General features: G+C 44.2%; 1 protein-coding gene across 1 annotated transcript; it reads right to left on the bottom strand.

Annotated features, from left to right (window-relative positions):
• Positions 1-13,872: 13,872 nt before the first annotated feature.
• Positions 13,873-67,644, bottom strand: LOC146856543 (homeobox protein Hox-B1-like). Its single transcript, XM_085654731.1, has 2 exons — positions 66,729-67,644; positions 13,873-19,403 (listed from the first exon to the last, which is right to left on the bottom strand). The coding sequence occupies exons 1-2, from the start codon at positions 67,270-67,272 to the stop codon at positions 19,054-19,056; spliced, it is 894 nt and encodes a 297-aa protein (XP_085510857.1). The 5' UTR covers positions 67,273-67,644; the 3' UTR covers positions 13,873-19,053.
• Between the last annotated feature and the right edge of the window lie 4,445 nt (positions 67,645-72,089).

The raw sequence follows: 72,089 nt of genomic DNA, 5'->3' as shown, positions 1-72,089 counted from the left end.
GTATGTTGACTATATTTGCTAACTAAACTTTACATGCTGACTTCAAAACATGTATGTTGACTATATTTGCTAATTAAACTATGTATTTATTATGACTGAACTGTATTGGTACGGCACTGCTTATTTCCGGAATAACTGTGGGGAAAGTTGTAACTGCCAATTTTACTAGGTCAGACGGTTCGCCTTTCACTTCACTGTGTGATACTTGATTTTGGTACTTGGAGTGCCGGGATAGTACCCTGTTGAAAAGATATATATATATATATATATATATATATATATATATATATATATATATATATTCTGTAAACAGGTAGTATTCACGTAACGCATTTCAACTCAGATGAGTCTGAATCATATGCATAACAAGATGGTCACTCATTGGTCTCTTTTTAAACACCCCTGTTTGCTGAATAAAAGGATTACTACTAAGGACGCTGATGCGCTTGTTTGCAGGAACATGAATCTCGTTTGGAATATATGGGGACTAACGCAACCCGGCAAGCACGGATCCGAGAGGCTGGGCATCCCGTAGCATTGATTTGAATATGGAATTAATGTCAAAACGGGTGTATTTTGAGAAATGGACAATTTAATTGAGACTGGGCCACCTATGGTTAGGCGGCCCACCCAATAGATATTTGGAAACCTTTAAAAACAACAGCCAGGATTGCACGACGTACCAAGGTGGATTCAATTGAAGACAAAGGAGTGTGAAATCGATTAATATCATGGTTTCAGGGATAGAATGGCACTGCTTTGGACAGCAACACAATGCCGTTAACCTCTGCCAAATATGGAATTGTATCCTTTGAAGGCGTATTGAGGCTACGGTATTGTGGGTAACATCGAGTTACAATGATGTTGAAATAGGCGATGGTAAGGGACTTTGACACACAGTGAAGGAGTGAGGCATTATGGTTAATGTGGTCCTGAACTCTCAATAAAGTGTGAACTGCATCCGGTGAGTCCCTTTTTGAGGTGCAAATATATATATATACACACATACACACACGTCTGCACTATATTCATCTGCTTCAATACACTTCAATGAAAAGTTCAAATTCATTCTGAAGTTACATGTCGAAACATGTTGATTACAGCTCAGGTGGAAATTTGTATTGGTTTGCTCAGCACAGTAGCACATAAGTGATTTTATGTCAACAATCCACTCTATTTCCCTGCATTGGAATCAGGGCAGTGCTTTAAATGGGCAGGTGGTGTCAGGTACTCAGTCCAGTACTTGACAGCACAAATGCTGGCAGAGAAGGACAGGGAAGCAGGGATTTTTTGTGATTTACCCACAATCAGACAAGTTTCTCAAGTGGGCAATCTGAGAGCTGAACTGTAGTGTTGTGGTGCTAAAGTCTCTAAATTAGGCACTACGCAACATCTACATTTGTGTGTCAGATAGTAAAAGAGGAAAGGTAGGGCAAGCAGAGGCACTATTAGTACCCAAGCTTCCTTCAGCGCGGGGCGGGAGAGGCATAGACCACCACAGGCTGCAAAGTGCCTAGCTACGCCACTGCTTATTGGTACAGCGTCATGGAGCATTCAGCAGCACAGGCGTGAGTTAAATTGTGCCTTGTTTTCAGTCTTTGGGCCTGGACTAAAGACTTGCTACAAATAGTTAAGTGGTTGCACTAGACACACAGAGGTGGAAGTGCGGTGCTTACTAAGTACCCGATACAAAACAATATAAAATGTTTCCCGTTTGAAGGCCCTGCACCCTCCATACATTGGAGAAACACGAACAGTCTTATTTCTATACCTCACAATGCAGTGCAGTAGACACAGATAAACTGTGTTTATGGCTTGTCTTTGCATCCCGCGATATTATACATTTCTTACATAGAATGGAGCGTTGGCAAACGGTATATCTGGTATCCCTGAGCCTGATGCTTATTATGCAGTCTTTAGTATAACTTAATGTGTCCGACTGCAGTTTACCACATTATACAGATTATGCTCATAATATATAGTTGCACGCATACATACTGAGACTTATTGGCTTTGTCATTGCTTGTGTTTGTTTTGCAGTTTTTGCCTATGCAGAGGAAAAAGCAGGTAAAGGAACTACACCTGCAGTTCTCCGGCTCCTCATATAGGGGCATATCACATAAAGCGCTAATTTAAGACATGGTTTCTGCCACAGTTTGGGCTGACTGGTGTCTTAAATAGTTGAAGAGCTGTAGCTGTGGTATTTTACCACCATCAGTTGTCCCAAATAGTTGTTTGTCACAGTGCTTTAGGAATGCTCTGTTTTTGACTACACTTCTAAAGTATATTAGAGAACAACGTAATATAACACAATAGCATAACACAAAGCAAAGTAACTATATAACAGAAACCTAACAGGGAACAAAACAAGAAAAACAAAAATCACAACTGAACACCCACAATATAACACAACAATTACGCAATGGATAATACAGCACAAAAATACAGCATCACAAAACATTAGAATGACCCCCACAACACGGATTTGTGAAACGCATTACCACGAATGAATGAATGAATGAAATAAAATTTATAAACGCGCAACTAAGCCCGAAGGCATCAAGGCGCCTAACAAAGAAAATCATAAAAAAGGCAGATCCAGATCTAAGGATAGGCTTTGGCAAATAGCCACGTCTTGAGGGCCTTCCTAAAAACTTGTTTTGAGGGAAGGGATTTAATCACAACCAGCAGAGTGTTCCACAACTTCGGAGCCAGGGTTGAAAAAGCTCTGCCACTCCACCTAGCTCTACGAACACGGGGGACTGACAGCAAAAATGTATTAGCGGAACGCAAATGTCTGGAGGGGGTGTAAGGGACCAAAAGATCCCTTAGGCCTCCAGGGATAATTGAGGACAGAGCCCCATAGATCAGACAAAGGGACTTAAATGAAATTCTAGCCTCAATTGGAAGCCAGTGCAGAGTCTTTCTAGCTGCCGACGCAGAGGCCCGCTTGGGCAAATCCAAAACAAATTTGGCGGCGGCATTTTGCACCATTTGAAGTCGCATTAACGGACCCTTTTTAATGCCTAAATATAAGGCATTGCAATAATCAAGTCTTGAGCCTATCAATGCAATTACAATTTGTTTTCTGGCTTGGGGGGACAAATAATGTTTGATCTTCCGCAGTATATTCAATAAGCCCCAACACGTTGAGATAGTCCTCGTTACTTGTTGGTCCATCCCCAGCCTAGGGTCAATCATGACTCCTAAGTTCCTGGCCACGGTGGTGGGAGTCGGACACACGCCCAACGAGGACGGCCACCATTCCGCCGACCAGATATCCTCCTTTCCACCGAAGATCAGAATTTCTGTCTTATCGCCGTTGAGCTTCAATGAATTGCAAACCATCCATTTAGCAACTGCCTCCATACAGAGTCTAAAATTGGAGGCAGCGGAAATGACAGGTTGGGCGAAAGACATCAGTATCTGCGTATCGTCTGCATAGGAGACTACCTCCATCCCAAAAGATCTAATAAGCCTGGCAAGTGGGGTCACATAGATGTTAAAAAGGGTCGGACTTAATGCCGAACCCTGGGGGACCCCACAATACACAGGGAGGGATGGAGATAGAAACTCCCCCAGTTTAACCCTCTGTTCCCTCTGGCCAAGAAAGGAGGTCAGCAAACTAAGTGCGGACCCTTCCACCCCTATCTCCCTCAGCCTGGATGTTAACACTGAGGGAGACAGGGTATCAAACGCAGCCGTAAGATCTAACAGGATAAGGAGAGTGATCTGGCCCTTATCAACCCTAGTGCGAATACTATCAAGCACGATGGTGAGGGCCGACTCCGTACTATGCTCTCTCCGAAAGCCGTGCTGCGAGTGATCTAATAGGCCAGAGGTTTCCAGAAAGACTGCAAGGTGCTGGTTAAGATGGGTTTCCAGCATCTTTGCCGGGGCTGGGAGCAGCGAGATGGGGCGGAAGTTTTTAAGAACCCCCGGGTCTAAGGTGGTTTTTTTTAGCAGAGGTTTAACCACCGCTCTTTTCCATTGTAGGGGGAAGGTCCCCTCCTCCATAGCCTTGTTCATAATATCCAGTAACGGAGGCAGGAGAGTCTCCTTACATTGTTTGAGGAGTTTCAAGGGACAAGGGTCTAAGGGAGACCCCGACCTGGTATTATTCAAGAGTACTTCAAGTTCCTGGAGGGAAAGAGGTGGAAAGCTGGACAGATGCCCTACGAAAACCTCCTCAGGTGAAGATGGCAATAAGACAGATCGACAAATAGAGGTAGGAAGTACTGACCTCTGAAGCTCTAACCACCACCACAATCTGCTTTAATAATACAGAGGTTGAAGGTGTTTGCCTCAAGCACCGACTTACTTACCATCAACGACATGTAATAGCTCCAATCAGAACATGTTTTGTGATCCAGTTTGTGATGTCCAAAGATCTGTTTTAGGGAGAGGTTGTGCTGAATGACAAATTTAACATCATAAAAAGTATCGGTGCTGAATGCCCTCGGTTAGCCTTTTTTTTACATTTGCCACGATTCTTCATAAGCGAGTGTCAGAAAGTGATTTTTTTATTACAATGGATGGTAGTCCACCACAATTAATAAGGTCACCATCTTGGTAGGCCCAGTTAAAGGTTTCAGTAATTTAAACATGATCTCACCCCCTGTAGCTATGGCACAGAACAGCCAGGCCTAACTTAAGAACATTTGTAAAACATTCACAAGTGCTAAAACAATAAAAAAGTAAAATCCACAGCACAATAAAAATACCATGCCAATTTATAAAAATAGAGAATAATTTCATGAGCAAAAGGACACCAAAACGACCAAATGCAATACGTAGAACAGGAGATATGGATTTTTACATTTTAAAGTAAATCATAGCACAAAAAAGCACTAAACGTCAATGCAGGTGTATTGGTTGTTATAGACTGGGACCTAGGGGCGATTTGAGGTCGGTCGGACACTCCAACCAGGTTCAGCCCAGACATAGATTTTACCTTGGGACTTAGTCAAAATCCTTCGGCGAGGCAAGGCAGCAGGCTGTATCTGAGGAGGTCTGCAATGCCAAATAAGTGTTCGACAAGGTCCTCGTGGAGCTGTTGGTTTTGGTGGTAAAATTCCTATTTTTATTGCCCAAGTTAGTCTTCTCACCAGTCGGATACTTTTGGCACCTTCTAACTTAGTCTCTTTTTTGGACATCAGAATCCTCTAGCAGTGCAAGGCTGCGGGCTGTGTGTGCAGAGTGCTCCGCTGGGATGGTTACCTGCTGGGCGAGGTCCCTCTGAATTAGATTTGCTGCTGCAAAGAAGCTCTGAGTGGGGGAAACTTGTATCTTCATCCCAGCAGCAATGGGCTTTGGGTGGATCGGCTTGGCAGGTTTGTTCTGGTACTCCGGATGTCTTCAAGTACAACATGTTGCTAAGTACCAGGTTTTCGGGGGTGTTAGTAGAAGTCCAGATAGACACAGCCAATTGTCCCAGGATCTCAGAAACAGCACTTGGGGGTCAGAGGCAGAGGCTCGTCCAGTTGGTGCTGGTGAGCTGGGCTCTTCAGGAAAAGGCCTCTTGCTACTTGTTGTAGCCCTGTAGCTTACACATGGGGTGATCCAAATTACTCTTGGAGTCCACATCTTTGGCCTGGGTACAGATGGGAGCTGGTCCAGCCCTTCAGGTCTCCTCATAGGTCTCAAACAGCAGGGGAAATCCTTTTTTTCATCTTCCACAGTTCCAGTTGTGTTCTGAAGAAGGTGCCTTGGGTGCCATATTTATGCCTGGCGCTAGAAACCTTACCTACTTTTGTACCATTTCCTGTGTGCCTACGTGCAAACAATCCCACAGTGCCCCTAAGCACTAAACCCAGTAAGGAGAAACCCTTCTTCCCTTGTGCAGAGCCTTTGTGCCCAACCAAAGAGAGGGGCAGGGTAATGAGCAGCACCTCCTGTGTGATCACTCCAAGCCATTTCTGAGGGCAGCTTTCCTCCCACTGGGGTTGGTGCCTGCCTGAAAGAGAGAACAAAAGAAGGGGCTGTTCAAGTGTCGGCTGGCATCTGCTTGTGACAGAGAAGCCCCCTTTGAAGTAAATGTAAGTTCCTGGGTACAGCCTTACTGGTCTTCCTGCCAGGGGAACAAAAACAGCTACCCACGCCTAGGCTGTTGTCTCTGCACTGGGAGCAGTTTTCACACCTCATCAGGGCTATTCACCAGCTGGGTGACACTTTGGAGGCTAATGCAAAATTAGCCTCCAAGAGGATCAGGCAGGGGAAAAGATAAGTTTCTAAAATTTCTGTTTCCTCAATATTTATCAAACAATCTAATTCCCCCATTAAGTTTGGCATTTCTTAAATATTAAAAACTATTGTTCAATAATTTTTATAGCTGGTCCCTAGCCTGAGATAGCAACATTAATATTTAATTCAGCTTCCCAGTATTTCTGTGTGGACCAGCCAGCCTTTCTACAATGAAAAAAGCTTTTGGGTGCTAGCCACTGTAAGAACATGTTAATTTTACATTTCTACATGTCCTAATTTTAAATGCATTGCACTCTGCATTGGGTATAGGGCATATATAGGGATGACTTCTGATTGAGGTTTTCTCCTATCATAAAAGTCATTTCGACAGGTCCAACTGCAATTTCAAAACTGCATCAGTCAGGCTACAGTGGTTGACTTGGAGTCATGTTTGTCTTGTCACACTAGTGAACGGTGCAGAAGTGCTGTAGCTCCCAAGTAATATTTAACTCTCCATGCCAAAAGATATTTTGGTGCACCATAGAGTATGGATTTATAGGACAGATAAATATCCCAATTAGGAATAAGTGAATTTCAACATGTTTAAGTGGTCAGAGCACGTGCACTGGGACTTGGTTTGCAGTGTCCCGTGCACAGGTTAAAAAACCAGTGTTATCAGTCCACAAAAAATGGGGATGGCCAGGCACACAGAGTCACTTTCTAGGACTACCGTTTGTGGCTCCTGCTTGTTCCTCCAATTCACATTTTTGGCTTCCTGGCCTTGAGGCACCTGGGTCTATATGATATCAGCCCGCTTCACACAGTCCCCCAGTGAAGAGCAGATATCACATGATGGCACAAAAGATGAGCTGGAGACCCCTTCACACAGTGGGTTTCCAGCTCATGTTTCAAGGCCCTCTACAGCCAATGTCCATTATGGGGTGTGAAATGTCCCAAGGACATCAGCGGCAGGCTTAGAAACTTTTGTTTTATTTTTTGTTTTTTTTAGTAGAGAGGTTGGAGGGGTGGTTATCAGTGCCTCAGGCTGTGCTCGTCACTAAAACTGGTCTCCTCCCAGGCTCTGCCCCCTCTTTGCACACACTGACATTTTTTAGAAGATGGTGGGGTCTTGAATAATTCTGATGGTGTGAGACTCCAGCACACTCTTGCTTTTAATTAACTGTCTAGCTCTGTACCCCACTAGGTAAAAAGGCAAAATTGGGTACACCACGTACTAACACATTCGATAATGGTGTATACCTGTAATCTATTACACAATAGAGCAGTTCACTGATGTTCCTTTTCAATGATCACGTACAGAACTAAAGATCTCAAGTCCGATAGATTATACATGTGAACAATGCAAACTGGTCTGAGAAGAATCTGCTGCCATACAAAGACAGCAGATTCTCATGCAAGGTCATTGACCACTGAGATTTTGACATCTGCTGTCTCACTTAGGATGAACAGACATTCTACTTTATCAAGACTGTACTACTGCCCCAATTTTAAGAGGTGGGAAATGCCTGGCAACTGAGAGAGAATACTTGGCCAGTATTTAGCAGAGAAGTCCAAGAGTGGGTGTCTGAGCCTGCCCCAAAGGTAGTAGAGAACCTCAAATGGTTTCTTTCAGGAGATTGGGTGGGCTCAAGGTGTGAACATGGAAAAGCATTTTTATGGCTGTCCACGGACTGTGGTTCATTCCTCGGTTGGTAGGCTGTGTGGCTGCTGATCAGGGCTGCTGCTACCAGATCTTGACATTCTGATCTATTTATCATCAAGACCCTTTCCTGGAGGTGGTCTGATCAGTCTATGTAGTTTACCTACCCATGCTGGTGGTCCCCACCTACCTTTCTGTGCCCTGCCCGTGACTAGTAGATGGGTCTTGTGGTCCAGGCGCTAGCGGTGGCCAAGACTGGCTGGATCATGCCAATTTATCCTATTCTTGGTATGATTGTGCAACTTGGTGTAGGGCCTCGCAGAAGCCCTTAGCACTGTCAAAAGCAGAAGCACAGCAGAATTCTGAGCCCACAGTCTAACACTCACACAAATATCATCGGTCTGTCTTTGATGCAGCCTACGGCCTGCCCGTCCTCCCTGTGGGGGGTGCTTTAGCTTGGAACCAGCTATCTGCGGTGAAAATGCTGTTGAGTGAGTTGCCTCTGGTATCTGCCCTTGTTCCACATCATGTAACTGAAAGCCTTTGTTATCAATAAAAAACATGTGTATAAATTAAAGGTGGGACATCGAACAAATTAACCTCTTCGCTGCGGCGCAAATTCCGCCGCAGCGCTCCCGCAGTGCTGGACATTCCATTCTCGGGCGTGGTCATGACGTCTCCCGGCCGTCGTCCGCACACGCCCATAGTGACTCATGAAGGCCGGGAGACGTCATGAGCACGGAAGAGGTTAACAGGGAGAGCAGCGGCGAGCCAAGAGTTGACTCTGGCCCTAAGAGCCCGTGCTCATGCCGAGCCTTAAAAATATTCACAATTATCACTGTGAGGCACACGAAATTTGTATCATATGCAAGTACAATACCCAGTTTAAGAAAAAGAGAAGACGCCTTTTCTTGGCTTGTAGATTTATTTTTCGGTACTCTGGCCTCTTCTTTATGACCTCCTTTGATCTTAAGGCTGAGCTCCAGGAGAGGCAGAACTCACAACCTCGGCATTATAAGTATTATTTGGCATGTAAATCATGCAACAAAGATAATGTACAAATAAGCTAAAGTCACTTCCAAATTCAAAGTAGTGTATTTCTTTAGCACAAGGAAGTATGAGATCATAGCACTGCTGTGGGAGGCATTTATTAAAGTTGATATTTTTAACACATGATCTTAAAAACGTTCTTGCCCTTCCACCCTTATGAGAATGCGGTTAGTGAAGTAAGAGACAAGTCAATTATCAAGTGCACCCCATATATAGTATTATAGTCAGGGCCACTGGAATTATGTGATTGTGCAGTCGCTGTGATTTTTGCATAGTTATAGATTTGCCACATAATCCATCATCTGCTGCATAATCTACAGATTTTTTAAAAAAATTGTTTCTAGCTCAAACGGTTAAAAAGTTACTAAAAAAACAGAGACACTTGTCGTACAGTGGAAGACCTTTTGCAAAAGTTGACTGGTCACCTTTCTGTTGCTTCTTGCTATATTTGGGTGTTAAACTGGTGCCAATGAGGTGCACCCAATGCCCGCACAGTGTTAATACGTGTAAACAGTAGAAAATATTGAATACTATTAGAAATGTGCTGCATTATGCTGCATAATTTGCTTGTTCGTGACGCATAATTTACTCAACCCTGCTGCATAATTTGACCCTCTTTTGCCACATAATTCCAGTGGCCCTGATTATAGTCTATTAATTCAACCACAATAGAGGCTTTTCTCCAGTGCACATCTTGAAGGTGCTCTCATATGTGAAAATAAATAAAATATTTCCCTAGGAATAGACAATTTCTCTTGCCTGTTTTACAAACGACATTGTATTGTAAGAGAATTCAATTTTTACAGTGATTAATACCTTTGACCATTTGTTTGGTGGTAGGATGAAGGGTGGGACTCCAAATTGTGTTGTGCCAAGTGAGGAAGTTTGTAGCTCAGTCTTGCCCTTCTGTCTGCCCCTGATTACTACTTCAGGGAGACTGACGCTGGTACAGAAACTTCACACTTCATTGTGCCCATGCTGTGGGTTCTTCGGCTTGAAGACTACCCTTATGTGAGAAGCGTCACTGTACACAAAGGCTGTGTCTGGAGAGCAACCAGCAGAGTATCAACACTGATTTGGAATAGTGTGGGAAAGTTTAAAATAAAATGACACAACCATGAAACGTCCATAGTTTAAAGGCACTCTTGTGTTTGTGTATACATTTGGAATCTCGGAGAGCATTTTTTTTTTAAGTATCAGAAATCAGACCGTACTTCTAACAGAACATCCTCAGTGTCGCAATGTAAACTGCGATCATATGGCCTTCGTGGTCACCAACAAAGCCGCAACAAGTGCAACCGAACAACAAAATTGTGAAAACGACTTACCGGTAACTATCACAAAGAATGTCTTTTATGTTGCAGGATAGAGTGATAGCGTAGTGGAAAAGCCTCAATATGCAGGCACCCCCTGGTATACCACTGACGATGACGTGTGCTAAGACATCCTGAAGGTGCCAACTCGTAATTTTACCAACAGCTGCAAGAGTATGAACGGAATAGCAGGATGAGGGGTAAAACATATGGTGAATGCATACTCCAGCCCAAAATCACGTAACCATGGCTGCTTATGCGGCACCCAGCCTCCTCTTGGCTGTAATAACAGGTGTTATTGTTCTTCGAATGAATAATATGCGTTTCCGGGTGAGAGAGGGATGAGTGCATATGGGACAAGAGCCTGCGCCCCTAAAGATACGTCATCCTCAGTTAACTGGCTCATCAAGGGCTCTTGAGGAGGGTCAACGTCTAGTATGACTCGTTTCTTTGCTGCTCATCAAAACACACTCCCTTTTTTAAGGGCAAATGTAATTTCATTGTCTCGCCTACTCCATACACTACTCGATGCCTTCTGCGTACAACGGTTGCATAAAGACAGCAGTTGGTACATAAAGTTGTGTTTAAATAACTAATTGCGACTGCAGCACTTTAACGCCTGTTCAGTTTCAATTTAGTGGCGGATGTGCTGCCGCGTCCTCGCAAAACCCCAGGTGAAGAATTACCCAAAAGAGATATTCATCCGAAAATGTATACATTTGTTTAAAAAATGAAACTTGCTTTCTGTAAAAACCACTGCATTTGCAGCAGAGTAATCAAATTATTGTGCCAGTCTATTCCATTCAAGTCCATACAGGATGTCTGGTGTATCGATCCCGCGGCCTTTTTGCCGGATGCCTGAAGTGTGACATTCTTGAGCGGAAGTAAAAAGGAACATTGCAGGTCATCTGGGACGTAGAGACGTAATGCCACCTTCCGGACACGTGACTTGTACTCTTTCTGTGCGGTTACAGACCATGCTCCTTCGCTGTCCCGGATGGACCGTGCTGACAGCTCCCCGCTGCTCACAGCATGTCAGTCTGTCTGCGAGAGATGAAGGACAGCCCGAGCCTGCCGTCCGACAGAGTTACCTGCAGCAACGGGAGAGCAGGGCGCTCGCTCTCTGTCTTCTACAGCTTTGTCTTTAATTCTTGGAACATGAGGTTAGCTCTTGGGGGCTTGCAGAAGCCACATGATGGCTCGGCTCATTTTGGGCTCGAATTTCCAAGACGACCTCGAGCTGTGCCAGAGCCAAGCATCTGGCTTGACCTTTCAGTGGGTCGCCCACCTCTAGTATAAATGCTTTCAATTCACTTGAAACACGTTATATTAGCAAGGTTTTAGCATTCTGCCAAAAAAGTGTATACTACAGTGTTACCAAAGTGCTAAGTTATGGGTCCGTACATTACGTGCTCTAGGCACAGATGTTGCATGTTGTCTGTTTATTGCATCCACCTAAATAACAAACTGCATGCCTCTGTGACTCTGAGCCCAAACCACCACTTCATCTGCCATTATTGGCAGCGCTGCTAGCTCTGGGCGGGGCTTGCATTTCTCATTTGGGACAGCGGTGCCATTTCTGTAGACCAGTGCTTCCAAAGCTTTTTAGAACTACAAACCCATTTTTAGAATATCAAACGTGGGGCATCACTGATTTTGAGATACTGCTCTTTTGCCCACTTAGACATGTGCACTATTTGATAGACTTTCTATCCGGTTTTGGGCTTGGCCAACTCTGGCGCGAAGCTATGAGCAATTAGATGTTTGGCCACTATGGCATGATTTTCTGTTCCCAGTTGTGTCTTGCTCATTAGGCCTCTGTGGGTTTTAATATCCTAACATGGGCCCAACTTTGAGCTTCAGGTTGCTTGCGTATAGTGAATGGGCCGCCCACCCGATTCCTGTCATGCTTACCTTGTTTTGCACTGCTATACTTAAGAAAGTCTTGTTACTCCCTTCCCTGGCTTGACTTCTGTCGTAAGATGTTTGAAAGCCTGCAATTCCTGAACATTTGCATGCTGACACGCCTCTTGCGTGTGGTGGGTATTCGCTGGAATTACTTTAATTGAGAACTAATTCTGAGACGTCCCCTATGTAATTTTACAATTCTTGCACACCATTATATCAGCTTGTAGGCAAGCATATGACATGGCCATTACAGGACGGTTCCCTCGCAACTACGTTTGTCACTGTGAGTTAATTTATGTATTTATTGTGGAAATTGTTGTTTGCTGTGCAACACGTATGATTTGTATGAACTGCTGTTAAGATTAACTTCTGAGGCTTGATCTGCTGCCTCAGATATACGCACATTACATTTCACATGCACTAGTAGCTTATTTTGATTTAGTTCATTGTGTCTTCAACATGAATTGCACATTTTTATTTGTAATATTTCTGAAACTCTTTGCATGCAATGTAATAAGATATACTTATGCTTTGTATTTGCGAATAAACACTCCAATATGGCTGCCACAGTCGTTTCCTATGTGCTGAACATTGTTTTGCATTGTCCTGTTTCTATGAGCATGATTATGCCCTTAAATGGGCGTACTATATTACATTCTGGATGCATGATCAAGGGCAGGAGGGTCGAAACACGTTACAGCTATGCAGGATTTGTGTTATTATATACTCTTGAACCACTAAAAATCGGCTTGTGACTCACCAGTGGGACCTCACGCACAGTTTGGGAAACACTGCTATAGACTATTGTGCTGGCCACGGCCTACGTGCAGCGGCACGGTGCTACAAGTGCCAAGCATACTGATAGGAGTACCTTCGGTTCATAGGTGGTGACAGACAGAGCGACCGTCTGTCACCTGTACATAGCCCCATTTCTTCATTCACCTCCAAGTGTCTCAAAACAGGGCAAAAGGTCCACAGATGAGCTAGACGCCTACTCTACGTAAAAGGTTTCAGCTCACCTTAAAGATCCCCCTGTGTTAAATAATATCTCTTCACCAGGTTGATGCGTGAAGTGAACCGATATCGCGTGACACAACACAGCACTGTGTGAGTTAACAGGTCTGAAACCATTAAAACTTTTCAAAAAGTAGGAATGTCCCTGTGGGAGAGGATCACACCAAGTGGGTGACAGCAGTGCTTAATTTGAGCTGTTGCTTTCCGGTGATGAGCACCGGCACTTTATTGGTTTCCGGTGCTCAGCACCGGCAGCTAATTGTCAACACCATACTTAGAGCAGTCTGCCACAAGGTGGCGCTGCTCATGTAAATTAGAGATGAACAGTATAACAGTTGTTTAGGGAAAAAATATACATTATAAGTTACTAATACCTGCCTCCCCAGCCATTCCTTTAGCTTTGGGGACCTGGAATAATCTGAACTGTTGCATTTACATGCGAGGGAGTTGGCTAGTAGTTGTTTTGGCAGCGATGACAAGGGCGATGGGTGGTGCAAGCTGCAGTGACCTCCTGTTCAGAGCCCTGGCACTTCATATTTTACAAATTAAGCACTGGGTGACAGGGAGACTTGTGGTACTTGAACAAGGGGCCTACAGATGCCGACGCTCTGCTGCTGAGCTAGATTCACCGTTCCCGTCGGTCCGCGGGCAGCCAGTTGCATTATCCACCTTCCCAGCCCTGCAGAGCTTTACCCTTCACACAGACCCCTCGTTCTTCAGAAAACAGCACACTCAGCAGATATAGCGATACATCAATATGCATTTATTGGCTGATTTCACATGTATCATAGTTTTAAGGTTAAACCCGTATAATTCTTTCAGTTGATAGTCCTGGCAAACAGAGGTAGGATTTTACAGTTTGATTATTTTTTTTGTAATCCAATCCTTCACCTCCACCCCCACCAATGAAATATAATCATCTTAACACCAGAACCCGGCACACATTGTGGCTCAAAAGTCATTTATCTAGCTGTCAACTGTTTCATATTGTCTCATTGTTTTCAGTTACATACTATTACCGGCATTGCAAAATGTATAAATAAATTTGTTTTTGTCTTTCTCAAGATCGCTTGATTCTGTGGGCCCTAATCACAAGGCTAAATGTAACTTGGATGCACCGGAAGGCTTTTGCAATTCTAAATTCTATATTCTGATTCAGACAACATGAATAAGTGAGATTTCAAAAAATTCAATACACCAGATTGGCAGATTTTAAACCGTGCTAACTTGATGGGCCGGAAAAAGTAGCATTCTGGGAGATTAGCCATCCAAAATTCACAAAATGCCCTCAAATGCATACGTTTTTATGGATTTACATACACTAACATGTCTATCCCAAACTGGAAACTCATAAGATTACTTTAAAAAGTTGAAGTATGGGTTTCCAAGGTAAGAAACAACTCATAATTTTATGAAGGTTATAGATTTTGTTCCATAGGGAAAATTAAATTTGACAATTAAATTTGAAAAAGGCACATTTCCACACAACGTAGGCATTGCGATTTTCCACCTTATGATAAACCCACTTAAGAAGATATTGGCAAGTAGTGGTATTAGTAATGTATGAGCTCTATAGAGGTAAGAATCACCAAAAGGCTGGATATCGACTGCAAATGTACATATCGGGAGGGGATTTATGACTTTTAAATGCAGAGTTTGTTAACTCCTAATTGTATATCCTAAAGTACAGCTCACATAATAGTAAATAGGAATATTTCCAACCTGTGGTTTGCACTGGGCAAACAGAACATTTATTTGCAAGACACTGTGTGAAAAATATGTAGCAAATATTTCTCATTTGGTCTCTAAGGAAACTGAGGACTTTGATAAATAAAGATCCCGGATTCAGATAAGGTGCTTAGAGGATTGAACAAGAAACACAAGAGACAAAACAAACACAATTAATATCTCTGTAAACAGAACAAAATAAGGCTTTTCACAGTATCAGTGGTAGTAGCAGCAAAAACAATCATTTAGTCACAAAGTGCACCAGGAAACTTTACCACAAATGCAATATTTGGAAAAAAGAAAGATACAGAAAAGAAAAAGGGCAAGCAAGAACAGAAGCAAAGGGAAAAAGAGGACAAGGGAATGGGTGGCAATGAAATAAAAAGAAGGAAACAACATATGAGGAAGTAAAGCATGAAACTGTGGCGGAACAGAGCCGAGGTACACAAAGAATTATGTTAAAAAATAAAGCAAATAATTGACGAAGGAAAAACTAGAGAGAATGGAAGTTTAAGCACAAAGGAGAACAAGGGCATCAAAGTAAAAATAACTCTGCTATAAACTTTTACTTTTTTGTGTGAAAGTTTCACCTGCAACATGCACGTTAATAGTAGCACTACAACACTTTACATTTCAGCATTGTGTGTCTGTGGTAAAGGTTCTTTGCAGAGATGTTGTCGAGTTGACGGTTTGTTTGCAAACATAGTTCTTCACAAACGGAGTACCACACACACATTACTGTGATTTTTTTCCTGAACAGTTTTGTTTTCTTCCAATGTTTAATTTTTTTTCTTGCTCTTTACCCTTTTTCTTCCTGATATCCACTTGTTTATGATACACAAAGCTGAACTGAGATAAAGGCGCACACTGACTCCCTACGCTGACACTTGGGCGTAAACGACCCACCCCCACCCCGTGTCTCTTCGAATAAGAAGTCTTTCGAGGGGCCAAGGTATGGAAGAGCATCTTACAGGGACTGAGACCTTTCAGCCTGGTTCATATGAAAACAGCCAAAGGATAAGGGTCGACTGACTGTCCAGGCCTAACTATGGATGGTCTAAAACAGCTGTGAAAATAACATGTTGTCAAACGAAAGACAAATAAATCCTTATTTCTATAGTAAAATCTTCCAAGCAGGGTTGACATCATGTTTGGAGCGTTTGTTATGACAAAGGGCCACAGAACCTAGGGAAAAACTTACAGGGCGTGGTGAAATAAATATGCCGCCAAAATCATTATATGGGGACACAATGTTGTAATGAATCTGGGTCCTGTTCCTACTATTGTCAGTAATCTGGCATCAGCTACATGGGGCCTAAGCAATCTTTCCTCCTTCATGGAGCCCTCTTGAGTGGTGATCTTGTGCTAAAATTACATATTTTTGTAGAGATAGTAGATAGATAGATAGATAGATAGATAGATAGATAGATAGATAGATAGACAGACAGACAGACAGATTGTTTTCACTGAAAACAAAGTGCTGAAAACCCTTTGATTCTCTACTTCATCGTGACTATACCCTGAAATATGTTTGATTCATTTCCAAGAGGCGCTGATATATATGAGGCCCAAGCCTGCTACTGCCAGGGTGGCGTAAACCTGACACCACTCTCAATAAACTACCAGGAACCCCTTCCCCGCGCCACCAATATCAGTGTCCCTTCACAGGACCCGTTCCCTATCTCACACATCTGTGGTAAGTTATATCTCGGGCGTCACTTTCCGCTTCGGAGCCCATAAATTACCGGCGGTAATTTATTTCCTAAAGTGAACTATGTGCTTCTTCACAGCAGCCGCGGATCTAATCGCTAATGAACATCTCTGTGATGGGAGCTTCGCCACAGTAAGCGATGGCCGACCGAGCGGGCGCTGCGTGCACGCGCTGCTCCGGAAACGGGCGGCCTCCTCCCGGCTTCCGTCGGTATTAATGCTCTGGACCCCTGTGTATCCGGTAATGCACGTGACTATCGCCTCTCCTCTGGGGGACGCTTGGTTCTAGATAATCAAGGAAAATGAACACTAAAGTCCGACACGGAGATCCACAATCTCTAAGTAAAAAAAAAAAATTCATAACCATGTTTCCACGTGTTGTCACAGGCCGCGTGAATGTTAATGTTTTTGCCTCCGCAGCTTCTTCTGCTGGGAGCTCGTTTAAGCGATTCGCTTGTCTCTCCATTAAAAATACCCTTGGTTCCTTTAGCGTAGTTTGAAATGCACGTAGACACCTCGGCAGCTCAGCACGACAGATGAACCAGGCTCCCAACTTCATTTACTCCACATTAAATGCTTCAGGGAACCGCTCTGCGGGGTTTGTTATTCTACTTCGGTTTGAAAATGAATTTTAAGGCTCAGCAGCATAACTTGACCCATACATTATACATGTATTTTCAGCTGAGCCTGATGCACCATACAGTGTTTCCAAAATGGCCGCCAGAATCCGTTTGTGATGAGGCTCAAGGGTTCTTTGGTGATGTGCAGTAATGGGTCTTCCCCCATCTTGCTGCAAGAGAAGCTAGTTAACATCTGATTTGCAAAGGTTAATCTTTGCACCCACTCCACCTAGACAAAGGACATTTAACAGTGTGGCACCACGAGGGCGTATTCCTCCCTCAACAAGTGCTTGGTCTCGCATTAGCTGCCTTGTAGTTTCAATACCCTTTTTTGATGAGTTGTGTCTCAGAAACTCTTTTAAACGATTGAGCTTTCCATCTTTTTTTTTGAGAGAGAGGTGCCTGTAGCCCTCTGTGATTGAAGAGCTGCACATCTGTAGCACTAATTAAAACAGATTGCAGGCCTCCTGTGCTTTTTATTTGGAAAAGTTATGTGATAAGTTAGAGCCGCAGCCTGATACAGGCTGGCTCGCTTTCATTGGTGGTGGGTGACCGGTTCTAGAGGGCCTGACTGATACAGACTCGCGCCCTTTCATTGGGAATGAGAAGAGTCAGATGAGTTGCGTGACGGGGACAAGCGATAGGGATAGGTGGTGGGTGGCCGGTTCTAGACGGCGCCGCCTGACTGACAGTAGGATTGGGGCTGTTGAGGAGGAAAATCCATAAAAGAATCATCTATAGTGCCAGGAGGTTTTTGGAAAGTAACATGCTTGTGTCACACATGCTCCCCAGATCAAGGATTGGGGGTGTCGGAGGTGGATGCCGCAAAATAATAATCGGTGAATTTAGAGAGCTTCAAAAAGTGACAGATGATGATGTCACACATGCAGTCCAGGTCATGGAATGGTGGGGCGGTAGGTGGAAAAATAATTTGTTAATTTGTTGATATTTGGAAAGTGACAGGCTGTAGCATTGCACACGCAATCCAGGTGAAGGGCTTGGGGTACTATAACAAAAGCGCCACAGGGGAAGAATTGTGGCAGTATGAGGCAAACAATCCAGGTTGCACACAGGTGGGGTGATGGGTGAAGGAATAACCTATGAGTTTGGAGAACTTTGGAAAGTAACAAGTGGAAGTGTACAAGTGCAATGCAGTTCAAAGGCGCGGATGCTGTAACAGAAGCACCCCAGGTGAAGGATTGTGGTAGAGTGACACAAGTGATTCTGGTCTCTGGAAAGTGGAGCGATGACTGGAAGAGTGATCTATAAGTTTGAAGATCGGTGTAAAATGAAATAAGCAATTCAGAAAATTGGCCTCAGGAAGAATTGGAATGATTCAGGTGGGGGAGGAGAAGTAATCTATGGTGTTTGAAGTTCTTCAGAAGTTACCTTGGATAGTGTCACACCATCTCTGCAGATCGCAAACGGGGCCAGAAAAAAATATCTAAATTGATTGATAACCTTTGGAAGCAGACAAGAGGCAATGTATTATTGAACTTAGGTAGCACTTCGTATTCCACACAAAACCATATCACAATATCACTCTACTATTGCAGGCTACCAAGGGCTTGGTGTAGTAATCAAGTACGATAGGTAGATTTTGGAAAGGGACATGAAGTAGTGTTGATCTTATGCTTCAGATCATGGGTGGTGGTAGAGTAGTATTTGGAAAGAAACTTGAACTAATGTCTCTTCCTACACGTCAGAGGGTTGTGGAAGAGTGATCTTTGGAGACGGACTTGAAGTAGTATCAAACTCTTCGTTTACTGCTGGTGATGAGTTGTAGTAGAGTAATCTTTGGAAAAGGTCACACCTGTTGAGAGTAATCTTTGGGAACAAAGACAGAAGTAGTGTCCTTGACGCTGGGTCACAGAGGGGGGGTGTCACATTCAGTGTTGCCACACGGTGAGGAAGCTGGAGAGGCGGAGTCCGACTTGTCTGAAGACGCAAGATCCTCCTGCCCTTGGCCACTGGGAGGAACCCGCTGAAAGGCCTCTCGCTCCCTCTTCTTCTGCTTCATGCGGCGGTTCTGGAACCAGATCTTCACCTGGCTCTCATTGAGCTGTAGGGCCACGGCCACCTCTAGACGTCGCGCACGGGTCAGGTACTTGCTGAAGTGGAACTCCTTCTCCAGCTCGGTCAGCTGCTTGGTGCTGAAGTTGGTCCGTTGCAGCCCCCCACATGGCTCCCCGGGCAGGTGGCAGTCTCCAGCTCTGGCTAAGCAAAGAGTGAAAAAGAAAGACATCAGTGCCATTTGGACATATTCTTTAGAAAAGATGCAGATGTGCACATGTTTATGCTACAATGGCCAGGTTTTGATATGAGCATATCATTTATTGGGTAATTACAGTATTCAAACTCACCAGGCAGTCAAAGATGATTGTACATTTATCTGCGACATTGAGAACTAATTGCAGCTACATATTTTTCCACAAAATCCAAAAAAAATATGGAAAAAGAGAGAGAAAGTGATTGAAAAAAAGCGGATACATGCACATAGAAAGGTGGAAACAAATAAATACCATAAATCCTGGCGCACTAATTATATTGTGGATTTTATTATTGAGAAAGGTTCCCTTAAGAGACACTTGGACTCCGAAGATCCCGATCTCAGAGCGAGCTTCTGAAACCACCCACCAATGCGCATGAAACCAGTCTTGGCAGGTAAGAAGGTAAATCAGATTCCCTGCCCTTACAGTCCTTGGCCTCTTTATAGAAAATGGCATATGTATATATGTGAATGTGTTTTTCTACAACAAAGATGCACATAAAAATCGAAAGATAAACAATGCTGACTTGTGCATGCAACATTCTGGTTATAAAGGGTGGCTTTGTTGGACAAGCAAGAAACAAATGTTTGAGTTCTCAGTGCATTATCTGAAGATGCATCAGGTCTCCGTAAAATGTCTCATAGAACATAATTCTGACACAGTGAAAGGCTTTTGAGGGATATTTTAGAGCATTTTATGAGTGGCAGGAATGAAGTATCCTTTGCCTGTACAGAATCGAATTAAACAATAGAAAACCGTGGTCAGGGCAAATAGGAAACAAAAGCATAATTCACAAGAGAAATTTGTAGACTGTCACTACTCTCACTGTCATGGCCATCAAAGATGTGCACAATTTTTTATGGCATGATTTCCCAACTATTAGCCTACCCCTGGTTAACAGAGTTCCCGACTTTTTCTGTTCCTATGTACTACTCTCGCGGTTTTCTCTCACGAGTGTTACGCGGCACTTGAAACGGTGGCACTTGACGGAGTGTTGAAACTTTTTCAGACACTCACCCCAAGGCAAGAGATTGGGGTTAAATCCATTGTTCTCTTGCTCACCATGCTACCCCAGTATGGACCCAAACATATGCAAATCAGTCTTGACCCTGTGCCTCATGGAACGGTCCAGCCCGAACTGTCAGGCCAGGTCCTCCCTGGACCGGAAACAAGGACCCTGGGATCGGTTTCGGGGTATCACCCCCTCATCAGCCAGGCTAGCTTGAATCCAGTGGCACAGAGAGCAAGTGACCCACGTGTGGGCAATCCCAAGTGACCCACGTGTGGGCAATCCTTGGCCACTTAGGATGAACATAGCAAACACAACAAGATGATGGACGGAGTGCTGAAACTTTTCAGCTACTTACCCCCGGTCAAGAGAGCTGGATTAAATCCATCATTCTTTTGCTTACCATGCTACCCAGTATGGACCCAGTATGGACCCAGACATATGCAAATCAATTTTGAGCCTGCTTCCCAAGCATAGTGTATAATTCTCTATAAAACTGCATTCCTTGCTTGCCCTTTCTCGTTGGTCCTCTGAAACAGTGTCACATCATGTGCCTACCGTACTTATTAACCTTTTCTCATGCACATCATGCATGTCGAAAGAGCATGTTTATGTGCGAGTACCTTGGCTCTGAATAACACATATATATTTTTACCCAACGTCATTTTATTGCTTTTATTGATCTCGCGAGGATGAAAGGGGGGTGGAGCTGCCAAGGCTGTAACCTACAATGGGCTTAGTCACGGATGACCATCAGCCCCATCTCGCATACAAAATACTCGAAAGTACAGTCTTTCACGTAAAAGCCCACCTAGAGTGGAACTTTACGACATTGTGTATTTTTCCTAGAATTTTTGCAAGAAACATCCAAAATTTGAAAAAAAAAATGTGTAACTAGGCGGCCTTTTCTGTTTTCCACTTTGTTCAGATCAGAGGTGAGGCTATTGGTGAGTGGGGGGAGGGGGCAAATGTGTTATAAGTTAACACGAGATTGGGTATGTCAAGTGGGAAGGCAGGAAACAGCAGGAAGTAAGAGGTTGTGTTGATTTATTCCTGCTGTGGTATCAATCTGTGGGTTCTATTCCCGAACACTCTACCTAATGGGCTTAGCACCCACCGGAAAACTGCCAGGGGGCACCGATGAAGAGTGGGATGTTTATAATGTTCTTTGTGGTGATACTTTGAAGTGACGTCACAACAAGCGCGCCACTTTCTGGTACTTAGGTATTACCTATAAACAACTACTTCTTCCCGAATTAAAGTTCTTTGTGGTGATACTTTGAAGTGACGTCACAACAAGCGCGCCACTTTCTGACTTAGGTGTTACCTATAAACAACTACTTCTTCCCGAATTTGAAGACGCAATGGTATTTTCTTCACTATTTCCTCTCAGGGCTAAATAAGGAGGTGCTAAGTTGATGGCGACCAGGAGGAAGGGAAACCGGCCGCAGCTTGGGCGGGCAAGGGTTAACTGCGGGAGTGCTTGCCTTCTAGGAAAAGGCTTGTCGCGTGTTAAGGCATCTTTGCGCTTCATCACATTTAAATTAGCAAACATGATTCATTGCGAAATGTTCTTCTGCTAATGCCCCCAGAACGCACGCGCCCCCTCCCCTAGAGCCATAAACGTACATAACCGCTCCGGGTGCAGGGCCGTGGCTGACATAATTCAGAGAAAGCAATCGCATCTAGATTTCAACATCAATTAACCCGCGCACGAGGAATTGGAGACTGCCTGCTTTATTGGCACCTACAAATAAAACAGTAAATAAGGCCAGAGTGGAGAAATTATGGGCGCCGTTCGAGCTGCGCCTCAAGAAATACTCATAACAAGCATTGGCATTGCCAATCGGTCTCGCCTTTGGGACCTTATAAGTGTTTAGCAGCACAATATCCTTGGTGCAACAACATCAACTGTTGCGTGGCTAAACACTTAGAAGGTCCCAAAGGCGAGACCTATTGGCTATGCCAATGCTTGCACTGCAACTGCGCAGAGAGGTGGTGGTGCCGTCCAAGTACAAGCACTGCAACTGCGCGGAGTTGGCGGTGCTGTCCAAGTAAAAGCACTGCAACTGTGCAGAGAGGTGGCGATGCCCCACCATTACAAGCACTGCAACAGCGCGTGAGGTGGTGGTGCTGGCCAAGTACAAGCACTGCAACAGCGCGTGAGGTGGTGGTGCCGGCCAACTACAAGCACTGCAACTGCGCAGAGAGGTGGTGGTGCCGGCCAAGTACAAGCACTGCAACTGCGCAGAGAGGTGGTGGTGCCGTCCAAGTAAAAGCACTGCAACTGTGCAGAGAGGTGGCGATGCCCCACCATTACAAGCACTGCAACAGCGCGTGAGGTGGTGGTGCTGGCCAAGTACAAGCACTGCAACAGCGCGTGAGGTGGTGGTGCCGGCCAAGTACAAGCACTGCAACTGCGCAGAGAGGTGGTGGTGCCGTCCAAGTAAAAGCACTGCAACTGTGCAGAGAGGTGGCGATGCCCCACCATTACAAGCACTGCAACAGCGCGTGAGGTGGTGGTGCCGGCCAAGTACAAGCACTGCAACTGCACAGAGAGGTGGCGGTGCCGTCCATGTAAAAGCACTGCAACTGTGCAGAGAGGTGGCGATGCCCCACCATTACAAGCACTGCAACAGCGCGTGAGGTGGTGGTGCCGGCCAAGTACAAGCACTGCAACTGCGCAGAGAGGTGGTGGTGCCGTCCAAGTAAAAGCATTGCAACTGCGCAGAGAGGTAGCGGTGCCGTCCATGTAAAAGCACTGCAACTGTGCAGAGAGGTGGCGATGCCCCACCATTACAAGCACTGCAACAGCGCGTGAGGTGGTGGTGCCGGCCAAGTACAAGCACTGCAACTGCGCAGACAGGTCGTGGTGCCATCCAAGTAAAAGCACTGCAACTGCACAGAGAGGTGGCGGTGCCGTCCATGTAAAAGCACTGCAACTGCGCAGAGGTGTGGCGGTGCCCTACCATTACAAGCATTGCAACTGCGCAGAGAGGTGGTGGTGCCGTCCAAGTACAAGCACTGCAACTGCACGCGAGGTGGTGGCACCCTCCTATTACATGCACAGCAACTGTGTGGAGAAGTAGCGGTACTCTCATATGTGGGAAGTAGTAGTAGTACCTTCCCATTACAAGTCCTGCAATCGTACTTAGACATGACCAGACTCTTCCACTGAATGTACTGCAGACATGCTGAGATGTGCCAGTACTCTCCCATCACAACCACTGCAACCATGCGGAGACGTGCCAGTACCACTCCACTGAAGTCCTGCTCACAAGCACCGGTACTCTCCGTTTCAAAATAGGCAAGCGCAGGTACACAGCACCTGACAATGTAAATCACTGGATGGCTCACTTGCAAACACCCTTCAAGATGAATGTGCAAGGAAGAGGGTCCCTTTAAACAAAGCCATCTCAGAGCCCCCACCGCTCCATCACATCTTTGTAGCGGCTAGTGAGCTGCGACATTTCAGTGTGCTACAAAATATCACAAATAACCTATATTTTTCTCCTTTTGACTTTGCTTGCAGAAATGTTGTTTCAAATGTCTTTGGATTACCTATTGTACTTATAAAATACCTTTCTTAAGGTATGGCAATTTTCATAAATGTTATTTTAGTGATGTGCAAATTTGATGAACAGCATTTCACGTGTTTTTCTTTTAAAATGAAATAAAATCCTGCCACCTTAAGCAAATGGACAGCGAGGAGTGAACGTGTAGTTGACCCCCCCATCCCAACCCCCTCTAAACACACTCATGCACCCAACTAAAAGCACAGTACAGATGGTTAACACATGCCCCAATGGCTCTAAACAACTTGCATTCCCAACGAAGGTGTGTCCCCTGCTCCTGTCAGGACCAGACTGAAAACAATAAACAAGCATTGGTAAAGATGTTCCAGCAGCCCCGCACTGGGACACCTTCAGTCTGGACTGGCTCTTTAACTCGTGCTGCTTTGCATGCTGGGGCTCGAGCCCAGGCGGGCAATGTTTACAGTCAAAGCGTCAAAAGCTCAGAACCATTGCACTAGCTGGTGTAAGACGGAGATGCCAGGAGAGTTTACATGTAGATTTTTTTCATGTCAGTTTTGGTAACTCGTACGGATTCTTGCTATCAGGTTCAGTGAAGGCTTTAGTATAAAAAGTATTTTAGGTGAAAGCAAGTGGACGAATGGGAGGATGGCGGGAGCAGAATGGGGAAAGTCACTGGGTGGTGAGGTGTCAAGCAGCGACGAGAAGAAGGTGGTGGGATGGACAGGTCAAGCAACAAAGATATGCATGTGGAGTGGGAGGGGCATACTTTAAAACAAAGTGCTATATAGGAGCATAGACGGAAGCAATGACGGGCAGAGGTGCGAGCGAGGAGGCACGCGTGCCCTGAAAGTGAAAGTGGCCAGATGGCGCCGGGAGTAGCAGCAGCCAGCGGGAGGAGCGGGACGCGCTCTGTGGTGGGGGAGGGGGAGGAGCGTTAATGCGCACTCTTGGGACAGCAAGCGAGAGGAAAGCCAGATGGCGCCTGATAGAGCGATGCGAGGAATGTGTGTTACTGTGCGCGTAACCGCACGCTCTAGGCCAGCAAAAGCTTGTGGTGGGATTTCTAAAGCCCACTCACTAAATGTCTCACCAGACCAGCGCATGCGCTGGCTCAGGCAAGACCTAAAAACGCCGCACACGGGGTGTGGACAAAGGCGCCTGACCTCTAAATGGTGGCTTCCTATTTTCAGTCTGAAAATAACTGCTGCATCGATAAAAAGGAACGAAGGCCCTTCCCTCCAAAATACTGTGCATTGAAAAGTAATATTATACCTGGAGGGTGGTGGTAGAAAATGAATTGACTTTAACTTCCAGATACACAAGTTGAAACGTCGACCTCAGGAAGTGATTGCATAATACACTATGTGAATGTTAGTGGTCCCTGATCAGCAATTACAGGATGTGTATGGGGCTCCTTACCCATGACTTAGTTTATGCTGATGGTTGTAGATGGTGGGCTGAGGCACTCATTTTTGGTATCCAGAACTTATGAGGAGTGTGCTCCTCTGGTAAGCAAGAAGTAAATTACTGAAACCTTGTCTGCCTTGGCTGTCAGGTGATTTCAAGAGGTAACTCTATTTCACTAGACTATAAAATACTTTGAGACAATCCCCTTCTCTTGGGACTCTTGCATACCACAGGAGGCCAGAAGCAACTACAAAAACCATATTTTCAAGTCCAAATCCTCACACAACAAATCTCTTTCGGACACTGCCAAAAATCACCCAAGACCTCTATTTGATATAGTCAAACAGGCCAAGAGTCCCACCACGATTCACCATGATTGACCTAAAGGGAGTCTCTAAATACAGATGTAAAGTTCTTCACTGAAAAGGTCATATCTATTTAACTCTTATACCTTCCAACCTTGATCACCTGGCTGATGAAAAGCTAGTCATGAAAGCCACAACTTCTTTGTGTCATTTACAGTTTCTTCGGAACATGAGCTTCTCAAGACCAATACCAATGTCAAACTCCTAAACCACTTCACTGTCACAGTTCTAGGTAAACTTTATAAAGACACGGCCAAACACCTGTTACCATATTGGACCAACTTAGAGAACTTATTGCATATTGAAGGTGTATTTCCCAACTGCTTGAAAAGTGATCAAGCCAACCCCCTTCTGAAGAAACCCTCTGCAGACCCCAGTGACCTCATCAACTTCCGCCCCTCATCAGGTCTACTTTTCCAGGGGAAGGTGTTGCTGCCCAACTTTCTCACCAAATCCCATAAACAATCTCTTGGCCAATTTTCAATCTGGCTTCAGGCAGTGCTTTAGGCCTGAGGTTGCTCTTTTACTGGTTCTTGACAATGCTTTCCACTTCACAGACTCTGATCACTCCTTCTCCTAGACCTTTCAGCTCGCTTTAACATAGTCAACCATATCGCCCTCATTGTTTTCCTTAATAATTGAAAGGGCATTGCTGGCATAGTGTTAGACTAGTTCTCTCCCTCCCTTTGAAACTGAGCCCATATGGTGAAAACTGGCAATGCTATACCCAGCAAGGCCAGCCTAACAAGGTGTCCCTCATGACTTCATACTGTTGCTGACTCTTTTTTAATGCTTATCTCTAATCTTTTGGGGTCATCCCTAGAAATTATGGGTACTGTTCCATGAATCCACTAACTGATACCCAGTTCTATAAGAACATCACATCTTCTAACAACAGTACAGCTTTCAAAAACTCTCTAAAACATCCAAAGAAGGACGTCAAGTCATTACTTAAATGAAACTCCTAACAAACAAGTTTCTGTAAAGAGCACCGAAACAAAATTCCAAAATAGCCCTCTTATCTTGGATTGAGTCTTGTACCCTTATTGACTGAAACCTGTATTAGCTATAACTCTTCCAACCTTTCCAGCTGACACCAGTTTGTTCACATGGGTATGTGCAAGTTCCAAAAGATCTCTATCGCCTTCACAGTCCCCCAGGGTTCCATATTATGCCGTTTCATCTTCCAACTCCCCGTGAATTAGCTTGGTGCATTACTAGCAGATAACTTGCAAACACAAAGAAGAAACCTCACAAGTAAACATTTATAGATGATTATATCATTGAAAGGAACAAAAACAACAAATTAGTTGACCCTTGTGACATTTCATTCTAAATCATCATTTTGAAATTATTAATGTTGTCATACATAGGTTCAACACACCACAACATACACAGAATAGGAATACACATACTACAGAATTCCTATGTGCACAAAAGACATTTACAAAAAACATAGAGTGATACAAAAGCAATGTATATATAAATCAAAAATATGTGCCAACACCTTTTTTTTGTGATAATGGGCAATTAAATGAATGTCTTTACAGTATCTTTGTTGATAAACCCAAGTCCCAGTTCGCAATTGTATAGGAAAGATAATACAGGTAGATTATTTGAAGGAATTGCCCATTTGTTCTTTAGGCCAAGGGATGAATCAGGGGTTTATGGCTGTGCAATTCTGGAAAGCACATAGGTATCCTATCAGCCTTTTCAAAATGGCTATCTGTTGTTCCTTATGGTGGTGTTGACACGTTTCGACCTAAAATGATTAGAGAGTCTTCGCAGAACAATGTACTGGACTGGACTTGCATGACAACAAATGGATCTACCTCCCTAATAAATGAAAGTGCCCAGGTATGCTGTCTTGAGAGGCTTGATCACTTTACAATGTGGCTTAGCAGTGCACAACAAATAAACACACTTTAAATTAATTTCCTTTGAAGTACTCTCCTAAGAAATTTCTCTCAAAGAGACTATTCTTTATCTAAAACAGTTTTGCTTTATGCAGTCCTGGTGAGCTGAAAGATGTTGACCGACATTAACCCTGTGCATACCAAATGTCTATGTGGTCTGGAAAATATGTTTCTCAGTCAGTGGTGCAGCTTGAGGATTCTGGTATGTTGGAGACATTTTTCTTTAACATAATTTTATAATGTCTTGTTAAAACTCTACTTACAATTCAAGAGGGAATTTGAAGTCTAGAGTTTCTTGTGTCAGTGGTCATGCAAATGTTTAGATAAACACCACAAGCCATTAATTGCCATTCCCGAATTAGGCTCCCTCTCATTTTGGTTCAGGCCCATAATTGTGGTATGAGCAATTAATAGCAATTAAAGGCCTCTCCAAGAGGCATGTACATTTGTTAATGCCCTAATTGGTAGGTAATAATGATTAAAAAAATGTATTGGATATCTGTAGTTAAAACCTGTAAACTCCCATCTCCTCCATAAAGACTCCTTAGAAGATCATGGATGAATGACAGTAACATGCACCAGAGGTGGTGGTTGCTGGAACACAGCACATACATGCACATTATTTCATAGCAACATATAAGGTATGAACCAGTATTGTGGCGTTTGAGCAAATGATGGTTGGGTAATCCTTCAATGCACAGCACATGCAGTAATTCCCAGTAACTATAGGAATCTGTGTCACTAAGATGGCAATAGAAGACGGTCTCTGTCTCCACAATACACCCCTCTTTTCATTGACTTGCCATCCAAGCGATGCCTTTCTTGTTCCCCAATATCAGGCGGACTGCTCACTTGGACAAATATAAGCGGTATCTTGACTTCTTTTGTATTTGTGTGCTATTGTCTTTGACGTGGACGTCGATTCATCAAAAAGGCTGTGGTAAGATAAATAACACAGACCCTAAATACATCACAGGATGTGATGCATTGTGACCTGTGAAGTTTTGATACAAAGACATAGCAGGAAGCGACATTGATCACTGATGATCATGGACCTGTCAATAAATGGAAGACAAAAAATATCAAATAACTTACTACAGCTCATCTGCGAATTAGCCACTAATATTTATATTACCTAGAGTCCTGCTATGACACAGCTACCATATACTGCAGTACACTTATTATATGGCCAGGTGCAAACTGACATGGTAATTTACTACACAATTCCAGCTTCGAATGCACACTTAAAGCCAACATTTACCTATGCACTGCCGCCAATGTCCAGACACAGCTTTTCTGACCCAAATGTAGGGGCAAATGACCAGACACTTCTTCAAATGCCTGGGACATCACCAGGTACTAGGAACACAATATAATGCCAGGCATCCAATTAAGTGTCGATTGCATCATCAATAAAACATTGACTCTTAAACTGTTATTGCACTGTAGAGGTGCAGAGATCCATAGATACGTCAACATCAACAGACGGGCACATTTGTTAGGTCTGTTGGTTATATTCGTGCATAGGCTTCATGTAACAGCATAGAGCCTATTTGGTCTTCAGCTCTGAGTTTGCTCTTGTTCTCTGATTACTAATCTGCATCTGTCTACATCTTAACACTTCCTTTGCCCCACACCTTCACACTGCTATTCATCCCCTGCAGCACTGTATGTGACTTTTAGAAAGGCACCATTTAGGACAAATGTACAACCTTTTACTTTTGTCAGGGCCTGAGCAGTGCTTGGCTATGCCAATGCAGGTGGAGGACACCAGAACTCCTTTTTTGGGACCAAGACTTATTTCTCATCATTAGATTTTTATTTCACAGTAAGAGAGAGAAAGCAGAAAAGAGGGAAAAGGGGGAGAGGAACATAGGAAAGCAGTGACTTAGAGAGAAAGCAGGCATGGAAAAGAGCATGGAAGAGAGAGATAATCAGACTAGCAGCGTGATAGAAAGCGGCATGAGGCAGAATCAAGACTGAACCGCTTTGGTGTTTGGTAAAGCCAACATTCGGCAGCGCCAGGCTCTTAGGAAAGACTTTGAGACCCTGCACTTATTTTATTCATTTATATATGTATTTATTCACTAATTAAGGACCGCATGCATCTGCACCATACTCAGATATGCTCAGCTCAACTTCCATTCCATATGATGTTAGACAGTCTTACCTCGTTTCCATAATACTTTAATATAAGAACATGAATGTATTTATTTATTCATACATCAAAATCCTATTGGTGCCCTCTGTTGCATAGAAGCTGGTATAATAATCCAATTTAATGGTAACATAGTTTATGTCTCATATATTTAGCAATTTAAACTAAAGCAGATTTAAATGTTCATATCATTTTATCCAGATAATGCAGGTTTGGTATTTTGTGTCTCTCCCAGAGACATATTACCATGAAATCTATAGTTGCAGGGATTTGAACAGCTATGAACTAAATCGAAGTTGAATGTATTTTAATTGAGAAAGTCCATTTGAAGGATGTTATGACACATTGTAAGTATTTCAAAGCTAACTGATGCATTCTGCTTTTCAGCCTTTTAGTCAGTTTATATGCTTCTATGCATTTTTATTAACTGGTACCAATACTTTTCAATTATATGGCAATGATGTTATCAACCTCCAAAAGATGAAAGGCTAAGTTAGCCTTTAACGGATTAAAATATTTCACCCATGCTCTTCATCTTGGGTATTAACTGACTGAGGAGTAGGGGTGGGCGGAACGCGCTGAATTTGACTCCATGGAAATTCCCAGCATTACAAAAAAACTCTGAGTTTCCACGGAGTTCCACCAAAGGGCGGAAATAGGCGCGTCGCACTGCTCATGCTGTGATTTAAAGCCTGGAGCACGTTCCGCACTACAAAATCAGCACAAATGGCACCACATGGCACGCCCGAGGGCGCAGCCACTCAAGTTGATTTGGCTGCAGCTCAAGTAGATTTTCTACTCAAGTGGCAGCCTTCTGACCACAAATGGTCATGACCGCAGTGCTGGAAACATCTCACTGTTTGTCCTCCAAGCGACTGGAAATCACTCTAGGGGATGTCAAATCTCATTCGCGCTCACCAACTTACCGTTTGGGCAAGCACACAAGAAAGAATTCTGCTGCATGGTGATTGGTGATATTTGGCTGGGACTTCGCAGTACAAGAGTAATACGGAGTCACAAAAATGCTGCCAGTTCCGCCGGTGGAACGGAATATTTCGCCTCTCCTATAGAGGAGCATTTAATGGAACGAATAACCTATGTCTGTGTATGTTTAACTAAAAAATAAGTATTTTTATTTGCTAGTTTTGGTAATATGAGTCTCTTAAATGCATCAGATTAATAAACCCCCGTCTAACCCACACCGAATTTGTCATTATTGAAACGATTAAGAAGAAATACTTCTAAAGAAATAAAAAAGGTTATATGCTAAAGGAAAAGTGGGAAAAATCGTTTTCATAGCACACTTCCAGTCTACAACATCTCCACACCCAGAGATGTACACTTTTAATTCTCCATCTGGAGCACCTTCCTTCTCAGATCTTTGCCTTACTATCTAATTATGTTATTATGGCTAACAATGACTGTCTACAAAACAAACAACTCATGTAAAAAACCAATGGGCCATATTATCAAGAACTGCGCAAATATTATAGCCGCTTTAGAGGCAGGAAACTGCCGCTAAAGCGGCGATAAGGGGCTTGATAATATACCCTAGAGAATTCCAATAGAAGCTCAGGTTTGATGTCCTTGACACCAGAACCTGGGCTTCTATTGGAATTCTCTAGGGCATATTATCAAGCTCCTTATGGCCACTTTAGCAGCCGTTTCCTGCTGCTAAAGCAGAGATAATGTTTGCTCCGTTCTTGATAATACGGCCCTAAGACTCCAACCTGGAGACTCCACCTTGTTATGACCAATTGATGCAGTTTTCCTGTCTAGTTACAGATGACATCTTGCCTCCCTCTCTAGTGGAACTGTTCCCAGTTAGCTCAGCCATGTATTCCCTACACACCAGAAATAAACCCACTGCAAACCATACATACCTTGAGAATTCTTGGGAAGTTCTAACAAGACATGTTCCAGCAGAATCCTGCAAAAAAAGATAAATACCCAACTACAGGAATAAATTGAAATCCCTGCAGTTAGTCAATGACCTTCAATGGGATTTTGGCCCTTATATGGAACAGAAAGCAAACATGCTAGCATTTAGAAAGGCCTCTTCTTCACTCCAGATTAGGGTAAGAGTCTGTGATTCCCCTTGATCTCTCTGCAGCTTATGACACTGTAGATGACGAGATCCTTTTGAAAAGATTTAATGAATGGGCATAATTGTGTGGCATAACCTTCATGGATTTGTTATTTCTTCCTAAAAGAAGCAAACAAGTAAGCATTGAAAATACAGGAATTGTTAGCAGGAATGATGACGTGCAGTGTCTAACAGGGTTCATCTTTCCTACACCTACTTTTGTACATGTCTCTTAGCAAACATGTCACAGCATCATCAGATCTGTTTCTAAATGCATGTTGATGAGGCACAGATCCGCTGCCGTTTGGCTACTAAATCAGAGAGTCAACCAAACATCACAGAGTATTTAGACCCCATTTTCTATTGGGTGAAAGAAAAATTCCTTAGTATTAATGAACATAAAAAAAGCCAAATTGAAGTTTCAATTACTCTGGTGAAATTTGTGAAATTCCTGAATTTCAGGTTCCACGTAGCTCATTAAATGTTTCAAAATGTTGTGTTTTGCAATAGTTTTACCCATGGAAGTCTGGTTTGAAGAGAGCATGTTAAGCTGAGTAACATGTTGTTTTCAAATCAGTCTCCTGCCAGTGCCATTTGAGACATTTTACATGAGGTGCCCTCTCGCGTGACAAATGTTATCCAAGATACCAACAAACCTCAGAATGTTTAATCTTCTGTAATTTCATGATATTTTCATGGGATTTTGCTAACTCCCCCAAGAAATATGTCAATTTTGCACACCACAGAGATCCCAGCAATAGCATTTACTGATAATGGCAAACATTTTTGTTTACTGAAAAGCTCAGGTTTCCTAGTGGTGACATCCCAGAGTGTGAAAAAACCTAGATGTAGTCTTTGATGTGGATCTTAAATTCACCCGACAAGTTAATGCTGTAGTTAGTGACCTTACCCTTCAATGTCCATTCACAGGAAGATCATTGACATGACAAGTGGAACTGAAAAGAGTCCTACTAAAGGGTTGTCAGAACTACTGTAATTTAGTCTATATAGAGGTGCTAAAAAGTTAGTCTGACTGGTTGCAGGGACTGAAAGACCATTTAGATAAACTACTTACTAACCACCTGAAACTAGACCATGTGAACATGCAGACATGCTTTGAAAGTCCTCCATTGGTTTCCAGAACAACCCAACATTCAATTCAAAATATATTGCATATATGCCAGGCATACTGGAACACAGGAACTAGTTACATGAAAACCTAGCCGAACATTAAAAACAAGTTGAAAATGTTCATCAATTAATCTGCACCCCATCCAGCAAAAAAAAAGGAAAATCCCAAAAGCAGGTGATAGGATGTCCAGAGTCCTAAACTCTGGAATGCTTGGAACCTCAGTATGAAGGCAGAAACGAATCACCTCTTGTTTAGAAAATGACAGAAGGCTAAAGTCTTTAAACAGGCACTGAATTGGGATGCTACAAATCGCAATTGGTCGTATTCTGATCCTTCACTCGAATACACTGCATTCATCCCACTCTTCATTTCGGTGCCTTGTTGTAGCCACGGGGCTACAAAGCTGGTATCTAACAAAAACTCCTAAATTAATAGATCAGTACACAAATGCTGGACAGTGGCTAATCCACTAACCATCTCAAAGAAGAACAGCAAAGTCTTTGGCAAAGCCTCCGATACGCATACCACACTCTGAGACGATTTAAGGAATGGGGTAAGTCAGAAATTTCAGTAAGAAGCAGGCTTCCCCAATTGGGGTTCATCCCCTTAAGCACTGCCTTTTGTCCCTATGACAAGGGGGATTGTATATAGTTAATACAAGTAAATCCAAATTCATCAATCAAATTTCCATCAGTGTGTTTATTTTCCAATAATAATATTGGGGACACTGCATTCAACCCAATAACCCATTTTGCTTCATCATATCATAATATTTCTCAACGAAAAAGCTTCAATTTTTTTATCCCATCCCAATGCATTTCGGGCTGGTGTAGCCCTTCTTCAGGGGAAATTTCTGGGATTCTTCGTTCAGATGAGACGCGTCAAAACGCTCATACTCCATCAAGGAAATTTTTGTGGTAAGTCAGCAATTTCCCAGGGCCCCCAACTTCAAAGGGCCTCCCTGGGAAACTGAACTTTCTAACTCTTTGATCTCTGTCTATTATTTTTCTCTATCTGAACCTCTCTCCTTTTCTGTGCACCGTTATCTCCAGCTGTTTCTCTTAAAACTAGCAGTGCCAGGCAAAGAATGCACTGGCGCAAAAACTGATCAAAATAATATTGATTTCATCTTGAAAGAAAATTACAATTAAGCTTCTTAAATATTTTTTCCAAACCATAGAAAAAAATGAATCAGTTCAAAGAAATGAAAACTTTACATTAATTAAAGACTCTTTAGAAAAAATACTGTATTAATGTAATATACCCATTAACAACTTAAAGTGCATAAACCAGAGACATCAGATTCACATAAGAGTTTGTCTCCTAAATGACCATCTTCTGGAAGCTGTCAGTTTGTAAAAAAAATTCCAGTGCATTGGCTATCAGGAGATCATTTCGGGAGGGGGGGTAACATTTCGACTGCTTAGGGGCCTCTACAGGGTTTAACCCTGCACAGAAAACTAGTGTCATCTTAAGGATTTTTGGTTAACTGGGCAAGACATACTTCAACTGTTTTTGTGTGACAGTGTTCAAATTTAACATAAAATGTAGTTCTGTTTGGCATTATGTGGGCTTGAAATGGGTAATAAAATTCAAATTTGTTCTGGAAAGGATCTACCAAAGTATGTTTGGTCCAAGGCCTCCAAAACCCTTAAGGTGACACTGAACATACTGCGAAGATCTTTATCCAATCTAAAGTTATTTTAGCCTCAAGTTACCCAACAAATGGACAACGAGACTTAACACATTTCTTCCCATCAAAAACTACAGAACAACTATTCACAAATCAGTGAATCAGTGAGGTAAATCACAGACACTTATGAAAAGAGTACCAGTTTAAGAAAATAGATGCTTTATAAATGCTGATCTCAAACAAAAAGAGGGATAGAGGGCTTATAAATAATAATCTTTATTATTATTCATATAGGTCCAGCATACGTGCCCAACAAGCAGTGAAAACAAAGAGGTATGCAGTTCCTAGAAGTGACGCAGGGTGTAGTAGTATAACTCAAAGGTGCCAAAGTGACAATGTGAGGGTGCTGATGGACGCAGGAGAGAAGATCACTCCTTCTGGAAAAGAAGACCTTCACACACCCAACAAGCGGGTGTCTTGCTTCATCATCAGGTCCTGCTCCTTATCGGGCCGGCGGTGCAATGCCCGATCAGGCACCCAAAGGGGGCCTTCCTACCGGAGATCTTTATTTCCAATGCCGATGAATGAGGTGTGTAAGGGGTTACTTCTACTAACTGGTGTAGGTGCATGTGAATTGTGAAGTGAGTGAACTAAAACAGGGATAGGTGATCCACTTCAACCTATTTTAATAAAGCATGGTCACCATCCTGATTAAAACCAAAGTGAAACGCACATATCTCACCATTAGGTATGTGAGTCAATGTGCTAAAAGGGCCAACATGTTTCTTGCCTGGTAATGTATTAATTGGCAATTCTTCAGGATCAAAGGTAAGGCTACCTACACTTTTTTGGTGGTGGTCACAACCTCTAAGAGGTACCAATGGTGGCCACACGTACAGCACCCTAAAAATGTGTGGTACCAGAAGTTAAATAACACAACCCTCATCAGCTGTGTTGAAAGCAGGAACAGGGTGGGAGAGCACTAAATTTATAGTGTCGATTCCGTACTAGGAAAAGCTCCGCAAACCTAAGGCCTCACCATCCATCGATAAATGCTGATAACATAACATTAAAATCCCTTCTACTTGTTTTCTTAAGTAGGGACTGATTGAATATTCCAAATGGGTGTATGTGAGTTTTCGGGGTGTTGTGCTTTTTTTTTCTTTCACATCCTGATGCCCCTAAAGTGAGGTGCACTATAGTTGAAAGTCAAAGTGAATGTCAGAATATTGAAACCCAGTGGTGGCTTCTAGGGACCAGAATTGACGGGGCAGCGGGGATGGGAGGGAGTTTGAAAATAAAAGATCACTTACCTGTGTATGACTGCCGCCTCTCCTCCGTCCTCTTCTGCTCCTGACTCCTGGCAGCACCACAAGCTCCCAGAATCCCCAAAGCCAATCGCGATGCTGCTATCATTCAGGTAAGCATTGTGATTGGTCTGAGCTGCCTTGGTTGCCGCTCAGACAATGCCTGGCAGCCTGGGACTGTTCTACACCCGGCTGTGCAACACAGCCAGGTGGAGAACTGCTAAGTGCGCATGACAGTCAAACCGTCAAGTGCACTTTTGGTGCCCACCACTCCTCCTCCCTTCTGGCTGCTGCTGTCTGTCAGGATAGCACAGCCCCGCCCCGCCCTGGCTCCATACTGAAAAATAAAATGACAATAACATTTTAGTATAATTTGTTTCTCATTTTTTCACTGATCAGAGAGCAGTGGGGCGAAACTCGTCCGCCTTAACGGAGGAGCCGCCCCTGATGAAACCACAGAACTAAATATAATATTTAGAGAGCCCAGTTTACTTTCTGTTGATGGCCATTTCTGTGGAGCTTTATGTCCCAGGGTGGCAAGAGCAGCATTAGGATATCCATGATTGACGTCCATGTTCACTGCTCTTGATAAAGTTACTACACTTATACAAACGTAATAATGTTTCTAAAATAGTTTAAAAACAGGCTTGTACAAATGCCTGCAGAGCACATCAGAGGAGTGTGCTCGCTCTGAGTTCATTTACATAAAATGAATTCATTAACATGCTGATTACGGTTACATACCACACTCTTTAAAATATATCTCTTGGATGTGTGGTGCTGCCTGAATGAGAAAAGACGGGCTAAGATTAACTTGAATACTGTGACAATAGGGCGGTACCTAAACTCTGGCGCCTTTTTGATAGGTTCAACAATTTAAATGCCAGTCTTTATTGCTAATTTATTCTGGGACCGCATTTTGAATGTTTCAGCACATTACAGACTGTATTTTTCGTCGGAAAACGTAGGTAGCTGTGTGTTTTTCGTCACTCGTGGTCCGATTTTTCCTCTTAAACCTTCTCTGAGTGGGGAGGGCAGCTCCATTTTACTAGTCTCCGCTGTTTCTGTGCCCCCACCTTGTAAGCGGGAGGTTTGTGCAGCCCAGTAGAGAAGAATACATAGTATGGTGTACTAATGGCGCCAACAGCCACTGCCCCCTGCCCAAATTAGTGTGGCACTTGGGCAAGGGCCGAGTGCAGCCAGAGCTAAACGCCAGTGTGCCTACTGCATCCCCAAGGAAGGCAAGGATGGCGCGGTGCTTCAGGACTCTGGGAAATACTGCATTCTGTGAAAATCCTCATGTTCTGAGATCCCCATGCCCTGAGGGCACTGATGGGTGTACCTAGCTGCCCCCAGCAATTCACAACCACAAAACAGTCATTTCTGTGAAATCTTTCGGTGAGTGAGGCGGAATAGGGGAGCTGTATGTGCGATTTTGTTGGAGCGGTGGGGCGCAAATATGGAAAATGCGATCACATAGGGAGGGCCTCTAGGCTTATGCAGCAACGGAGAACCAAACTATGTCACAGGGTTGATTAAATTATGCAGTGTAAAGCAAAACATTCTGTTTTGTCAATTTAACACAAATTAATAATGGCATGACAGTTTCACCTCGGCATGACAGTTTCACCTCATAGCAAAAGACACACAATTGATGGACGGAATGCAGGACAAATAAAAACATTCACCCCCAGTCAAGAGATCTGGGTTAAATCTTTCATTCTTTTGCTCACCATGCCACCCCAATTTAGGCCTGGCCATATGCAAATCAGTCTTGACCCTGTGCCTCATGGGAACAGTCCAGTCCGAACTGCCAAGCCAGGTCCTCCCTGGACCGGAAACAAGCATCCTAGGACCGGTTTTGGGGTTTCACCCCTCTTCAGCCAGGATAGCTTGATTCCAGTGGCACAGTGAGCCCAGGACCCACGTCTGGGCATACCTGGTGCACCTAGGGCGGGAAAGCAAAAGACACACAATTAATGGACGGAATGCAGAACAAATCAAAACATTCACCCCCAGTCAAGAGATCTGGGTTAAATCCATCATTCTTTTGCTCATCATGCCACCCCAGTTTAGACCTGGCCATATGCAAATCAGCCTTGACCCTGTGCCTCGTGGGAACAGTCCAGCCTGAACTACCAAGCTAGGTCCTCCCTGGACCGGAAACAAGCATCCTAGGACCGGTTTCGGGGTTTCAACACTCCGTCCATCATCCCCTTTGGTTTTGCTTTGTTCGCCCTAAGATGGCAGGGTGTGCCTAGACGTGGGTCCCTTGCTCACTTTGCCACTGGATTCAAGCTAGCCTGGCTGATGATGGCTGATTAGCCAGCAACCGATCTCAGGATGCTTGTTTCCGGTCCAGGGAAGACATGGCTTGGCAGTTCGGGCTGGACTGTTCCCATGAGGCACAGGGTAAGACTGATTTGCATATGGCCATGTCTGAACTGGGGTGGCGGAGTGAGCTAAAGAATGATGATGGATTAAACCCAGATCAGTTGACTGGGGGTGAGTGCTTGCATTGTTCAACACTCCGTCCATCATCCCCTTTGGTTTTGCCTAGTTTCACCTCACAAGCACCAGTTTGACACCAGACAGCAGCAATCAACAACTGTAAAGTAGTAAGGTAACCTTTTTTTTTTTAACAACAAATTTTATTTGTCATTTGCACATTATATGCAGGGCTCTGTACCCCAGAGGCCGCTGCAGCATCCAGTTACAAAGCAATAACACAGCAAAGGACATTTTCAATTTTTAAGAAAAGGAACCACAAAGAAAAAACCAAGGCAAACACACTCTTTGATCTAAAGTGGAATCTCGGATCGCCACCCCCCCCCCGTCAAGTTGCGCTCTGCCCTCTGAGAACCGCTCACCCGCCCGCACACATAGTCCACTGAGAGGAATAGAAATGATGGCCTACTCGCTCTAATAGAGGCCCGCCCCATCCGCAAGTAAGGTAACCTTTTGAGTGTGTTTGCAACCAAGGGGCATCACACATAAAGCTTTTACTTTTTAGGTTTGGCCTGCACTGCGCTTGCGCAGTGCTTGAGAAAATCTATTGTTTTTAATATAAACTTAAAAGGGACTTACATCCCTCCTCCTCTCTTTCCTAGCTTCTCATTGCTTCCTGTGCGTGTCACTTACCTTTCCTCCATTTCTATTGGCTGTAGCATATTTTCCTGCATTTACCAATGCTTGTGCCTCGTCTGCTTCTCTTATCAGTTTACCACAGCTGAAATACTGTTAAAATCTGCTTTGGTGGATCTATATTTTCATAAAGTTTTGCAATTTACTCTTGCAGCATATTTATATAACAATTTATCACACGGAGAGCTTAAGTGATTTGCATAGAATTACAGGATGTTGGATTCCCCACCAAGACTTGAACTGAAACTCGAACCTGGATCCCCAGCTCCTGAGTCAGCAGCTCTGGACGCTGCTCCACATCCCGTGTAATTTGTCAGGGAGCTCTTTCCTTCTCCCGGACGATGATTGATGAAAACAGCTCTTTATTTATAACATATGCAAAAGCGATGCATTATCAATGCTTGTTTTAGTAACCTTTTATCTGTTTGATCTAGTAACAATTTTTGTGTTGAAACCTGCAAACTATCGAGCAGATAGTGCACTTAGAGGCAATTCCCTTAAATCCGTAATTGTGTAGAAAACTCCACTGCCGCCGAATCCGATAATTCCATTAGTCTTGCTGGAACACCCTGCACCTTCAGCTCAGGCAAACCCCATTGCTGACCCAATTCAGGAAGGATCTCAAGACCTGTCTCTTCGACTGAACCTCCACGCCCTGATGGATCAGCAGCCTCCCCACTTGACCCCTCCCCCAGCACCTCGAGACCCTTATTGGGGAGTACCCACGCTATACAAACTCCTGATTGATTGATTGCTAAAATACTATAATATACTCAACTCTTCCTTGCCTTCTTGCTCTCCCTCTTTGTCACCAAAAAACTTGCTCTGTCCCACCTTTCTATTATCTCTTTTTATGTTGGGTGCAATTGTACCGCCGTTCAATGCGTAAGGCCTTGTAGTGCTTTCAGAATTAACCTCAGAAAATGTTACTCATTCATTAATTCATCCATGTATTTTACAGTTCTCGGTGGTCAAAAAAGTATTGGTGTGCTTGTCTGTCAAACCGAAAGAAGTCACAATTGAGTGGTAAATCCAGGGCCGGCCTTAAGGCAGTGCGACTGGTGCGGCCGCACTGAGACCTCAGGGGGGGAGCTGTGTTTAGCAATAACTTATGAGTGGAGAGATGAGGGGCACTTATGCCCGGTGGTAGTGAGAGAATCCAAGGCGGCTGTCATGGGGTCTGGGGGCGCCAAAAATGATTGTCGCACCGGGCGCCACCAGTGGGTAAATCACAGAATCAACAGAATTTAGTGCATAAGGTGTATACACAGTTCGGGTGGAGCCTCACTCCTGAGTCTGTGTGACCATACAGCTTTTTCAATCTCCCCCACAGTTATTCACCCCTGCTCCACCCCCTTTGGTTCTCCTATTCATCCCCGAGTTAGCTCTCTCTCTCCCGACCGCACACAGCACTTTGAAGTGGCCCGAGGAGGACAAAAGAAACCACCATGCCCAGCTTGGGCGCCCAAGGAATTGCCAGAGGTGTGGGGTTTCGTTATCTTTGAGTCATGTGTGTGTATTTTAAGAGCTTTGAACTTTGATTAAAAAGATGTCAAACAAATCCCAACTTGCAGCAGTTGAGAAGTTGCACAGGGCTTTGGTGGAAAGTTCTGGTCATAGGATCGTAACTTCCCGGACTTTGAAACAATGCAGGGGCACCCAGTTTTCATAACTCCCACGCCCCAGTTTGGGGGCATGGGTTCGGCCGTACGTGCCGATGACGCACATGTAAATAGAAGTAGCACGCACACCTAGGATAAACATTGGTCTGAAGGCAGGGTGTGTGCTCTGGAGGGATGGGGCAGGGCGCCACACGCAGGTTCTGACCATAGGTCAAACGCGAAGCAGCAGTGGCAGCTGGGAAAACCAGTTCAAGAGGGTGATGAGCAAACACACGCACACGCAGTGACTTGTTGAACTGTGCAGAAGGCGAACAGAAACCAAGAAAGAGGGCCGATGTGTCAACCTGTCCCACCGCGAGCAAACACCCACTCACTCTGCACTAAACCTGTGCTATGAAACCTTATTAGTCTTTATAGGGGCCACAGGCACAGAGGGCTCCTGGTGATCCTTCACCAACATTGTGCATGTAGCTTATATCTCTAGATGGACCCAAAATGACCTCTCCAGGAAACATTAACAAATATTTTTTCTAGTCCTTTTTTTATTTTAGGAGTGGATGTCCTTGGCCATGGCTAGAACCTATCAAAATGCTGGCCCTGCTCTTGGCTATATTTGCACGACTAATGAAAATTATTTTCATTGATTTGCAGTAGCGGCTGCTACCGGATGGGAGTGGTGAGAGGGGGATTATAAAAATAAAAACACTTACCTTTTTGCCAGCCGCCGGCTCCCCTCCCTCTTCTTCAGCTTCCTATTTCCTGCAGTCCCGGCAGCAGGAAGCACCCAGCCTTCCCACAGCCAATCACAGCGCTGCAATGCAGCGTTGTGATTGGTCTGAGCGCTGTGGATCGGCGCTCAGACAGGGACTGGGAGGTTTTGCATGTTCCTCACCAGGCTGTGTAATGCCGCCTGGTAAAGAAGATGCAGAGTGCACCTGACTGTTTGGCTGCCCCGATAGGGCCGGTCAAGTAGTCGTGCCCACTGAAAGAGCGGAAATCACTCCTTCCCTGCTCCGCCCAGACGCGTCTCAAGAGCCACTGAATTCAATAGGAAAAATACAATGATAATAAGGGTACGTTATTATCATTGTATTTTTCCCCGCTATAATCATTGTATTTTTCCTATTGAGCAGTGGGGCGACCCTTCTCTGACGTAGCGGAGGAGCCGCCACACAAAAAAAAGTGGTTTTGCATATATGAATAGGAGCATGCACAGATTGGGAGACATCATTTGTGAATCTGCCCTCCAGTGCTAATAATTGGTGTTAATATTAATAAGTTACATTTCTTTACACTATCAAAAAACTGTTAATTGACATATAAAAATGCTAAGCACTTGAGGATGTGTATAGTGTATATGTTGCTAGGCAGGCGTAAATACACAGCACAAGCACTGTGCCGTAATTCAATAGGGTTACAGTAAATATACAAGCCATCACACAATTTGATCTCTTTCCTTAGTTCTATATGTTTTATGCTATTCTTGGTTATAGCAAATTCTCTACAAGCAGTGACACAAATGAGACCAGATCAACCAATGTTTCTTTTGATATATACACACTGATGATTCAGTGTAGTCTTAGGGGTTGTCCTATTTGCGTACACGCTACAAGAAAATCAAAACACTGCTCGTGTTATGCTAGGAAGCGGGCAGCAATGACATAATGGTGCCCCAGATAGAAAGTGCCCTGCATAATGAGGCAGTGTAATGCTCAGTAAAACTAGGTGCAGCTGCAAATGCCAGGGCGCTTCTCAAGTTTGCGCGAGAGCTCCAAAAACAATCAGTACAGAGGATGCTGGGTGTACTATCAAAGAAACTTAATGTAACAAGCTGTTTGTTATCGGGCACATGGGCTGTGGTACTGCTGAATGTCAGAAAGGTTCTACTTAAGTATTCCACAAGTGCTTGGCCAAGTTTCTATGCTTTGCTGAAATGTGCCAGAGGTGCTCTCTCCAAGTGCCAAGGTAGTTCTCCCGTATGACTGCAGTGCGGCCGCGTATATCTGCGGAGCTCTTCTAAGTGACGGATACGCTGGCTCAGATATTCCAGGTAAACTGTGCAAAGTTTAAGAAGACTTTTCACATATGTGCGCATTACTGTAAAGCGTGATTTTATTATTATTATTTATTTATTGGATTTATAAGGCGCGACAGCTACCCAAAAAGGGTTTCCCGGCGCCTGGACAGTACTGGATGAAATCAGAAATATGGAAAGAATTATTGATTAAATAACCAGGTTTTTAATGAACGACGGAACTGCAGAATTGCTCATCTTTGCCAATTCAAACGGCTAGCAAAAGGGATTCTAGTATGTGAAAACTCAGTTTTTTCGATTCCTGACCTCCGTTATTTTGACCTCTGCTGTGTGTAAGCCTCTCCAATGGATTCTTATGCACTGTAACCTCTGTGTAAATTGGAGTATGTGGACTGCAGTAGTAAGGAACACTGGATAGCTCTCAAAGGACATTTATAGAGCGTGCATGTCCACAGAACGTCTTGCAAGCGTGGATTATGGTGAGCAATCGGTGTCCCTCTAGTGCTCTACGTGTGGGGACAGGAAGCCATTTTGCATCTCATCTTTGTGAGTGGCACTTAAGATGGAGGTTGGAAAGAGCCTAGGCCAGACTGAGGAGTAGATTGCAGGAACGTTCCGGAGGTAATTTGAAGTGGACCATGCTCCTCTCAAAAGGAGGAGACATACGCCTCTTCGAAATGTCAGGCCAGTCCTTGCCCCCTTCCTACTCCATTCTGTCTCTAGAAGTGGTACACCCAATATATTTAGGAGTAGTTGGGAGAGTAAGACTCCCTATCTTTTGTTTTGGGTCTCCCTGACAGGGAGCTCCTAGCCCCATCCATCCGTCCTCAGGACACTAGAGGACACAAACTATGGTTTGATCATTTGGGGAGAGATACACACATGTCAAGAACTGCTTGAAACTCTTCCAAAAGTTAGGCCAGTAGAATAAACATAGTTGTCAGCAAAGTTCAGATAAATACTGGATGGAAGCCAGCCTTGGGTGAGACTTACTAGAATGCAAGCTCCAGGATGTCTGATCGCAGGCTTCCTATTCAGGTTGGGTACAGCCTGGGGAAGGCCAACGATAGGGTAGCTGTAGGCTGCTTGGAGAAAAGAAGGAACTGCCTGCTCTGAAAAGGAGATTGGTGGACAGTATCCCTCGGATGAAAAGACTTCCTTGTGGAGTCATCAGCCCAGATGCCTGGTGACTACAGAGCTGGACAAGGGACTTGGGTTTTGACCATGCTTGTGAAGCAGCATGTCTTATGGGAAGAGACTAAATAGCTGAAGGAAATGGTGAGGCCAATCAGCTTGCAGAGGAATGCTTTCTAAAAAATAGGAGAGGAAAAGACAGAAAGAAGGTCAGACACATTCTAAGCTCCAGAGGGCCATGGAAAGTGGAACTGGTTGATGGAGCCCACCACAAGGAGCAAGAGGCTGAAACCCCCATGCAAACAAAATAGCAATTTGTGTGCTACCATTGCAGTGGACACCCTGGGAGCCGGTCTATCTTTCCGGATCATAAAACCCCTAATGGGATGTACTCTTTACCTTGGGGGAGCTGAGTGGCATCATGCACATTTTTTAAATGCACCCTTAGACATTAGAGAAGCTGTTGTGACAGACAACCAGCCAGGAAGAGACCCTTGGCTTGGCCAGAGTGGCCTGGTGAAGCCACTTCAAAGAAAAGATCTCAGGGCTGAGGATATCTCCTAAAAAGGCCTCGGGCGGCCTTAAAATTTAGATTTCTTTCCTCCTGGTGCCCCAGAGGATAGGGCTGCAAGCAGAAGTTTTCTTTTTTTCTGGGGACCAACAAGGAGCAGTGGTGGGTCCTCTACAGGATTTACTATGTTCAGGGGGACATATGCAAAATAAACCATTGATGGACAGAATGCTGGACAATGCAAACATTCAACCACGGTACAAGGATTTCGGTTTAATCCATTATTCTGTTGCTCACCACACCACCCCAGTTTGGACCCAGCCATATGCCCTGTTCCTTATGTGAATAGTCCAGCCCAAACTGCCACGCCAGGTCCTCCCTGGACCGTAAACAAGCACCCTGGGACCGGTTTCAGGGCATCACCCTTCATTAGCCAGGCTAGCTTGAATCCAGTGGTGTGAGCACAGGACCCGCGTCTGGGTATACCATTCCCACTTAGGGCAACATATGCAAAAGAAACTTTTGATGGAAGGAATGCTGGATAATGCAAACATTCACCCCCAGTCACAAGGATCTGGGTTTAATCCATCATTCTTTTGCTCACCACACCACCCCAGTTTGGACCCAGCCATATGCAAATTGGTCTTGACCCTGTTCTTTATTGGAACGGTCCAGTCCGAACTGCCAAGCCAGTTCCTCCCTGGACCGGAAACAAGCATCCTGGAACCGTTTTCAGGACATCACCCTTCATCAGCCAGGCTAGCTTGAATCCAATGGTGTTGTGAGCACGGGACCCACATCAGGGCATACCCTACCCTTTTGCAAAATAAACAATTGATTAGATTTACTCTTTACCTTGGGGGAGCTGAGTGGCATCATGCACATTTTTTAAATGCCCCCTTAGAGGAGCAGCTGTTGTGACAGTCGACCAGCCAGAAAGAGCCCCTTGGCTTGTCCAGATTGGCGTGGTGAAGCCACTTCAAAGGAAAGATCTCAAGGCTGAGCACATCTCCTAAAAAGGCCTCGGGCGGCCTTAAAATTTAGATATCATTCCTCCCGGTGACCCAGAGGATAGGGCTGCAAGCAGAAGTTTTCTTTTGTTCTTGGGGCAGCCAAGGAGCAGTGGTGGGTCCTCTACAGTATTTACTATCTTCAGGGGGAAACAGAGCCTGGAGCTCTCAGGCACTGGCGAACTAAAGTTGAGGCCACGCCCCCCTGAAAAGTACTTGGAGGGGCCCCCTCCCGACTTACTCAGGAGCTCTCAGGTCATGGTACTGTGCCGAGAGGGATCCCTGGAGCTCGGGCACCCCCTCCCCGCACTGCATGGGCTTCGGGGGCCTTTGTAATGACACTGCTCTCAGGACCAAGCATTAGTCACCCAAGGAGAAGATGGTGTCAGCTTTAAGAGCTCTCATGGTTTTACGTATATGAAGTGTCTGACCCTTTGTTGGGAGCCTTGTAAAAGAGAGACATTTTATAAAATGTTCATTGTGAGTGTGTCAAGGCCAAACAGTGTGACTTTTAATAACGTATGGCAAATGTCACCTGCATTGACAAAGCTAATAAGCCTTTATTATTGATTATGAAATCATCTGTCAAAGCCTATATTTTCGTTGGTTGTGTGGAAGATCTTCTTTAGGAGGGATTATTAAACACTATTCCCACTGTCATTGTGAATGATAATTTGTCCTGCCTGTAACTAAAGCATACTTTTGCTTGTGTTATCCAGCCTAGGTGTCTGTAGGTGAGGCGGGCATGTTGTCAGTTGTGTGAGATGGTCTAGGGGGGATTTCCAGACTCTGGTGAAGCTGTGGGTCCTCCAGCGTTAGGTCTGCCACCATCTCCTCCATTGCTGGTGTCTGCCACCATCTCCTCCATTGCTGGTGTCTGCCAAAGTCTCGACAGCCACGGGAATTCTATGGCAACTTACTTTTCCTCCAAGGGAGCGCTATTAGCTGCGAGGCCGTGCTCGGGAAGCGCTGTATCATTGACCAGTCTGCTGAAGTGGCTCGCTCGGCCGGTTGGGCGTTTAGGCCCAATATCAGAACTGCAGCAATATTAGTAATCGGGAATCCAGAAACTTCATGTTATGGCTCAGTACTTCCAAAATGATATGAGTGCCCCTAGTACACACCATATATGAGTCACTGTTCCTTCCTCTTAATCACATCCCCTGCTGTGGTAGATCAACCTGAGATGTTGGGGCATGAGGAGCCAGCGAACTAAGCAACTGGATTGTCCTGACCCAGGGACACATTCATCAACCCTTAGGGCTCATCCCATTCTCCATACCCGCTTTCCTTCTCCAGTACTCTATCCATGGCTTATGATACGCCCGCTAATAGCTCAGTTACCCCAGCACCATTATGGAATGCTTCCTAGAGATGAATCCCTTTGTAAGCGTGGCATCCATTATTTTTCATACAGTGTGAGCGGGCGCAGGACAGCTTCTTGAAAGGTGAGATTTATCAGCCAATGGCATATCTGGAAGTAGTGCATGCTTTCCTTCTCTGAAGCGTAAACTCTTGTTTAAGCAGTGTATCAAGGCCTGACCCTGCCTGACTGAAACATGTCACTCAGCCTCCTACATCCCTTTTCCAAGTATTTATTTTATTTTTTATAGCTTAAGCTAGTATGAAACATTTGAACCATAAAATATGTCCATATACGTTTGATCTTGGAAAGTTGCATGCAAAGTATTCATGTGGATGTATAAAATATGTATTCCTGATAAAAAATCCCCTAGGCATGTTTTAAATATTGATAATGCAAGCACCACTAAAGCCATTCTGTTTGCTACCGATGCATTGCAGTTCCCAAAAGACATGGCAAAATCCACTACCTGTATGCACATGGCACAGCTGCAGTCTAGGAAACAACAAAGTCAGTGTTATGTAAACAGAGCACTGTATATCAAAGGAGCATGGGTCCACAGGTTCAAAACAAACACTTATATTGTTGAGAAACACGTAGACCTCTACTGGCTATACCCATTATGTACACAGCCCGTTATGTATAAAGCCCTCACTCGCCAACCTGGTTGGTGACATGCTTCATCATCGGGCTCCACTGGGTATGACTGAATGTCATCCCAGTGTGCTGCGACGCCAGGTTACTGCGGAGCGGGGTTCAAGTGAGGTGACAGTGAATTTAAAAATGCCAATTAAGTCAAAAAAGTAAATTTTATTCGTTTTGCTAATTGGGAAAGTTAAAAAGGGGAGTGAAGGTCAAAAAATAAAAGACCTGTTTCACTCCTTGGCGGTCAACATGTTTCTGCCTCAATGTGTGTTCAACAGGCTTTCATCAGGACCAGAGTGGGAGTGCGGAGTCACGGAGGTATGAGCGCGCTAAGGTTCACCCTTCCGAGGACTACTGTGTGAAAAATATTTACAGTGAGAAAAATCCGCCAAAAAAGTACAATGGTGGAGAGAAACGAGTTTATTTTAGAGGCAATCCGTTTGAAGCCTCAGGGATCCCGGGAAGGGGGTGGGAGCAATATGGCACACCGACCTCGCTGCTCGGCACCCGTTTGAAGCCTAGAGCGCCTCTGTTCACCGGGTCCAGGATCCAGCTGCAGTCTATACTCATCGCCAACTGAGAATATGTTGCAGACCTTACTAAAATCAATGCCAGCATGTACAGGGGGCAGAAACAGTGGCACAGAGATGGCTGAAGGCCATGCCTTGCATCAGCTGGATCTATGCTCAGTGACCCCAGGGCCTGCCTGACAGTCAATCCCTACGCATGGGTCTGCAGGCAATCAAGAAATATGGAGTGGTCCAGTGTGTGGTTGAAGACCGTGCACTGTACCTGCTGGAACAGGCATGTTCATTTGGCACTGAAGGAAGGAGTAGCATGTGTGGGGGGAGGTGCAAGTCAGTACAGAACATTCTCAGCAGGCTCTTTGTTTGGGGTAGTAGGAGAGAGTGTGTCCAAAGGACACGCGGTGTGGGCACTGGACAGGCTCCAGTGCATGCCAGGCAGGCGTTAGGATCAGGGAAGTGGGCGCTGGGGAGATGGGTAATCAGTGCTGAGTCAGTCCACCTTACCAGTTGGCTCCCTTCACTTTGAATGCCTGCACATAGTCGCAGCTCCTGCAGGTAAGTGTGGTGGGAAGGGGGCGGTGCGGGGTCGACAGACGACGGACTAGGGGAAATAAAATAAATAAATAAATCTATTTCAGTCATCGGTCAACGCCCCTGTGCCCCGCCCCCCCTCATCGCGCTTACCTCCAGGAGACGCGACTGCCTGCACAAAGATCACGCCCGTCTAAAAATAGTTCCTTTCTCTTAAGCAAAAAAGTTGGATTAAAGTGCGTTTTTAATTTTATTAACCTTAAAAACCAGCTATTTCTTTTGCCTGCTCTTTGGGTGCACAGTTAGATGGTGATTTCTTTCTCATCTCCATTTTAATGTTGTAAACTGTTTTAAGTTGCATTACTGTGGCTTCTGATTTGAGTGGCTGGTTATTTGATAATTTCGTCTTGTTTCTTGCACTAAGAATAAGAATAATAAAATGTATAGTACAACAGCCATGTTTAGTTTTTTTTATTTTATTTTTATTTTTGTGGTAAATGCTAGCAAATAAAAAACGAACAATTAAAATCGGGGCAAGGTCACACCTATTGGCTTTGCCCGTGCTTCTTCCTTCAATGATTCTAGGTAGAATTGCATTCTTTTTTTTGCACATCTAATTTTTATTTATGGTCCCTCACCAAACTTTGGTAAAGGTTACATTATGGTTGCAATCGGACACCGAAAAACATTGCAATTTTCAAGCTATTGTAAGGTGTGCAAACCTTAACTCATGTCCCTGCCATGTGGTTATGACCTCACACATGTCATCATCACTGATGAAACCTCAAATAACATCCTCAATGACATCACTGACGACATTGATTACTACAGTGTGTAAGCAGGAGAACGTGTGACAAAGAGTGTGTTCATGAGAAGACAAATAAAGAGATTGTTAAAGACCAAGCGTCTGATAACGAGTTTGGCGATCCTGAAATGGGCAGCAATGCCAGCGCCTGACCCTAGGACCGCCAAACTCGACCGCTACCCACCAGATTACAAGCAATTTCGTTGTCTGGCAGGCGGCGTGGTGGTCCCGCAGTAGTAGAGTTTAAAGACTCATAGTGAGCCTTATAACTGCTCGGCCGTGGGATTGCCACTGGACGTTTCTGCACGGCATGGACTGAGTAGTCCATGCCATGCAGGAACATGGGTGAATTCACACAGGGGGGCACAGCATGTGCCCACCCGCATGTAACCTCATGCACAGGGGCAACAGGTGGCCCTGTAGGGCCTCCTTTGTTTCCCCACCACCAGCCTTTTCTTGGCAGGTTCACCTCCATGAGAAGGCTGGTGGTGGGGAAACTCGTAATATGCATGGCGGTGCAGCAGCGGCACTGCCATGCATATTGCTTCCCCAGACTGCAGCGGTCCAGAAATGCTTCGACAGCTGTACTCTTAATATGGTTGTTGGACCGCTGGTGCGGCCGTCTCTGACTGCTACCGCACCTCCACCACAGGTTTGGCGGTACTCGGAATCAGGCCGTTAGTCTATACCTCAGATGAACTGAAGATGGCCCAACGTTAAGAGCAGTCGATGCTGGTAACTTAAGGGGGAAATTATACAGCTAACAAAAAAGATTGTTGCACAAGGCACCACCAGCGCTAAAGGCGGCCCTAGAGCTAACTCCAGGGCCGCCTTTAGCGCTGGTGGTGCCTTGTGCAACAATCTTTTTTGGGCTACCCCCGTCCAAGACCTCCTCCATGGATTCCCTCACTACTACCCAGCAAACATGTTCCTCATCTCTCCATAGCCCCTCTGTTACATGCATTTCATTCGCTTTAAGGCACTGGTATAGGCTGGCTTTACTATCCCTCAGCTATGCACATAAAATACAAATCTGTTCTTTGCAACAGGCCTGTTAGCAATACTTTATGGCCAGTCAAAATTGCCAGTAGACAAAACTCTGACCATCTCTCTAGCAGGAACATTAATCTCAAGACTTACCATGACATTTTTTGTTGCTGCCTGAAAACTGGACGCACACAGTGCTCTGCAGCAGGTGCTCTTAAATTGCAACTTATTTTCTAAACACAGCGCCCCCTGAGGTCAATGCCCCCTCCAGGGCAGCGCCCAGTGCGGCCGCACCAGTGCCCTAAAGCCGACCCTCGGTAACTCTAACAAAGGCACAAGTCTAGAAAGCAATGAGCATGCAGTCCTTGGCCATATCAAGTAAGCACTTAGCACAAGATGCGCTCTTTGGCCCTTCCCTCCAGACCACCTTTGGTTGTTAAAAACCAGCTGTGCATGGCTTTTGGCTGGGTGCAACATGGCTGAGATGTAACATGATTGATGAATTTGCATAGGTCCTTCGGCCAATGTTTGAGGTGGAGTAGATTCATGCTAAGAGATTGCAAGAATTGGCTGGAGACCAGACTCTCTTCCTCCAGAGAACTGAACTTGGCCCATCAACCCTCTGTGCGGTTGATTCTGTCACGAAAGTGTGAAACTGCAGATTTAACATCCCACAGACTGAGTCCACAGAGCCCAACATGGATGACGTTTGGCATTGCACAGTTAGGTTCAAGCTCTAGAGTCTGCCTTTGTCCAGACACTGCACTCTTATTTCTTTCCTCCCAAACTATCTATGCGTGGTGATCTAAGGCAAAAACACACGACGTTTGGCAATGTGCAGTGGTGCTATTTATTTCCATTGGATTCCATAACGTCAGCTCCAAAGAATGAACTGCGCATGTTCGTTGATCGTGTGCATTGGGGGCTGGGAAGGCGATGCGGCCTTTCACCACACCTTGTGCCCAGACTTTATTCCTAACAAACCGTATTCATTGTCATGTTGTATGGGATGTCAGCATGATGCCAACAGAGGTGTAATTGATTAGGTTCTTTGAGATGTCAATGATACCAAGTGTGAGGTCATGAGCAGAGTATGGCGGTGAGTTTTGTTTGCCAGCTCTGTATATTTTCATTCTCTAAGTAAAGTGCAAACATGATTGCAGTTGGTGGCCATCATGTCTTCCAGTACCAATTCTCCACAATGAGACCCCAAATCAAGCCAAGGTAGCAGGAAGACCTAATGTGACTGTGGTCGGAACATACCTGTGTCTGACGCCCATTCACACACACAACTTAAAATTCAGATTGTAGATCTAGATCAGCGAATTACTGATAACGATCAATATATTCACTCATATTCCCCTTCTTATTTGAGTAATTTGATGAAAACAAACTGTGGTACAAATCACACACGCTCAGAAGGGGTACTTAATTTAGCCCAGCCCAAAACTGGTGTTATTATCCACAATGTAAATCACTGTAGTATTGGTTTAAAGTATGAGGTACTTTTATAAAGGTATGTGATTAATCATGCACCCCATTTTTGATGAGGTTGTCTTAGATAAAAAGGGGCACTAAATAATATGCTGAGTAATAGTACTGTTGCATAGTGAGGTACTCTGCAGGCAGATGAGTATGGGGAGAGGATGTGGCCTAATGTCTAGAACAGTTGACCTCGAAGATGGGGAACCGGGTTCCAGTCTTAGCAGGGACGCTCAACATCCTGTGATTCTGCGCAAATCACTTAATTTCCCCGATCCTTATAAAAATGAATATGTCCGTCTGTAATGCAACTGTTGCTCATATAAAGCACTCTGATACTTTTGGGTCAAGTTCACCTATATAAACCTAAAAAAGAAATAATTAAATAATGTATTAATTAAAACCTCATCTATCTAATATGATGTCCCAAAGTACACTATCTGGAGTCTTCCTGCTTCTATCCCTTCTTTAGTCTATTCAATCAAACTAACAGGCTCCCATGTCCGCTGCTCTCATTAACAACTTATATTTCCCTGTACTCATCCACCACTACTCCTTTGGGTTCTGGAGTAGCGTTCTACTTGCCAAAAATTGCTTCTATGCCTCGTCGGGGTAGTAGGTGCTATATAATACAATTTCAATTAAGTAAAGAGTACAAGCTGAAAACGGGCAAAGAAACTCTTCCTACTGTCTTGTTCTGATGGTCCCACTTGTTATTGTTAACCTCACAGATAACAACACTCCACAACAGATACAACAGAGGAGCAAGTCTGTTCATAGTCAAAATGCATTAGTGAATATTACATTGAAGCACTGCTGTGTATATTCCTCTGAGAATGCGCTTCATTTGAATTTTGTGGAGAATATATATATCTCGCTTATCCTTAATATACACGCACTCTCAAAGTAATAGTGCTATAAAGAAAACTCTTTATATATGTATATGTATATAAATATATATTGACAGCTTCGCCTTCCAAACTCCAGTTTCCCTGGAACAGACGAACGCAGAACCCAGTTTATAGTGCAAAACAAATTTATTTGATGCCCCGCACCTCTTCCATAACGCGTTTCGGCCTCCCAAAGGCCTCGATCACATGACGCATTGCGTAGTGCCTTACAAACATTTAAAGTGCCAGTGCTTAACTCGTGATCACTCAGATGACAACATCATAGACATAGAAGAGTTGTAAAGCACTTTCATCGGGATGCACAGCAATTGCACTTTCCAGGTAAAAATACGGATCATTGTTGATTTTAAATCAATTAATATTTCATAATGTTAAAATATCAAAATAGCTAAAACACCAAATGCATTTGACGACTTGATTTCTGTCTTATTTATGCAATAATCCGCTAAAACCTGCATAGTTAAAATACTGTGATAAAAAGCAATATTATGAGTTGTTAAAATATTGATATGGTAAAAAGCAATTCAATGTCAGTACATAGTTGTATTTACCCTAAAAATCAATATCAATTACTATTTCACCGGTTTTGGGTGGTATTAGCTTAGAACTCACTGGGTTAATACCCGTTATTATGCCCTAAGTGGGCTTTAATTCTCCTCCATGACCTACTGTAATTGAGTATTAGTGGATTGTGTATCACCATAGTAAATCCACAAGGATTCTAAAGTGCCAAGTGCTATTTTACAAAAAAGACAAAGAACTATGTGACTGAAGGGCTTAGTAGTTTAAAACAATTATGTAATAAAACCTTAATGTGCAAATTGGCTGAAGGGTAAACTCATCATAAGCAAGTGAAGAAATCTTCACTTGCATTGAGCCCAAACGGTGTTTTGTATCAAGTTCCAGTATGTACCTAGTTTCCAGTAGGCGCAGTTGGGCCTCGCGGTTGCCTCAACTCCTCAATGGGGCAATAGAATCGATGACAAAATATTTGAGGTGTTCCGGGCTGCCGCCATGGTGCTCCCCAAAATGTTGTGCCACTGAATATGCTGCATCGCTGTTCGTGATTGCTCTTATGTGCTGGACTATTCGCTTGTGTACCGGCAGTTTGGTGCTACCTATATAGCGTAGTCCACAGGGACACTCCAGCACATACACAGCGAATTCAGTCTAAGATGAAAGTCTTTTTTTAATAGGTACAGGGTCCGGTTTGAATGGGCTCTTATAATATGTTCTGTTACCAGCAAATCTACATGCTTTACATGTGGGTCATTTAAAAAACCCTTTACTTGAGGTGAGGCAATTTCCAGTTGATTTCAGTTCGGTGCTGCTTTTTACCAGGCTGTGGCCCATGGGTTTTGCCTTTCGAAAGGTTAAATCAGGTTTCTTAGATAGGTGCTCACCCAGAATTGGGTCACTTAGTACAAGTCTCCAGTTCCTGTTCAATATTTTGCGTAATGCTTGGTGTTGACGGTTATAGGTAAGGATCATTCTTATGGGATGTAATGATTGATCCAAGATATTAACCTGTTGGCTAGATTTGTATGAAAGAGCCTCATCTCTATCAATGGCTTTGATTTTATTAATAGCTTTATCAATGGTGTTGACAGTGTATCCCCTATGCAGGAATCTATCCTTACTTGCTAATTTCACGATGTTACATTCTTCCTCAGTGCTGAAAATGTCTCTTTAAAAGAGGCTATTGTTCCATCTACCTGGAAGCACGCAATGGTTCTACCCTTGTTAAAGAAGGCCACCGCTGATCCCACGCAACTATCTAATTTTAGGCCCATCTCCCTTCTCCCTGCGTTTTCCAAAATTTTGGAAAAGCACGTTAATTTCCAATTGATATCTTTTGTGAACACCCAAAATTTCCTTCATGGCTCTCAATAAGGCTTCAGAGCTGACTTTTCTACTGAATCCGCTCTGCTTGGGGTCACAGATATGGTGCGTCAGCAAGTTGACGTGGGCGGCACTGTGGCACTTATACTTTTAGACCTAAGTGCCGCTTTTGACACTGTCTTGCATACCGTGTTATTGCAGGCTTTGCAATTACTGGGGGTGACCGACAGGGCACTCAAGTGGCTTGCAGACTTCCTGACGAATCGCACGTTTCAGGTTTTTTCGCCGACAGCGTGCTCTGAGATTCATAACTCACCTTATGGGGTTCCCCAAGGCTCTACCCTCAGCCCTTTACTATTTAACATTTATGTTAGGCCTATGGCGAGGATTGTGGAGGAAGCTGGGTTGTCCCTTTTTTCATACGCCGATGACACCCAGATTGTCTTCTCCCTCTCTGCTGATGGGGCATTTAAACCCTCCCTACTTTAAGCCGGCTTGAGGAATATTGCAGATTAGATGCATACCAACCTGTTGAAACTCAACGGCGAGAAAACGGAAGTGCTGATTGTGGGCAAAAATAAAGATCTGTGGGGCCCCCAGCATTGGCCCACCGAAGTGGGTCCTTTGCCTCAGCCTAAACACCAAGTACAAAATGTGGGCGTCCTAATTGACAACCAACTGTCTATGAAGCAGCAAGCAGTGAGAGTTGCCTCTACTTGCTTCACAATCCTTAGATGGCTAAAACAAATCATATGGATGTTGCGCCCTTCTACCCAACATACTGTGGTCCAGGCTCTCATCACCTCGCGACTGAAATACAGTAACATTTTGTACTTGGGTGCCACCAAGGATGTGTTACGCAAGCTTCAGTTAGCACAGAATGCTGCTGCGAGGCTGCATTGTAAGATTCCTAAAACTGCTTCCATCTCTGGATCACTTCGAGATCTCCATTGGCTCAGGATTGAGAGCCGCATTAAGTTTAAGGCATTGAGTTTTATGTTTAAGATAAAATCTGGAAAGGCACCTCCCTACCTGAAGACTCTTGTTCACCCCTACGTACCATCCCGTGTGCTCCGCTCAGCCACTCAGGCTAAGTTTATTGTTCCTAGGACGAGACAAGTACGTATGGGTGTTCGCGCCTTTTCACATCTGGGTCCTTCTTTATGGAACTCCCTTCTTGTAGCTCCCCGAACTGAACTTTCTTATGAGAAATTCCGCAGGGGCATAAAAACTTGGCTATTCAATATGTAGATTTCGTTCTCTCTTGCTCTTAGCTCCTTTCAGGCGGCGCCGGAAAACCCTAGGGTAGCTGTGCGAACTTACAAAATCAAAATAACAATAACAATGCGTTTAATACGCAGCATTTCCCCATACGGAATGCTTTGTATTAAATGCCTAGGGTGATGACTCTTTGCATGTAGCACTGTGTTTCCTGCCGTAGGCTTCCTATGCAATCTAGTCTCAAGTTTGTCATGCTTTACAAATACTTCAACATCAAGAAAACATATTGATACTCTGCTGATGTTAGCAGTGAAATGGAGATTAAGATCGTTCATGTTGATCTGTTCTATGAATTGGAGGGCCCGTTCCTCAGGACCTCTCCAAATCAGGAACAGCTCGTCAACGTAACAAAACCAATAGGGCACATGTTGTCTCAATACGTCTGCAAACTGGATCTTGAGAACCTGCTCCTGCCATACACCCATATGCAAGCAAGCAGAGCTAGGGGAAAATCAGGCCCCATCGCAACACCCCTAGTTTGCTGATAAACCTGGTTACCAAATAGAAAAAAGTTTTGTTCCAAACATGTTGTTACCATACTGACAAGCATTTTGTTGTGCATGTATAAATACATTGGTCTTTAATTTAAATAATGTTCTATAGCCTTAATTCCATCGGTATGGCGAATGGAAGTATATAAAGACGTTACGTCCAGCGTTATTAACACTGAATCTGAGTCCCACAAGACCTCATTAATCTTCCTCAAGAAATCGCTGGTATCCCGTAGATACGAAGGCAAGTTTTTAACATGTTCGTGAAGAAAAAAATCTATGTATTTGGACGTATTTTCCATAAGGATATTACATGCAGCAATTATTGGCCTGCCAGAAAGTTTAGTTGTGTTTTTATGAATCTTAGGAATGAAGTAAGCTGCAGGAACAACTGGGTGCTCATTCTTAAGAAGATGAAATTCTTCATCACTTAGGAGCCCTCCACTCTTCCATGCAGGTAGTCTAGAGTAAGGTTTGTTCCATGCTGACTTGACAATATGCATGTTACTCTTTTTATAGCACTCAATATCATTCAACTGTTTTTGTGCTTCTTCCATTTATAAGGTGCGAGGCCACAACACCACATTTCCCCCTTTGTCCGATTGTCTCACAATAATGTTGTTACCCTGGAGCTTTCTTATTAATTGGACATAGCAATTGTTTTCCTGATTACGTGTGTGCTTGGCACTTGTGGTGGATCTATAGAGTCGTTTCTGCTCGGACGTGAGTTGCTCATGGTATACATCCAGATCATCATGTAGCATCACCGGCTGAAATATGGATTTTGGTTTAAACAGTGTCTTTATTGTTCCACTAATATCAGTTGTGGAAATCCTGATTCCTGTTTCTCCCATAGTCTGCTCGTTGTGCAGATGGTACAGATCTTGTAATAAGTCCCCAAATATACATTCATCAACAAAACAAGAAATACAAGAAAGGGGGTTAATGCTTCAAGTAGATGGTACAGTGATCGGGGTTAGTGAAGGATAGTGAACAATAGTGTGCAGCAATACATAAAACCAAAAATGTTTACTTCAAGATTTAAGTTATCTCTGGACCTAGGCTCAAAATGGCCATACAGGTTCCAATATTAGCAGTAAACAACCATTTCAAGTCAACATTTATACTTCGACATTTTGACCCCTATAAAAATACTTGATGAGGAGTCTTCATCAGGACCATACCGGTAGTCACCGCTCGCCATGATTGAAGTGAACAAGGAATAATCTCTTGGCATATAAAATTACGGATACACTTTCGATGATCAACAAATGATTACAAAGTCCAAGGTAAACACGTGCACCAGCCGTCAGACACTGGGTCCTTGCAAACCACCAGGTTACATATGTACAACCATTAAACAACTTTTTTAAATCATCAACCAGATTATTTTTTTATTGCTACCTAGGAAGCACAGGGTTAGAGCTTCCCCCGAGTGAACCACTGTTCATTATATTGTATATTCAGGCAGGTTGCCCCATATTTTTTTTAAGATTTACTTCTCATTGAAAGGAGGCTCCGGTACCCACCACCCGCCATTCCACAAATAAACTTGTCATTCTTATTCAATGGCCTTTGAAGGGGTTCCGCTTCCATCACAAACTTCTCACTAAAACTCACACATTTCTAAAAATGCCTTGACTTGTTCCCGATCATCAGGAATTGCTGCCTCATCAATAGTATTTAATACCATGGATGTGGAGCAATTACCTGACCAGAGATCACATGCCGAGATATTCTACCTCATGAACACCAAATTCACGTTTGTCCTTCCTCAGCCTCACCCCATTGCATTTGAATGCCTGCTGTAAATCGTAAAGTCTCTTTGAGAGTTCCTCTCAGGCCTTCCTATAGGCTAAAACATTATCATGCAACACCAGCACAGAGCCCCTTGAGCACCTCACCCATACCCGCTGAAAGATGGCAGCAGCTAAGGCAAGCCCAAATAGCATCCTTCAAAACTGAATGACTGTGTGTTAAAAAAGCAGTGAAATATCTAGATTTACTCACCAACACTGCCTAGTTTTAGGCGGAGCGAATATCCAATTTGGAAAATGAAATTCGCCCCAGCTAGAGTAGTAGGAAAGCAATTTTTTAACACGACAGAATCAACATTACTTCATATATAACCCCAGCAAGAGTAGTAACCACCTTATCTAGCTTAGGCAGGGAATGATCTTTTACCCAAATAGCCCTATTAAGGCTTCTGAGGTCAATGCACATCCTTAGTTTGTTATTTTTTGTCAGTGTAATGACTATGGGTCACAATGATGATTTGGTGAGTTCAATCACTTTCAGCACAGAGCTGCTCAAGTAACTTAGCTAATTCACCCCTGACAATCATCTGCACACATCTCAATTTATGCTTCAGTGATACACTTCCCTCTTTCAGTTTAATTCATGCTTGATTCCTTCCAGTTTCTCAAGCTTTTGCAAAATAAAATTGAGTTCTGCTAAAGAACTGCCTCTAAACCAGTCGCTCGCTCACTCACCTGCATATCATCCACACATAGCACTTGCTAGGTCCATTCCGCTCTGATGAATTCCCAAACAACCTTGGTGATGCCACCCCAGAATGTCCAGTCCATCAACAGAAACATATACTTTGCATTTCACATTGTGCCCTCTGAACCTAACGGTCATCTCAAAATACTCCTCTAGATCTTAGTGCCATTGTACCATTCATAACTAATTACAGGAAGGTGCAAAGCTTGGCATAGTCCTCAAAAGGGTCTCTTTAAAATAATTGATATCTTTGAGCTAGAGTTTGTGAGTAACGAAATCTCAACACCACTCGCTATAAACTCTTCAACCCGGTCCCCTGATATGGGGACATCTTTTTCATACACACTCACACAGAACCAAACTGCTCACTCATGCTGCTCACTAGGTTTTGCTCAAGTTCCTCTGCCACCACATTAACCCTGCCACTCTTGTGAGTCATCCTGCACACTCTTGTGAACTGACAAAGCTCTGAATTCCATACGAATGGAAATGAAAAGTGCTTTCACACTACTACATTTCTCAATATGATGGAATGGTAAAAGAAATTGTAACTCAATTCCCTCAAAGTTCCATTTTGTTCTAATTTCCTTATTTCTCATTGTTTATTCTTATTTCAGCGGGACTGAAATCTATTATGCTTGTTTGGATCATAGGGGCTTGAGCGTTATGTTATGATCTCCATCAAGTTTGTGGACTGAAATAATTCTTTGAACAGCACAACTTTTCGGAGTTGTTATTGTTTTCAATTATAGTTTTTAGTTCCTTTTCCCAAAATGCAGGTCGGTACCACAGTTAATATTCTACTGGAAAGATTTCATCAACATTCCCATTCCCATTGTTGATTTAGTTAATTGTTTAAAGCAAGACTATTATTGAAGCACATTGTGTATTGTGTGTTAAAGAACACAGTTATAGGAGGCAAATAGAATTGAAAAGGTTTATAAAACCAGAACACTGTTGACTCTCAAGGACTTCTCCTCTTGCAGAATTTCAAAGCCACTGATGTACACATGGAACAAAACATTCAGTCAGAAAGAAATAATAGTTGTATTAAATATGATTCCCAATTCCAAACTTTTTTCAAATTAAGCTACAGGCAATATATCAAGGGAAGCTCCTTAAAAAATGTACTGATTTACAGACATTTAGTTGGGGTTACATCATACATGTGTTGCTCTTAATATATCAGGACTAGTGCATTGACCGTTAAAATCAGTCACAAAGTTTGTTGAATTTTGAATTGTACAGTTTTATATAGGAACAGCCTCCACTGGGTTGTTAGTTGGGACCATGTTTCCATAGGAAATTGATTTTTTGGTTTGCTAATAACTTTGGCGTTGTGAGACAAATCTTCATGAAACTTTCCCAAAAACATCTTATATACCTGAACTCCTTCCTGAGGATTTGTGGATCTGCAAACTCAAACTATGCCATCTGATTGGCTGGTTGCAAACTGAAGAAATAGTAGTGGCAGCCATTTTAGGACTCAAGCTGAGCATTTTGCGCCATCTCTCCTACCTTGCTGCTGGACAGACTCCGGAGTCTTGGCATCTCACATCTAACCCTAGCCATCCTGTCCTCATTTCTGACAGGGAGATCCCAAAGGGTGAATTTAAAGTTCTTTCACTCGGACTCCTATGTTCTACCCTGAGGAGTTTCACAGGGATCATCTCTGAGCCCTACTCTTTTCAATCTGTATGTGGCACCCCTTTGCAACTGTAATCCACTCTTTTGGACTGGAGGTGGTGTCATATGCAGATGATATACAGATTATGGTTGCTATCCCTAAAGGGCTTTGCTCACTGTCAGAAAATGTTTCTAGGTGCATGACCAGAGTGGCAGACTGGATGTCTGCTAACTTTTGAAACTTAATGGAGATAAAACCGAAGTGATGATATTTGGACATGGGGCATCCAAGTGGAACAGTAGCTGCTGGCCTTAATCCCTGGGATGCTGTCCTGTCCAGAGCGAAAAGGCTAAGAATATTGGTGTCTTGATGGATATTGAACTTAGCTTCAGTATCCAAGGAAATCGCACCATCTCTACATGCTCCTGGCTCATAAGTATGTTAAAAAAAATCTTTCCTTTTATCCACCAACTAGCTCAGATACAGGTAGCACTGGCCCTGGTAATGTCCAGAAATGATAACTGTAATGCCTTGGACCTGGCTGCTAATAAAAGCCTGCAGCACCAATTCCAGGTACTGCAGAACGCCTTGGCAAGACTCATTCTGGATATTCCCAGAAGAGAATCTGCCAGGAAGGGGCTAGAGCGCCTGCACTGGCTCCCCATTGAACAGCGCATTGTTTTGAAATCTCTTTGCGTGGTTCATAAATCGATGTATGCTTTCTACCCCTCAAGGTTGAAGACTATGTTCAATTGGCATTCTGCCAGCAGACCAATACGTTCCACGCTTCAGTTGCAGCTGGCTGTACCAAGAACCGAAAGGAAGAAGTGGGGGGACAGGGCATTCTCGGTGGCAGCAAGCAGACTTTGGAATTCTCTTCCCCTTGCTCTCAGATCTATCCCCCTTCTTCTTCCCTTCAGAAAGGCCCTTAAAACTTAACTATTTACAGTCTAGCTGCTAGCTGGAGTTCTTGTCTTTTTTCCACTTGCCTTGGTAGTTTTGGCTGGTCTCTAGTGGCTTGATGCCTTCGGTGACTGTTGCGCTTTATAAATATCAAATCAAATCAAATCAAGAATCCGGTCCAGTGTCCCAGGAAATAAATAAGTTTAAGGGGCAGTGTACTGGTACCCTGACACACTGGGTCTTGTATGGGTGTGGAGGTGGGGGAGGGGGTCAGAGTCAAATACAAATATGTTTTTCACAATTCAGTGGAACCCTTGACCGAGCACGACGCCCAGTGCTGTCCCTTTGTAAATTCTCAGGAGAACCGTGGATCCACAGCGTTGAGAAAAAAAATGAGAGGGCATTGCTCAACTATAGAGGCTGGCTGCCCATGGGAGGTTGGGTACACAGTCCAGGCCTGGCACCCAACCCCACACCATGTCATGGATTTGGTATAGTAAGGTATGTTAATAATCTATTACTTTATGTTTGAAAAATCCAATAAATTCACTGAAAAAAAAGGTTAAAGAGATGTTATTGTTAGATATAGTAATGGTATCCTACTTTACATTAAAAAAAAGATTACAAATTCACTGAAAAAAAAAAAAAAGTTAAAGTAACATTATAGTTCAGGCTCCCAGTTTTATGGTATTTAGGTTTTTTTACCATTTCTGTCTGTATTTATCCATATTTACTTTTTAACCATCTTATTGGTATTTATCCATATTTATTTTGTGTTTTGAGAATAAATGGTGTTGTAAAATGGTATATGTACACATTTATTTAATTAATAAACATGGTATTTAACTGATAAACATGTACTCAAACTTTGATGTCGTTCACATTTTAGCAAATTAAGCAGCCATACACAACAAACCACCTCACCCACAAGTAAATATGAACATTATAAACAGATATATGGTAATATATGCCAGTATTTAGGGTAATCTCATCCTGCTTTTTACCTCCCCATGCTGTCTATCTGCTCAGCAGTTGGCCTGGAATTCACAAAGAATAGCGTGGATTGTCATTCACAATAAGCACAATACTCTGTCTTTTTCTGCTTTTAAGAATAAATACGGACAGGAAACACATTGTTTTCTATTTGTATTTATCTGTAAAAATCAGTAAAAACTGAAAACTGAAATGTTTTTGAGCTACGCCAGAGGTGTGTCCTCAGGCAGAAGGTTTTTCTTGGTTTTGATCTCTACAGCGCTAAGACACCTTCGGGTATTGCGCGCTCTATAAAATTCTTTCATTCATTCATTCAATTACATGAAAATTTGAGTTGAATGGGTAGTTCTCAAGTTTAGGTGGAAAGCTACTCCGGTATAGAGCACTCTCAACACCAGCGCAGCGACACTCTAAATGTGCTCAGCTCAATTGTCTGCTTTTCTATCAAAATCTTTAAGCGTAGGATTAGCACAGTGCCATCCAAGTCGAGATAGAAAGGGACAAAGTATTTTGCCATTTCTACAGCAAAGTCTTTAAGCATAGGATTAGAACAGTGCTATCCATGGCGAGCTGTAAAATGGCCAAAGCCCTTTACCACTCCAGGCACAGTATTACAGCTTTGGATTGGAGGTGAGCAAATTTAGAGTGTCGCTTGTGTTGAGGGTGCTCTATGCAGGAGCTGTTTTCCACCTAAACTTGAGAACTACCCAAAGTTCTCTGCTCCTTTTTTGCATATATATACGCAAAGGATCCCTACAGCGGAGGTCCTGCCCCCTTTATCAACCACTCTACAAACTCACCTCCTGGCACACTACGAGTTGTCAGATGAAGCCCCTTTGGCTGCTGAGGAATGTTGGGAGACCAAGAATCCATTTTGTTGCCACAAGTAATTTCCGCACAGCGGGATTGGTCAGACCTCGTTGGAGTATCCGCCCCCTTTCTCAACCACTTTGCAAATACGCCTCCTGGTCGTTGGGGAAAAAAGTTGCCTTGGCTGCTGAGGGTCGTTGGGGGACAAGAACCCCTATTGTTTCCACAAGTAAGCCCCCCACAGCGGGATTGCTCAGACCTCCTCAGAGGCCCCTCCTCCTTTCTCACCTACTCTGCAAACGCGCCTCCTGGGACACTACTCTTGGAGATGAAGTCTAGGGGTGAGCACGCTGGTAAACTCCACTCTGCCGGCGGTTGGCAGGTTTTTTGCCGAAATCTGCATTCCATGCAGAGTGGCAAAACTCCACAAACTCCACTTGCGGAGCGTAGTTTACCACCCACCGCTATCAGAGACTCACACACCCACTCATAGACCCACTGAGACACTCAAATACCCACTACAGCCCCATTCATACTCTCTCACACCCATTTACAAACCTTCTTAGACCTCATACACCCGCTGAGTGACTCATGCATTCACACACAGTCAGAGGCAAATGATAGTGGATGCAGTTAACAAATTACATCATTGATGACATCACTAATGACATCATCCACAAAACCACTCACTCACACTCCCATACATCCTCTCATATGCCCACTCACACACCCACACAACCACTCACATATCCATTCACAGGCCCATACAAGTACTTACACAACCACTCACTTATGCATAGAGCCACTCATATACCCACTGACACACCCACTCACTCACCAATACAGCCACTGTCACCCATATAGCTACTCAGACACCCACTTATACACCCATATAACCAGTCACAGACCCACTCACACACTTATACAGTCACTCAGACACCCACTCACAGACAGTCACACAGCGGCTCACATAAACTATTTTAAAAAAGGAATCACTCATTAGTAGTACACAAAGTATACTAATTTAACTTTTGTTGTACCTTAGTATATATGTTTAACACAAAACTTTTAGAAAACACTCACAATCACTGGATGATGTCATCAGTGATGTCATTTGAGATGTCATGAGTGATGTAATGTGTGAGGTTATAAGCAGTGCCATGTGGAGGCATAAGTTATAGTCAGCCCAGGTAACTATAACTGCTGAATTTCACTGGTTTTGTAGGAGTGAAATCTGAGCCTATACACACACACAACCTTTATGACTCCATGGTTAATGCTACAAACTAATTTCCATCCAAAAAGAGATTTTCTGGTGGCCTTTAACTTTTAGCCCCTGTAAGCAATCTGCAACAAACAGTTTTAGATTCTTTTAACTGTTTTTTTTTTTACGTTTGCTGAACATGTGGCAAGCAAGCGGAATGTTTTAGAGAGTGTCTGGCAAACAAAGACCAATAAATAGACAAATGGATTCACAGGCAGATAGACACATGCATGGTCAGATAGATGGAGAGTGAAAGAGATGCCCACACACACACACACACACACACTCGTTTGTGTTGCTGTGCTGATTATTTTAATGTAGGATCTGCATACTCTGCCGTCAGTTCACTTCTAGTTCTAAACTCTGCCACAAAGAGTCACAACTTCCTCCGCCTAGCTCTGTGACATCAGATGACCACCCTTGATTTATTGGACATCCCTCCTTTTGAAGAAAAAAAAATGGCTGCTTTTTCCGATAACTTGTGGATCGAGTCATTCTAAACCGCCCCGGCGATATTTACTGTTTTTTATGTTATTTAAGGGGGTGGACACGAGCGGCACTTCAACACATCCGCACTTATATTTCTTACTGTTTCTCTTTGTGCCTTGACTCCTTTTCGCTCTGTTACTTTTGCTACGTGTTTTCGAGTCATTATTTTTTCTTTTGGCCCCCTCCCACACACGCTCTAGAAACAGTTAACACTAGAAAAACCCTTTGTGCCCACCTCACCCCAGCCCTTGAAGAAATATAGGCACTTCTTGTGCTTTGTTAGTTTCGCTTCGACACATCCTCCCCCTCCTAGAAAGTATTCGTATGCTCGTCATTTTAGAACTCTAATTATTAATGAACACGGACATGGGCTTGAGCAATAGCAGATTTTTTTTATTACCCAACTCACATTTATATCAATTAAAGACTGTGCGCACAGCAACAAAAGTGTGCATGTGCGCGTGTCCACGGCGTATGTGCACGTGGTTGTGTGTGTATATGTATGCCTGAAGATGCCTGTTGAAATAGATAGATAGATAGATAGATAGATAGAGAGAGAGATAGATAGATAGATAGATAGATAGATAGATAGATAGATAGATAGATAGATAGATAGATAGATAGATAGATAGATAGATAGATAGATAGATAGATAGATAGATAGATAGATTTATTTATTTCCTAAGTTTACCCAGTGGCTAATGTTAAACAAAACCCTCGGTGCGCCTTAGGAACAGTAACAGCTGTGCTCTCACGAGTGTATCTCTAACACACTTCACTTTTGAAGTTTTCTCGAAAGCTCATCGTAATCCCCAAGTATCTTCTTGAACCCAGTCCTCCTAACGCGGAGATTAAGAAGGGACATGGCACGGGGCTTTGGCGCGGGGCACTTTAACTGTGGTTAGTACTGAGGGAGCGAACTGCCTGGGTGGAAATGGTGGGCAAATTGGGCAAGGGGTGAGAGGAAACATAATCACGAAGTGTGTTCCTTGTTGTTTTGGGGTACTAACGCTTTAGGTAGCACTTTATTAAAGTTGACACTCTTTAAAATAAATAAATGTAACAAAAGTGCGTTGCATAAAATCATATTTTCTTACAAAGGAAAACATAAGTGTTTGTGTTTCACTAAACTAACTGCTCTTTTTCGTGAAAGGAAACAGTGTTTCGTTAAAATGTGGGACCCTTCTCTGAATTCCTCCTGGAACTTAAATGTTTGAGATATCTTCTAAAAATGTACATTCTTTTTTTCTTTTTGCGACTTCACCTGCTTGAAACTGTACATAAAAAATCGTATTTCCTACGAGATATTATATATATATATATATATATATATATATTGAAAATTTCGCGAGGATTCATCGACCGGCGCCAAAGTTATTCCAAATAGAATGTTGCGGATTTCCTATGGAAACAGGGTCCTAACTATAACTATCTACTGGCGACCGCCAGTAGATAATATATATATATATATATATATATATATATATATATATATATATATATATATATATATATATATATATATATATATATATATATATATATATATATATATATATATATATATATATATATATATATATATATATATATATATATATATATATATATATATATATATATATATATATATATATATATATATATATATATTGGGTGAGTTTCAAGCAATTTGAACTTAGGACGAATGAGCGAATGTCCTGTATAGTGTCACCGATTATGCAGCGATGGTTTAATAGAAGTACGCAGGTCATATTTCCTTTAAGTGTTACGTTTACGAGCTCTTCGACCGGAAAGTTTGTTCGTCTCACCTCTTCTGGGCGGGTTCCTTTTCACTCTCATCCAGTCAAAAGTTCGAGGGTCGCTGTGGGTGTCCTGTGGAGAAACCGCCCTCTCCTCTTCAGCGGGCAGGGACAGGAGAAATCCGAAGTGGTCGTGGTCACATCCTGGGTACTGGAAGGCCTGAGTGGCGCCTAGAAACCCCGATGCACCCGACGATCTGCAGCCGGGAAAGTCTGTGTTGTGGGGGGCGGGCTGGCAAGGGTGGGAACAGCTGGCACGGCTCCTTGAGATGGGGTAGGCGGCGGCGGCACCTGGGTGGGGGGAGCTGTAGGGGTGCTGCGGCGTCTGCTGACTGGGTGGGTGCCGCAGGTGGTGTGGGTGGGGTTGGTGAAAGTGCACTGACAGCTGAAGTTGCCCCCCTGTGCCAGAGGCTGCCCAGCCTTCCCCTGTGCAGCTGGCACTGTATGACTTCTGTGAATCCTGCAGCCTGGGCTCCCCCCTACTGCACACCCCAGGGTAGGGGGCACTGCCCTCCCCGGCACACAGCAGTTCCTGGGGGTAAGTGCTCCTCATGGTGGCACCTGCCCTGTCAGCCTCACCCCTGCCTGGCCCTGCACCACCCTGTCAAGTTGGACACTTCCTCCCGAAGCCCACTGACGGGTGGAGGGTGGGGGCCGAGGCAAAGATGAAATTCGATATATTGGCAGGGCATCACGTGAGCTCCCCCCGGCCAATGGCCCGGGTTCACTGGCAGGGGGGCGCGTGTGATGGGCTAATGGCTGCGAGTCGTAACTTTCAGACTCAGCGCTCGCTCTTCCACTCACGAAGCACTCAGGGGAGCGTGAGGAAACTGTCTCTGCAACAGATCGCCCCTGTGCCTGGACTGTGAGGCGCAGGGAGGCACATGCCGGCTCCTCGCGGCTGGACCACCGGTGGATCTCGAAGGTAGGCGCATTATGGGGTGACGGGGCTGGCATAGTGTGCTCGGGTGATGCCCGTGTTTGTGGAGGAGACTGACGTGTGGGTGTGTGCGCGCGATCTAAGAGTTTGAGTGCGTGTGGCGCTGTGGTCTGAGTTACACAAACTCTCTCGTGGAACCAGAAATGGATGGATGTAGGGGCGCTGGGGTTTGCTGGGGTGCACAAGATAGTCTCCGAAGCACCATTTATTAATTACAGCGCCTTGTATCAACTTCGTCATTCTCCTAGCTCCTAGAGACAATTTTGTTTTTTAATGCGTTGTATAAATGAATGGTAGGTTTATCCATTCCCTCATTGGGTTGTTGTCCAGTCCCAGTCTCACCATTGGACTTGTACTTCAGTTGTCACACCTGGGCGCCATCACGTGTCCGCAACCACAACTTTTGCCCCCACAGTCGCAGATATCTTACAAGCGGACACCAGACTGCGCTGTCAATGCTGAGGTGAGGAGATGGCTTGAGTGCGTGTCTGGCGCCGATCGCTCTGTCCGCACCCTGTCCACGCGCTGCGGGGGAGGGGAGGGGGGGGGGGGTGCTGTGTGTACCACCCGCTGTGTGTGTGACCTGACACTTTGGCAGAGGACAGCGATCTTTCCGCCTGCTCGTCAGTAATGCGTAAGTAAGTGGAGAGTTGTGACGAGGCACCCCCGAAGCAGCTCTTCAGATAACCCACGCCGCTACTTACCCCCTCCTAGGATGAACTCTGCGAGAGCCCGTACCCCGGCCAGGCTGCACCCAGGCGCCGCAGTTGTTGCAAACTTCAGCTTCTTTTAAAATTGTTTTTTCGGGTCCTGTGTTTTTTACTACAGTGGACGGTTCTTTAGATGAGGGCACTCTACTGGTTGCCGTCCTACTTTTAGTAGTGCTTTGGGAAATTTTAAGGCTAAACACTATGTGCACCTGATATCCTGCGAATCTTTGAACGTAAACAGCTTCGAGGCGCTGTTTGCATTTTTTGGTGTATGTGTTGTTTGGTAAACAGTATATTCTGTCTAAAAAGTGCTGTTTGTCCTCGGAGGCTTCGGAGTAGGGGACCCCCGCCCCCCCTCACTCAAATACGCACAGTTATATATTTTTGGAGTTATTTAGGTTTGTGCGCAGTACGTCAAAATGCTCCACAACTCTGCGTGTTTCCCTTCGCCGGTGACAGGCACGCGTGCCAATGTGGCTGGTAATAGTAACATTTATTAGCACAGCAGCGCCTCGATACCCAGGTGTTTAACCGCTATGTAAACGCGTCCTTGCTGTTCTCAGCCCACCTGAGCTCTCGCTAATTGTTGTATTTTCGCAGATGAGATGCGCTCTGCCCGCCCCCGTCCTCCCTGGAGGGGCTGTTACTTTCCCGCCTTGCCTTCTGCTTTTATGGAGAGTTCTGATTAAAGCGGGCCTCTGCCGGAGAGCGGCGGCGCAGCCACACTGCACACCGCTCCCCCCGCGCATCCATCATCCTGACACGGCACACATGGCAGGCTGCACCCGGCCTCGCTGCTTCCACCGCGCGCTCAACTTTTAATGGCCAGGCTGGGGCGGCGGAGCCCATTAAAATCCCTCTTCCTCGACGCTGCATTAACAGACTCATTCACAGCTTTACAGCCCGGGGTCTGTGTGTCAGCAGCGCTGCCAAATATGCCTGCAAACGGCTGGAGCGAGCAGGCTTGTACGGGGGCGAACACGACATTCACCAGAGGCGGATTTAAGAAAGTGATTTTTGCCTCAGTTAACACCCATGAGTGAGCTTTGGCTGCAGATATCTCTCTTTTTCTCTCTGCCTGTGTTTGTGGTGTGTATGCTCGTAGGAAGTGGTAAGGAGTTGCATGATCGACCGCTTCCGCCTTTCATCTTTCTCATGCCGATAAATAGGTTAATGCGCATACGGGAGACAGCTAAGTACGCACTCTGACACTCGGGGGTTGGGACACTGTGTGGGCTTCCTGAAACTGAATTCCTTCTGGAGTTGGTAACGTATATCAGTAGGTTAATGCGCACACTGCAGAGTTCAGCTTGCAAGCTCAATAGGAAGGGACCAACCGAGCCTTTCATCCTTCCTGCCACTAAATTGGGCTAATCACTGCGCCTAATGATCATCGAGGCAATACAGCTTCTTCTCTGCACTAGTAACTTCAGAAAGGTTATTGCTACATTATTTATTTATTTAGGATACTTGTTTAGCGCAACGTTCACTCTCGTTGAGTGTCTTGGCGCTGCGTAGATTCCTAGTGGCTCATTTTATGCACTCACTGTTGAAGTGTCTGGCTCAGGGCTGAAGCAGTGAGGTTTCCGTTCTGTTAGTATGACACAGACGTTAAGTTGTGCCAGAACTCATATTACAGGAAGGTTTCAAAATGCGTCACGAATCCAGTACGTCACCACGCACACCTCAATAGCCACAGGATAAGCCACAGAAATCGGTCTGTTTGTCCGACTGTTTTAAGCTTTGTGAACTTTCCGGTTCCAAACTGTAGAAGTCTGACTTCCGCACCAGGTTCGGGAGAAAGAAACGGCAAAGGTGAAATATTGACAGCCTCTCGGAGTATTTAGCTTCACCCCGCGCCATGACAGGCAGTCACGTGATGGTTATGTGTATACTTAATAGAGACAAGAAGTGGAAGGGGATGGTGGGGCCAAGGCCTGCGTGGGTGTGTGTGACACTGATGGCAAGATGTGTATATCCTTTTATTGAGGAGGGCTGGGGAGGCGCTGTGCCTTGTTAGAGGCCCTCAGCCAGCCAAGCCTGAAAACCTGGCAGTGTTCTCGTTCCTTATTGGCTGGGCACGAGCAGCCAACGTCACCGAGATCCAGTGTGTTCTGTGGTGTAAGAGAGAGGGGATAACTCTGGGATTCAATCCACTTTCTGGAGAGATCTGTAAGTAGCCTGCCTAGTAACAGCTTTGACTAATCACAACACCTGATACAAGGCTATTGTGCCTGCTGCGAAGCACAGCCAGTAGAAGGCGCTACACAGACGTGGATTTTATGCAGGTAGCTCAGAGGGTTGCAGCCTATGATGCAGAAACCCTACTGTGACACAAGTTACAATAATCTTAATATAGCCTGCTGCGCATGAACTGGCGTCATGGAACTTCGTGTAAATAGCGGGGCAGCCTCGCTGTCTTATTCTCAATGGTTTATTATCCCATGGCTTGCTAAAAAGGCCTCCTTTGGGCAGTTAAAACGACTTATTAGTAAGTGCTATATAAATAGTTATCTGACATTCTTACAGTGCACTACAGAGCCCTACAACGCTTAGAAATCTGAAAACCTGTCCCAAATCATGTTTTCCCTCTTGAGTACCTGTGAAGTGAAAAGCTAGTTGTGTTTACTCTCTGGCATTGAGTTGTTGAAGCTCTAGCTAACCCCTAGCCAGGAAGAAGGCTCCAACAAAAGGAGTGCTGATGGCCCTTACAGTGAGGCATTTATGTTGCACCCAGTGGGAACTGAAACTAAGAGGCCCCATCTTGCCCCCTGCAGGCACATGCACCGAATAACAAGCACACACAGTGCCACACCCATGAAGGCACCCTGGTGTCTTCATCAGGGCAGAGTCTGTACAGTTCACCGGTGCAGGGCGTTCCCGACCCAAAAAGAACTGCCGGGTTTGGGATCCGAATGGATCCCCTACACTTCGAGCACTGGGTGGGGGTTGATTTAAAGTACGTTCCATATCTTTTCTGTCAGAGGATGGAATAAAGAGGTGACAATCACTCCAGCCCATTTATTAGATCACTCAATTTGATATTAAGTGTAGCCCATTCATACTAGAGGGCATTATTTCGCAGATAGAAGGCATTCACTTCATAGCTGTACTCCATTCATGCCCAGTGCTTATTTTGAGCCGGTGTTTGCCTGTGTGGGGGGGGGGCCTATTTTTGGGGATTGGTACTTATGTTTCAGGATCAGCTATTTACCGAGTACGACAGAGGGAAAAACACACAGATCGGAAAGAAGGAGGAAGAAAAGATGGCAAAAACCACCACAAACAGAAAGCAGGAACCTGAGAGCAAGAAAAAGGGTCTGGGAGGCTCTGCTTGTGCAGTAAACACTATCAGCCTCCTTGGTACTCGGCTCGCTGATGTTTAATTGCACCAGCCGCAGGCTTCTGAGCAGGGACTCTGGCTCCAGCAAACTTTCTTTCACAAATTAAGCGCTGACGAGGACTTCATTTTAATCGCACAAAACGGCTAGCGTTCCATTTCCATTAAAACATATGATGCAGAAGGCAATCACTTCAACCCATTCAAAGATTAGATAAAGATGGCACCTACCACAGCTCTGTTGTGCTGGGACTTCATATTAGTGGAGGACTTTGTTTCACTCATAGTCGCTCCCCACAGCCATTCCTGTCAGAGGACATCTCCTCACTCGGTGGAGACGGTCACAGCAGCCTATTCTGGTTAAGAGGAAATTATATACC

Source organism: Triturus cristatus, chromosome 4_1, assembly GCF_964204655.1.
Source record: "Triturus cristatus chromosome 4_1, aTriCri1.1, whole genome shotgun sequence".
NCBI classification, from domain to species: Eukaryota; Metazoa; Chordata; class Amphibia; order Caudata; family Salamandridae; genus Triturus; species Triturus cristatus.
Note: the sequence above shows the minus strand (reverse complement) of the source record. Positions and strands in the feature narration are given on the sequence as shown.

Coding starts and splice junctions, on each gene's coding strand:
- LOC146856543 (XM_085654731.1), bottom strand. CDS start 67,272: ATGAGGAGCACTTACCCCCAGGAACTGCTGTGTGCCGGGGAGGGCAGT. Junction 19,404..66,728: donor AAGGAACCCGCCCAGAAGAG/GTGAGACGAACA, acceptor CTCTTTGCTTAG/CCAGAGCTGGAGACTGCCAC.